This window comes from Nesoenas mayeri (genome assembly GCF_963082525.1).
Source record: "Nesoenas mayeri genome assembly, chromosome: 1".
Taxonomy (NCBI): Eukaryota; Metazoa; Chordata; class Aves; order Columbiformes; family Columbidae; genus Nesoenas; species Nesoenas mayeri.
In genome coordinates, this window is record NC_137541.1 from 185,197,858 (window position 1) to 185,258,805 (window position 60,948).

Genomic DNA, 60,948 nt, shown 5'->3' on the forward strand with positions numbered 1-60,948 from the left:
AGTATCAGAATTGACAGTCATTAGTTCTGCACTCTTAGAGATGTCTGCAGAAACCCAATGACTATTATTTTGATGACAATTGAAAGTGTTTTCAGACTTGTGGAACGAAATTATATAATTTAGTAATTTTCTGTGAGATAATAGTAATGTCCTAATTGAAAAATGTACTCTGATACAATTATCCTACATCCTTATAAGCCTGCCTCAGGAGCACAGTAAAAGAACAAATGGGAATATTTTTACCATATCATGTGAGGAAAAGCTCTCAAAGTTTTATGTGTATCACTCAATGCGTGTTCAGGAGAGAGAAGCCTCGTAAAAGCCAAATGTTTTCTGATTTGGTCTCTAACCTCTTGGGCAGGATCCAAAGGAAGCTTTAGCCACATAAGTCAGAGACAGACTTAAAGGTGGAACTCATGCATACAAATGGGTGCCCCATGCCCTGGTGTGCATTGGGATATCTCCCCTGGCTTCCTCCTGCAGCTCCCCAAGGACATAGGTCTCCTATGTACTATCTTCTGCCAGACCATCTGCAGATAGGTTATATGTTCCTGAGTGTCTAGAATGGCACTGGATGCCTTTGTTTAGGCATCTGGATTGCTTCCTCCACGTCAGAGTCAAACTTGTTATCCTAAGGAGTTCTCCGTTTGAAGCCTGGCACGTCAGGAGGGAAGAGGAAATGACTCCTCATTTTTCTGTGCCCCAGGTTGTTGCCCTGGGCTGCTGCTCCTCTGTCTCCCATGTTTTCAAGAATGAGTCTGCTCTGCTTTTGCAAAGAAACCAGTCTGAAATTGCTGTGCGGGTGTGTTTTCCTCCAGAACAGCCTCAAGCCCCGGATCCAGGGGGAAAGGCAGGACAGGATGTGGTCACCTGTGGTTTCCCTGTGGGTTAGCTCTAGGAGATCCCATTTCTGCACACAGGTTTCTGTCAAACTGTGCATGCTACAGCCACACATTAGCTCTGGCTCTTCGACTCTGGTGAAGCACAAACACTGATTTGTAAGCTCCTATATCTTCCATGTGGAGCTGGTTTGGGGAAGATCATAGAATCATAGAATAGTTTGGATTGGAAGAGACCTTCAAAGGTCACCTAGTCCAATCCCCCTGCAACGAGCAGGGACATTTTCAACTAGATCAGGTTGCTCAGAGCCCCGTCCAGCCTGTCCTTGAATTTCTCCAGGGATGCAGCATCTACCACCTCTCTGGGCAACCTGGGACAGTGTTTTACCACCCTCATATAAAGTTTCTTCTGTATATCTAGTCTGAATCTCCCCTCCTTTAGTTTAAAGCTGTTACCCTTTGTCCTGTCGCTGAGGGCCATGCTAAAAGGTCTGTCCCCATATTTCTTATACGCCCTCTCTAAGTATTGAAAGGCCACAATAAGGTGTTCCCAGAGCTTTCTCTTTTCCAGGCTGAACAACCCCAGCTCTCTCAGCCTGTCCTCACAGCAGAGCTCTTCCAGCCCTCTGATCATTTTCATGTCCCTCCTCTGGCCCCTCTCCAACAGGTCCATGTCTTTCCTGTACTGAGGCTCCAGAGCTGGACACAGGACTCCAGTGGGGTCTCACCAGAGCAGAGCAGAGGGGCAGAATCACCTCCCTCGATCTGCTGTCCATGCTCCTTTTGGTGCAGCAAGGAGTGTATAACCCAAAAGCTACCTCATGTTGCTAAGAGTAACAATGAGAAGAGTTAAAGTCCTTATGGCTTCCCGCCACCTGCAGCAGTAGAGATGTGCATGACTTACCTAGACTACAGTGGACCTCACATAAAATATCAGTAATAAGTTCCAGGCTGATGAGCATGGCAAAGTTAGCTAAGTAGAAGCAACAAAACCTTCGCTTTAAAGAAGAAACAGTGCATTTGAAGTTGTTAATGGGCTGATAGCTGCTGCTGAGGCTTACAGGGACGGCTGGAACTGAACTGCCATTGGCCTAATTGCTGCCAACCACAATACTGGAGAGCAGAAAAGAGCAACATGTCCTATTTACTGACATTTCTGCTGTGAATGAAGAGGAACTGCCAGCCCAGGGCCTCACAGAAAGCACAGGGAGAGTGAAGCCATGTCAGGAACCCCTCTGGTGGAGGAGAAATGGCTGTTCAGCAGTTCCTCTGACATGCAAGTAATAAAAAGGTTTCTGGCAATTAGTTTTAGGCACATTTACCTAATTTTTCTGGCTTTCTGTGTGCACAGGGTAATACCATGAACCCCTTTGAATGAGAGAAACCATCTGGGTGTGCACACTACTTGTTGGGATCCTTCTCACACCAAACAGGGACAAACCGGTGGGCCCAAGAGCCCCATGAGAGTGAAGCTGAAGATGCTTGCCTTCCTCTTTCATCCCCTCTGACCTCCCAGGGAATCCCCAGCTGTAGGAGGAGGATTCAGGAGCCAAGAAGCAGCATGAGGAGGAAATAGCAAAACCAAAATTCTTCTGTATTCACCCAAAGTCCTCATGCAGATGTCACCCCCCTGTTTGCCACCCACAGGAGCTCGTTCCAGTTGCTGTGAAGGCGCCATCCACCCTCTGGTCTGTGCAGTGATTGCAGAGATCAGAAGTCACCATGGCTGTACCCAGAATCACAGAATCACAGAATGTCAGGGATTGGAAGGGACCCCGAAGGATCATCTAGTCCAATTCCCCTGCTAGAGCAGGAACACGCAGATGAGGTTACATAGGAAGGCGTCCAGGCGAGTTTTGAATGTCTCCAGAGAAGGAGACTCCACAGCCTCCCTGGGCAGCCTGTCCCAGTGCTCTGGCACCCTCACCGTGAAGAAGTTTCTTCTTATATGCTGAGGAAGAGGATGGGGCATGTTCCTGCCAGCATGCAGCTCAGATTTTGGAGAGGGGGAAGCCTAGGAAGCGGAAAGTCCGTGTCTGCAGCACAGCAAAGTTGTGATGACAATGTCACATGCTGGTGGGTACAGGGGCCTGAAGGGCAGCATGTTAGCCAGGGTGTGTGGGAAGTCTTGCAGCTTGAGCTGTCTGTCCATCCTGTCATCATGCCCTGGAGCCATCATGCAGGCATGGGGCTCGCCTGCCTTCTCGATCCTCACGCAGAAGGGATGCCTATTGCCATGAGCTGCCCTGCATCTGCTACCCTTGGGGCCTTTCCTGATGGTACAGCGAAGGATAGGCAGGCTCATAATATATTAATAAGCAAGATCTTTTTATTTATAAGGCAACCTGCTCCCTGCTCTGGAGCTGGAGGCACTGTGCAATAAGCCATAATAAATCTAATGAAACAGTATAAATAAGTAACCAGCTTTAATCCTTGCTGTACAATCATTGGGCAGATTAGTGAACAGGAAATTAGGTTTTTGTTTTCTCTTCATTGTTCAAGTTTCTTGTGATTCTGGAAGCTGTACTTTTTTTTTGGGGGGGGGAGTGGGGTCTGTGAAGGGGCAAGAGACACAGCCAAAGGTCAAAGAGATGAGAGTGCCTCGAGCACCAGAGGGGAAAGGTCAGAGGAGTCTGCCCGTCAGACTGGGGCTCACTGACTGGGGCTGGGGTGAGTGGCACAGTGCCAAAGGCTGGTCCTGGCACAGCCTCTCACCCCTCCCCAAACCAGCAGCACCTGCAGACACAGGGGGAGATGACTTAGACTAGTCCCGGCCTTTGCCCTGCACGGCACAGGTCGACTTTTATGCCATTGCGTTTCATGCTGGCTGAGTTCTGGGCACGGATTTCAAGCTGGCTATGACATAGGTTTGTGTGACGTCATCGCTGGCATCCATTGCTCCCCTCTCTGTTGGGCCGCAGGGCGAGGTGTGAGGGGCCAGGCTGGGTCTCTGCCCCCTCCATCAGCAACGAGCAGCGAACCGGAGCTGCCATTGCCAGATGATGTCCTGCTCATCGTGCTGCACCTCCCGCCAGCAGAAGCTTACCGAGAAGCTGCAGGCTAAGAAAGCCTTTCAGGAGAAGATTCGCAGTTTTCAGGAATCAATGAAGAGCTTTCGAGAGAAGATCAACAGCTTTCGGGAAAAAGTCAGAGATTTCAAGATGGCCATCCAAGCCTTCTGGGAGGAGGAAAAGCCAATCTGGGAGGCGGAAACTGCCTTTCGTGAGGAAGAAAAGGCCATTCAGGAGGAAGCAGAAGCCTTCTGGAGATTGTATTGTGACTTCTGGAAGGACTGCCATGCTTTCTGGAAAAAGGGTAAGGATTTCTGGAAAGAAAATGAGCTCTTCTACGGGAAAGACAAAGTCCTTATGCATGAGAACAGAGTCCTATGGGCAGAAGAAGCAGCTCTGTGGGAAGACCAAGTAGCTCTCCTGAAAGAGGACAGAGCTCTCTGGGAAGATGAGAAGGCCCTCCAGGAAGACAAAAAAATCCTCAAGGAGTATGAAATGTTGATCTGGGAGGAAGCCTTTGGTCCCGAGAGACTAGATATCTCCAGGGATGCCACTGTCCACAGGGGAAAAGCATAAATTGTTCTGCTAGACTCAAAACCATGTGGAAAGCCATGTATACTGATGTGCATACTTCATTTTTTTTGCTTTAAAGCCATTGTGTTTATGTTTTCAGGACATTATTTATTCTTTTGAAGCCCTGTAAATGGGGTAAACTTCTGGTTTTCTGTCCTGTCACCAGGAGGCATGTGGGTGGTAAAGCCACAAGAAGCTGGGGGCTTAGTAGTTGAGATCATCTTGTGGAGCTCACAATATCTCACCTATTCTGTGATATTGTTATATCAACAGAGTCAGTGCCAAAATAAGGCACTGATAAATCAGAACTTTCAGATCATCCATATTTAAGAGTCACAGTTAACACAGAATCACAGAATGTTAGGGATTAGAAGGGGCCTCGAAAGGTCATCCAGTCCAATCCCCCTGCTGGAGCAGGAACACCCAGATGAGGTTACAAAGGAATGTGTTCAGGCGGGTTTTGAATGTCTCCAGAGTAGGAGACTCCACAACCTCCCTGGGCAGCCTGTTCCAGTGCTCTGGCACCCTCAGAAGAAGTTTCTTCTCATATTTAAGTGCAACCTCCTGTGTTCCAGTTTGCACCCATTGCCCCATGTCCTATCCTTGTTTGTCACCAAGAAGACCCTGGCTCCATCCCTGTGACACTCACCCTTTACATATTTATAAACATTAATGAGGTCACCCCTGAGTCTCCTCCAGGCTAAAGAGACCCAGCTCCCTCAGCCTTTCCTCATAAGGGAGATGCTCCACTCCCTTAATCATCTTTATTGCCCTGCACTGGACTCTCTCCAGCAGCTCCATGCCCTTCTTGAACTGAGGGGCCCAGAACTGGGCACAGTATTCCAGATGGCGTCTCACCAGGGTGGAGCAGAGGGGAAGGAGAACCTCTCTCGACCTGCTAACCACCCCCCTTCTACTACACCCCAGGATGCCATTGGCCTTCCTGGCCACAAGGGCACAGTGCTGGCTCATGGTCATCCTGTTGTCCAACTGGACCTCCAGGTCCCTTTCCCCTACACTGCTCTCCAACAGGTCATTCACCAGCTTATACTGGAACCCGGGGTTGTTCCTACCCAGATGCAAGACTCTACACTTTCCCTTGTTACATTTCATTAAATTTTTCCCTGCGCAACTCTCCAGCCTGTCCAGGTCTCGCTGGATGGCAGCACAGCTTCTGGCATGTCAGCCACTCCTCCCAGTCCTGGGTCTTAATGAGAAAATTCATGCTGTTCCACCAGGTTTGCGCTTTGACTTCCCATGAAACATCCCACTGCTCTTGGGAGCGTGATGGGAACGTGTACCCGCTCAGGTGAGCCCCTGCATCCCTGTCTGGTTGGGAGCAGCTTTGGCACCAGCCTTGCTGGCATGGGCAGAGATTGCGGAGAGAATTGGGGGGGATTGCAGAAGTCAGCAGCATGTGGGAAAAGGTGCAAGCTGGAGGGAAAGTTGGCAGCAAGTCCCTCAGCAAGGGAGAAATAAATTTAGCAGTGTGAGTATGTATGTATGTAAGAGCAAGAGAGGATGCACACAGGGACTGGGATTGTTTTTCACCAACTGAGCTGTTGCCAGTGGCATATACAGGACCCTCTAACAGAAAATCCTCAATAACTGCAGTGCAACATATTTAGCAATATTTTACATTATGAGAGTACAGAGCACAGGCATTGCAGTTTTTCTTTCCTTTTGATGAACTGAACTCAGATACTTCACATTTTTGAAGCTGGCCAAGAGGCAAATCTATATTTGACATCCAGGAGTGTGGGATGCAAGAGCAAGAATGTAAAGTACTCACCTGAGTCCAACCAGGCATTGAATTTTTCTCTGATATGGTAGCATTAGTAACTCGTTCTTTTTCAATATGAGGTTTTAACACTGAAAAGACTCAGGGACACAATGTAAGAAGCCTTTACAATTGCTGTTGAAGAATCTGATGACTTCTGCAGCTGGCAGGCATACTTAGGCTGTCACTCAAGCCTATCACTCAAGTTCAGTCCTTTGTGATCTGATGTAGGATAAGGCTGCCTGCCCTGTTTAATTTTGCTCAAGACAAATTATACACTCTGTCTTTCCTGAAAAATTCATGAATATTTATTGCTCAATGAATAACCAGCCCATAAAAAATCCAGCTGATTCAGCCAGGGTAGGAATGTTTTTCAACCTTTTCAAATATTATTATATTATTACCATGTAAGCCAGAGATGAAAATGACCCATTAGACCATTCAGTGCAACTTCCTGTGAATTGAGGCCTCTTACGCATTAGCGCTTTATCACTAGATGCTATAGAGAGAACCTTTCAGAAAATAACAGTATGCACAAAGCAGTTGTCACTTAATATATTTTAATGTCAGAAGCCAAGAATTTATCTCAGTTATTCAAATTCACATGTCAAATTAACATAGATTTAAACTAAAATTAGGGATTCTTTCTCTTGCAAAGTACTTGAACCACATGAAATGCTCTTAGGAAAACTCCCAGTCATTTCTTCTGGTGAGAGTGCTGTCAGTATAATACAATGGTTGTGAAATTTAAGTCGTTACACAACACAGCACAAAGGAGACAGAAGCTTAGCCGGAGAAAAGCAACTACCAATATGGTTTCAGCCTGCCGATGGTAGTGCCAGCCACCTGGTAGCTTCAGAGTAACCCTTGCTTGGGTGGCATTGCTGGAGAGACACCACATGCAAAAGGCTTATTGGGGTGGGTATTGAAGTGGGAAGTTAGAGGCCACCTGCTCTGCAGCCAGCAGCTCTGGTCTCTGCGAACTCTTTGGAGTGGTAAAGTAGTGAGGGGAACAAAGAACTTCACTACGGTAAGGAAAAGCGCCGTTACCTTTATCTCCTCTGCAACATGCACACAGAGGTTTTCAAGGTGTGAAATTCAGAGTGAAAAAACTACATAAATACACTTCTCTTGGAAAAGCACATCTGCTGATCTGGCATAGGTTGGTTGTAGGTACCAGGAAAGAATTGTGTGTGTCTGGAGAACTGAAGATGTTTGAAGCATGGACTCACCTAATTAATTCACAATGGAAGGACTTAAAGAAACTGCCAAGCCCACCTGTGCCTCAAAAGCAGCTGCACCTGTAATGCTCGGTGCAAACACTTGTCTAAGCTGTTTGGCTTGTTTGGTTCCCAGCACTAGTGTTGCACAACCATCGCTTTCTCTCTAGGGATTTGCTTATATTAATTTTTTAATGGTGTCTGAGGTGAATCTTCTTAATTTCAATTTTGACTTCTTGTCCGTAGCCCTATCTAGAGTGGACACTGGGAACAGCCCTTCCATTTACCTTGTATTTATCTGTCTGATGCTTGGTACTGCCTTCTCTACCCAAGTCTCCCTAGACTAACCCACCCCATCTCCTTCTGGCCTCCTTCATTGACCAAGTGCTTTAGGTATCTAGAAGGCTTATGTCCACCCTTCTGGCTCTCCCTCGGAAAGACTGAAAAATCGATACGATTTGCAGCATCCAGATGCAATTGTTGAAGATGCTGAAAGTCCAGGTCACAGACCTTGTTTTGCAGAGGAGATTCAGCCAGGAGTGACGCAGCTGAGCCCTTTGGACACGGAACATCAGTGCCGAGTTGCGCTGGTGCTGGTGGGTCCTTCTGCAGAGTGATGCCACCCCTGTCATACACCCCAAGATGTCTCAGCCCCGTGCAAACGGAGGGCAAACCTGGGACTCAGTGGCACAGACTCAGGCAGAACAGGCACCGATGTAACTTTAGACCATAATCAAACTTCCTGTGGTTGCTGTTCAAATAAAGAGGCATTAAAGATAAAAGCAGAACCATTAGTGTAATTTCAGAGTAAACAGAGGGATAAAACCCAAATACAGCAAAACACTGTGAACCCCAACAAGCATTATACATTTGCAATGCAATTAATTTGAAGTCAATGAGCTGTGTGCAGTCAGGAGGGGTTTGAAGGCTTAGCAAGTCCTGCACAGAGCCATCTGTCAATGGGACACAGAAATCTGACGGACTGGCTGGGCCACATGTGTTGAGCTCACCTGCTTTCTGGTGCGGGCAACGCACTTCTTGCTCTCTTTCCCTGGTAAACTGGACAAAAATAAGGACATATTATAGAAAATATCATAGAAAAAATATGTTGAGGCAAAAAGGTCCTACTTTATCCTCATTGAAAGGCAGCCTTGGCCTCGGTCACAAGCCAGGGAGGACGCTGATAAACCTGAAATTCATATTTATAGGTGATCATTACGTTTTTGCTTTCAAAGTTTCTACTCAAGTGATTTACAGCAGACTATTTTCTGCTGAGAGCCAGAACAAAGGTAGAAGTCGTGGACTGCAGTTTTGTATCTCTAAAAACACAGAACCTCCCAAAGCCCAAAGTGTCATACAGAAGGATGGCAACTGCCACACAGAGCAATAAATAGATGGAGTCGTTAGTGCCAAATCAGCATAAATATTTGAATGGAAGGAAGAAATAGCTCCTGAGCTCACCTGCACATTTTTTAAATGCAGCATTGTCATCAGAAAGCATTCCTGACGCAGCTGTGGAGCTAACCCGTGGGAGAGGCAGAACACGGGAAATGGTAAGGAGTCATTTAAGTCAACTCACATGTCAACATGTGTCATAAACTGGAATGGTAAGAGTGACAGAAGAAAATTAAATTTATTCAGTATATGTATGTGTATATGTGTGTATGTGTGTGTGTGTGTTAATAGCTATAATTTCCAACTTTACGTGTCAGCCGCTGCATAGGAGGAATGTAAAAAATCTGGGAGGCAGGCCTGTGACTCATGGGAAACTGGAGCTATGGAGCCGCAAATATAAATCCTGCTGCTGTTCTTCCAGGAAGTCTGGCTGGATTGTTGGAAAGTCAGTGCAGAAGGTGCCGTGAAAATTGAAGGAGGAGATAGAATATTGTGTCTGAAAATATCAGATGGGGAAAATATAACCACACTTTGATCCTTCAGAAATTACCATCTAGTGTGTGTTAAAGAAGAGAGGAACCACAAATAAATTGCATTTTTAAAACATATAATGCTGAAAATCTGTCTGAATCTCCCTTTCTCTCTCTGTCTCTCCTCTCTTTTATTATTCTTTTAATCTTCTTTTATTAATTGATTGAACTAGGAGCATGATCAGCAGAGAGGGAGAGAATTCCACATTCTTGACATTTGGGGATTTTGGGGAAAGTTTTGGTCCTGATCCAGCAATTCACTCAGTCTGTGCAGTCCCTCAGAGTACTTGAAGTGTTCCAAAGTCTCATACAAATCCATATTTAAAATTAAAACCAGGATTCTGCTGTTGCTGGTTCACAGGTGGTATGAGAAGCAGGCAAGGGAAGCACTCAGAGGAGGTGGTGAGTTTGAGCACAAGCATACATGCTCACTGATGTGGGCTTCTATCAAAATAAAAGACAATTCAGATTTGTATCTGGGACCTTCAGAAACTGTAGCAGCAGCCCTGGAGTTGTAAAGATAAAGATAGTTTTTATCTTGGGTCTTCAAGCTGGCAGAACATTATGAATGACGGAGAACCACTAAGCAAGCAACCAGATTCCCTCGGCTGTTAGTTGCCTTCTTCTTATTTGTGATTTTTTGCCTCTGCTATTGGGAGTCTTGCTGCAATTCCTCACAGCAGGAGCTGTGCAGCTACTGAATTACTAAACCTCAGGTTGAAGGCTGTGGAAGGAGGTGACCTCGGAGTGGGGCCGTGACAATATTCCTTTCGTGCCACTACCTTCCTTAGCATCCTGTGCCTCGCCATGCTGCTCAAGAACAATATGTAAAAATTAATCAAGGATCGTGTTTCTTTGGTCAGAATGGAAACACTGCTGTCTGCCCTCCACATTTTTAACATGAGTTATAGCATCTCGATTTTGTTATCCCGCAGAGCAGCTTTCTGAGCGTTTTGGCGTAGGAGTTTTCAAGACGAATTACTGTTATTATTGTCATTCTACATGTGAATGCCGCACTTCCAGAGCTTTGCTTAGCTAGCATGAGAGCACCGAAATAGAAATTGGGTTGAAGAGCTGCTGTTTCGCTCCTCACTCAGGCAGCAAATTTCCAAATCATGTACAGGTTTTCTTCCCTGTCCTTCAAGATTGCTCTGCACGTTTGTGGCTTTACTGCTGTACTGCAGGCGGGAGGAAAGAAGTGGCAGCCGAAGTCAAGTCTCACTGGGAGCACAGCGGGTGTCTCTTTGCGAACATGCTCTCTCTGCTGACTCACAAAAAAAAGCAGCTTTCCCTGCAGACTCCATTGCAATTTCAGTCTGGAGCCCAAACACATGAAAGCCCACTAAGGAAAAAGCTATACAGCCCCTGGTTGCTTCATACCTGTCATATATGCACTTTATTTTTCAAGTGACCTACATTGGCTCTACATGGTACCAAGATACACAACAGTTTCTTGTTCTTAGTGCCATTCAGATTTGCATCTATGCAATTAGCAGCAATGTTTAATTTAAAAAAACAAAACATAGCCCAAGCAGCAGCCTGATGGAAAGTCATTAATGCTGCAAAATAACTGCGAGATGAAGAAACGATTCTATGACCTCACCTTTCATGTTGATCAACTGAGGAGCGGCACTTCCCCAAGAGCAGATGCGATCAAGGGCTGACAGAGGTGGAACTGATTGAAAGGGCAGATACTGTTTGAAGCACCCATCCCTCCTGAGGATGGCCAGAGGGAATTTGTGTAAACTGATCTTCTTTCTGATGAAGGCCTAAATAACAAAGCAAGCAAGCATCTCTCTGCAGGGAACCATCAGCCCTGCACCAGCCCGCTGACAAGCAGCAGGAGCAGCAGCAGCAGGGTACTTTGCACTTACATGGTAAACTTATACGGTACACTTACATGGCTGTATGGTACTACCCATTCAGGGGTCTCAGAGTGTGCCATGCTGTTAGTGCATTTACCCTGCAGCTCTCTCTTGAGCTGTGCAGAGAATGTTATTGCCATTTTAAAGAAGATGACACAAAGAGGGGCTGAAAAGTTAAGCCTGAAGATGGATTTTGTGGCAAATCCAGGAAATATGACTGCCTCCTTCTAGATCTCCACCCTGTCCATGACACCATCCTGCCAGCGGCACTTAAAACACCAACAGAGTATATCTTTCAAAAAGCAGGGTAACAACTCAGCATCCTCATCTATACCAGTGTCTCATATTGCTCCTGACATACATATCTCTGGGACAGATAAAAATCCGGTACTTTTTACTTTTGACCCACCCTGTTAGCAGACATTTATTGACTGGGAGCTGGTGAATCACAGATTAATATGTTCCATGCCCTTAGTCCCATGTTTAGACCATTAATCATGGCATATCCTTATTTCCCATTTAAACAGGCCAGTTCCTAGCCACTGATTCAAGACACAGTTTTTTCATGTGACTGAATATTTTTTCAACACCTGGAGTTTTATCTTGCCAGCTGGAGAGTGACAGCTGACTGCTGTCACTGGAGTGACAGTCCGTGGCTTTCCCTGAGGAGTCCTCTGGAGACCCCTGCTCTCCAGAACATGGCTGACTTGATCCTGAGTGAGTGAAGACACTCTCTCCCTGCAGCCCCAGCTCTGGAAGGGACCATAGGGGTTTCGTGTGCACCCTTGGCTGGGTGGGTTTTGGGCTGGAAGGCAGCAGCTCTTGGTGCTTTGTCTAAGGTCCCTACACCCAACTGGCCCCACAGAACGTACAAGGAGTTTACTACTCACCTCTTGGTTTCCCTTCCAGGTGATCTTAGTTGTCCTTTCAAGACCTCAGCCTTTGCATTGAATCTGTCTCAAACTATGCACTGCCTGGAAAAGTCCCACATTTGCCCATGCTGAGTACAATCAACTCAGGATCAGAAGTCTTTACACAACCACCAGCTTCCAGTCCCATGATTCATGAAGCTTTATCACCCATATATGAAGTCCAGTGTTGTTTGCAATCCATGTCACCATGCATGGGAAGTCAGCACCTCCAGCAGGCACAGGTCCTTGGCCCTGGTGCACTCATCAGGGACACTGGAGGACCCCATCCATTGGCAACACCATGCTGCCACTGCTGCAGGTCCTGTGTCAGCAGACACAAGCTGAGCCAGCCTTATCTAGGAGTCAGGGCATGGCCACAGCTTCATACAAACAGATGGGATGGACCGACCCAGACTCTAATCCCAGAAATGGGTCTTTATGATCACCTGGTGTTTTCAGCATCTGACTCAAGAATCTCACCAAACAGAATCTATACTCTGGTCCAAAGAGAAGCTACCTTATAGAAGGGCAAAGAGATTTGGCCATGGGACTACAGTTGTGCAGGTACCTACACCGCCTCCACATGCATATTTCTACAGGCTGCTTGCTTTGCCTCTCCTCTCTCACACACATCTGTGATTCAGCTCCCATTGCAAACACCTTCTCCTGGTGAACATCTGACATTCTCCATCAGTTTTATCCTACAGCTCTTCTGTGTGGTCAGGACACATAGTATGGTATATATACACATTATTATTTCAGTGTAAGAGGCTGGAAATGCAGGCACAGGGTCTGTGCTACCAGCATCCATGGCCTGGCTGCATCCTAATGCCATACTGGAAAGCCAGGGCACACCAGTGTCCTTGCTCAGTGTCTTGATTTTCATGGGAAAGAAACAGGTAGACATGAAAGATACAGATGTGTCTGGATGTCAGGGGTAGGGCTGTAAGCACACTGTAAACCTGGGGCCTGGACTAAGGTCCAGAGCTTTAATGGCTGATATTCAGGCACCAAATGTGATTAATGTCACTGTACATTAAAGTCCTGCACATCTCCAAGGGTCTGGGCTGGTGTGGCCAGTCTGACAGCTGAAGGACAGGTCTCAAGAGGGCTGATGCTGTGTTTTTGGGGAGCATTTCACACTGCACAGACCACAACTGCCTTCTTTGCTCTTTGGCTGCAGCTACAGCAGAGGCTCTAGGAACAGCAGTAAGAACAAGACCATGCTGTACAAAACTCCTAGACATGACACAGTGATTTCCAAGCTCCTTTTTGAGCAAACAATATGATAACCCAGATTTCAGATGCTTCTGTACCATTAAACCATACACTTAACACCTCTGCAGCTTGTTCACACATTACATGTTCACAGCCTTACTGCCAGCAATGGGGCCAGCATCTCTAGTGACAACTATAAGAGGAGGAATGCTATTTTCACACAATTGCTGTTGACAGCACACCACAGACATTATGGGAAACCTGTGGTCAAGATTTCCTAAAGAAAGCTCAGTCATCAGCGAGCCGTGCTCCCAACAGTGTGTGATGCCACCCTCATCACTCCAAGACCCACCTTGGCAGTGGGAGCTGCCACCCTCCTGCACCCCTTGCTGCACTTTGTCTCCTGTCTCTGCCGCATGTCCTCCCCTTGCTGGAGCACCCAGACCACCTCACCCCCAACCCTTCCTCCTACACACGTGACTTCTCGATGCACAGCAGCCTGTGTGGAGACAAGCAGCAGGTTATTATAACCTACAGCTAGATGCTTTGAGAAAGATTAAAACCCCAACCAACCAACAACAACAAAACAACAGGCAGAAATTCTGGCTGGAAAGAGAGGACACAACTAGGAAAACTCAAATGGGTTGCAGCTGTGGCCAGCATGACGCTCCTCATGATGTGCCTATTTCCCTCTGAACAGCAAACAACGGTGACAAATATATGTGATGTTTCATTGTATTTTAGGTAGAGATACTAGACTCCTCAGTTTAATGCTGGGATGTGAAATTATCAGTTCACAGCCTCAAGCACAGAGACAATAACTGGTGTGGCAGACATTGTCAGTGCTGTGTATTTTTAGAATGCTGTAGGCGTTTGCAGTCATTTTTAAGTGCCTTGATGATTTTTCATGCATTTCTTCTAGCAGGAATGAGGATGACTTCCTAAGCTGGAATATAACGACTGGTATGCAGAAAGTGACTGAGTTACTGTGTTTTGCCTGCAGGTTGGGGCAGATTGTAGAGGGACAAGAGCAATTCTGAGGCCACAAAGCCATTCCTTCTGCTTGCTCTCTGAAGGGCTTTGCGATGTCAGCCGGAAACATTTTCATGGCTCTGCCCATTTTACCATGCTCTGAAGCAGGGATTTGCTCCTCAAGGGTTGCAGGAAGATTGTGCTCACAGATGCTGCTTTTCTCCCTTATGCTCCCTGAAGGCACGCTGTCCTTGGGACAACACAAATTAACCCTGGATGCTTTAATTTCATTATAAAAGAAAATCTGTGAACATTTTATTTTATCTGGTAGCAGACTCACAGTTCCTATGAGATCAGTGCCAAGTGGTTCAGGAAATAATATTGGTTTTCCACAGGACTCTGGCAGGGCTGAGCTGGGCCCTGCAGGGAGCTGGGACAGTGGAGCAGTGGGAGAGCTTGAGGGCAGCACTTGGCTCCTTGCAACTCACTCATTCCAAGGACACTTACACCCAACAGCTTTCTTGGAGCTGGGGACAGGTTTCTAAGATGACACTCAGACTATGGTTCATCTCTGATCAAACCAGGGTTTGTTGGGAGAGTGAGACAGTGAGACCAAGAGATGACTCTCTCACACACGAGGCTTTTCAGCAGCTTCCACCAAAAATCCTCATTTCCTAATTAAACAGTGAGTTCCTCAATGTAATGATTACATGTTGACAGTTTTAATATCTATAAATATATGTGCATGTATGTGCATTCATGTGTGCAAATTTGTGTGTGCAAACAGGTGTCTCAATGTGTAATCACACCCACAATGAGACTCAGACCTGCCTGAGGCCACATACACTTTAAAAAAGCGCTTTTTCTCAAAGATTTACTCTTAAGGGCTTGAAATTTAGGAAAAGTGGTGTGGGAAGACAGTAAAGGAAGATTTCAGGTCTCCAAAGTGGTCTCTATAGAGCAGCTGGCACCACCAAGACAGAAATATGGATGTTCACAGGGTTACAAGCATTTTCACTGCATTATAATTCAATGAATCCAAAAGGCATGGTGGGATCATTAAATCTAACCTACACCCCCCAGCCTGTTGGTCCATCTCACCCTTGACTGTCCTGGGAAAGAAAGCTGAGAGCAGTATGGTTCTGCTCACTTTTGTCAAGGAGATTTTACTGATATGAGGGAAATGTGCCCAGAGACGTTTGGAAAGGGCTTGGACTACTTTCTTGAAAGTAGTATGCTGTCCCTGTTGGATCTGTTCCAGGATACGTTGCTGTTTTTCCATTCAAGAGTCATAATGATCATTCACACATGCATTTTTAATCAGTTTGCTGTGATTTAGCAACAGGAGACGTGAAAGGCAGAATCATGTAATTACACTTCAGGAACAATTGGTCTGTGTGAGCTTAATGTCAAGGTGTTCTGTGCACAAGGTGCTGGCGATATTTTTCGATATTTTTGGGGTGGCCAGGATGTGGAGAGGATTTGGGGTGAAAGCAGAGCTGGGAAGGAGTGGGAAAGCCCCAGTTAGGGCAACGAGGGGTCCCAGGTGGGCAGAGCAGGAGCCCTCAGACCAGCCACCTGGTTCCAAGTCTTCAGGGGTTTGAAGTATGTGATCCAAAATGTAACATACCAGAGGCAACCTTAATTCCCCTTTAACCAAGTTCTGCTGTGGGGTTTTGCACCAAGTGCCAACCAGCCATCTCCAAGGGACTAGAAGTCTTTTAGCACCTGGAAATCCACCAGAGAGGTCCTGCATGATTTTTAGGTCACTGTGCTGTGAAAATCTTCCCATGCCAAAAGATAAAGGTCTTCTCAGGCAGCCTGGGTGTGCAGCACTCCCAATTTCTCACCACCCCACTGCTAGATAGGCTTTTATTAGAGCCTGGTAGGAGCTTAGGTAAACCCATTTATTATTTTTATTACTGCCTCAGCAAAAGCATCCCTGCTTTCAGCAATATCTGGAAAATTTTATGGACTCATATGGAAGAGACAGACCCTGGCATCAGTAAATTTTAATTGGGTTATTATATATCCTAAACAACCTCTTTGATGTCAGTGTTTCTTGTACTAGTAATTCTGTGCCCCTCACTCATCAGTTAATGTTCATAATGAAAACCTACCTGGTGAGTTTATCTCACAACAACTCCGCTGTGTTTGTCACCATGGTATCTGAATGTCCAGTACTGTAATTGCAATCAAAGTGAGATATCATCCATGGCATGATTTTTTTTCTCATTCCCCAGAGCTAGACAGAAGAAAACAGCAGTGAGAGACAGAATAATTCTCTTGTTGCTTTTAAACATCAGCCACAGCCTCTGAGGAGCAGGAGAAATGGACCTCTCTTATTAAACTGTAAATTGCTGGTGCCATATCTAAAGGGTTACATTGGACTATTTACATTTTACTACATTAGATCAGCAGCATCCTTTTTTGCTTTTTACCCCCAGTTTGACAAAAGAGCTGGATCCTGGCTGCTTTTATCAGGTAAATTCTTCAGGATGTGAGAAGAACACCCAACTAGTTGTGCCCACTCATCTTTCTATATTAAGGAAGAGCTGCAGAGGTGGGATCCCTTCCCTACCCTAAAATGCTTGCACGGAGCCAGGTTGGAAGCTGGTCACATACCCTGACTAATACTGATAGATTCTGAGGTTGCTAAAGAGCTCATGGCTATTTCGCCTAAAGCAGGGGGAGAAGGCAAGCGCTTGCAAGTACTCATTGTGTGCGGAGGTCCAGATGGCAAAATGCTACATCAGCAATAAAGCTGCTTCAGTAGTACACTTGCAACAGAGCTGTCCCATAACACAGTTAAACATATAGTAGAACTGGGATTGGATCTTACTATGTTTTATGGGTTTTATCAAATACCTGAGAACAGTAGCTATAGGACAGACAAAGAAAGATTTTAGCAGGGTTTAGACATGGCCTTACAACAGCACTATTTTTCTATTTTCATTCTGAAAATGGATTTTTAAAGGATTTCAGGAGTGTTTCGTGTTTTCAACACATTCACCATCTGCCTGGGGAAGGCGCCCTGAAGTCCTCTGGCAGGTGTCCTCCAGGTCTGGCCACGCCATCTGGAGATGATACTGTCCCAGAAGTGGTGTGATGACCTCTAAAAGCATTTCTTCACTATGCTGGTGAGTATATAAGAAAATCTGCAGCGCTCATCATAGCAGTGTCATCTCATGCTCCTCCACATTGTGACAAGCAAACATCAAGTCTTTCTGTGCTGCAGTTGGGCTCTGAAACATGGATACAACTGGGTGAGACTGGGCTGAGACATGGTGCAGATTGGGCTGAACTGTACTGTTGAAAGGCAAATCAGTATATTTCAGTCAACTATAAGATTAACTTATGCCTGGGAGTTCAAACGAAGAGTAAGGGGCTGCACACTCCTTCTGTGGGAGAAGTACAGCTGGCGTCCAGGATCACCAAGGTTTTGGTAAGCAGGTGTCTCTAATAGAAGAGGGAGGCCTCCTGGTGTGCGGGAAAGAGCAGAGATGACCCAGCCTGTATCACCGAATTGCCTCTGCAAAGAGTCTGCCTGCATGATGCAGCAGAGCACACCCTCAGCAAGTTTGCAGATGACATCAAACCAGGAGGAGTGGCTGATAGACATGAGGGTCGTGCTGCCTTCCAGAGGGACCACAACAGGCTGGAGGAACTTCATGGAATTCAATAAGGAAAAGTATCAAGTCCTGCTTTAGGGGAGGAACAACTCCAGGCACCATTACCTGCTGGGGGGTCACCCGTCTGGAAAGCAGCTTGACAGAAAAGGACCTGAGGGTCCTGGGGGGCACCAGATTGAACATGAGTCAACAATGGGCCCTTGCAGAAAAGAAGGCGAATGGGATCAGGGGCTGCATTAGACAAAGTATTCTCAGCAGGTCGAGAGAGGTGATCCTTCCCTTTTGCTCAGCACTGCTGAGACCACACCCTGGAGTGCTGTGTCCAGTGCTGGACTCCCCAATACAGGAGAGACGTGACATACTGGGGAGTACAGTGAACGGCTACAATGATGATTAAGGACTGGAGCACTTCTCATATGAGGAAAGGCTGAAAAAGCTTAGACTGTTTAGGATAGAAAAGGCTCAGGTGGAATATTATTAATGTATGTAAGTACCTGAAGAGCAAAGAGGATGGAGCCAGGCTCTTTTCAGTGGTGCCCACTGACAGGACCAGAGGCAATGGGCGCAAACTGAAGAACAGAAGGTTCCCTTTGAACATCAGGAACCACTTTTTCGTGGTGAGGGTGACCAAGCACTGGCACAGGTTGTCCAGATACGCTGTGGAATCCCTCTCCTTGGAGTTATTCATAAGCCATCTGGACATGGACCTGGGCAACCAGCTCTAGGTATCCCAGCTTGAGTGAGTGGGTTTGAACCTGGTGACCTCCAGAGGTCTCTTCTAACCTCAACCCTTCTGTGATTTCATGAATCTAATTTCTCCCACCAGCATGTGCTACTACTGTTTTGCATTAAAATTCTCTTAGCAGTGAAGTGACATGGAGAAAAGCTGGTAAATGATGTTCATGACCTCTTTCCAGTTCTCAGCTTCTGGAGGCAGGAACAAGCAGCACATTCCCGCACAGCGACAGGAGTAGCTCTAGGAAATAAGTGTTCCCAACATTGTGCCATGTGATCCTCGGCACAGGACCAGCGATGGTGGGAACAGCATGTCTGACGTGGACAGAGACAGGATGTCCACATGAGCTTTTGTGGCTGAAACGCATGCTCCAGCTCTCCAAGGCATTGGGAAATGCTGTTTCCTGGCTTGTCCTGTAATCAAGCCAATCTTTTTGAGTAGGAAATCCATCTCCCAGCTCCCTGGCAATTGCTTTTCTGGTAAATACAGTTGGGGCTGAATAACACTAATAAGGATAGCTTTTCTGCAATTAATTATTTTCGAAAGGAACTGGGATTCAGCCAAACACTAATGAAGTCAGAGGGAAACGGGAGCTGAGCCATGTTGAAGCAATGAAAAAGCTTCACTAGCAGCTTAAGAGCTGAATCGTTTTCTTCACACAACCAGATGGATTCATTTTTCTGCAGCCCTTTGCAGTCACTTTTCACACTTGAGCTCTCCATTCCTTCTGCAAACAGTATCACTTAAATCCTGTGCTAGTATTTTAAAAGAGAAACTAATACAATATGGAAGACTGGTGTACAGTGGAAAAGCCCGAGCCAGAGCTTGAAAATATTAATAAAGTGAATGAGAAATAGCTTGTTTAGTCTGAAATAACTTGCTTAGTGTGGAAAATAAGATGGAGAGAAAGGCAAAATGGAAATAAACCAATGCAAATATGCTCCAGGTTTGAAACAGTAAGCATGTGTGGGATTTACTGCACATACCATATCAAGCTGACCTGCAGATAGGCCATGGCCAAGGACATGGCCAAGTCTGGCAGGCAGCTTATTCTTACTTTGGATATCCAGAGGTTCTGGGCAAATGCTCAACATCTTCCAATGCCATCCCAGCTTTCTAGGCAGAAGAAGAAACCACCATATGTGGAAAAGACCCAGGCATATGCCAACCCCAATTACATGTCTAGGAATAATACACCTGAGTCCCGCTCTTCTGAACAAGGTACACTAGTCCACTTCAACCTTAGCAGTGTGAAGAAAGGGGAGAGGTACCTGAAGTCAGGGCATGACGAACCAGGTCAACATTGTCAGCTTTGCTCCAGTCTGTGCATAACATGGAACTGAAAAAATAAAGACAACACTGGGATCTGCTAAGACTACACATCACCTGCCGATGATGGTGGAAACCACCTTCAGAGGCAGCAAGGAGGCTTTTTCTCTCAGTTAGTAAAACAGGAGAGGTGGTATAAGACCTTGGTGACTTAGGCTTGGTTTCTCTATATGCTGCCCTTGAGCTGCAATGTGTGCATATGGCCTCTGTTCCATTTCCACACACAAATCCCAAAGCATATTACACAGGGGACACCAGATAAACTTGTAGAGGAAGATGAGAGAGAAGTATTGTCACAAGTGGCAAATTTAACTGACCTATGTGCAGCCTCTTGCCAGGCCAATGGCTTAAGCTTGGAGTGGCTTTATTAAGTAAATGAAAAGATAATTTTCCTTCTGAGGCAACAGGGGACTCTACACAGAAAAGAAACCCTGGTCATCAAAGCACCAAATTCTGTAAACAGGAACCTTGGGACCAATGGAAAAAGGGAGGCGGGGGGGAAGTACTAATGTTCTCTCAGAATAACAGAGGATAAAGTGGGACAGCAGGTGATGCAGGTGAAACAGCCCCCGGGGGAAATGCACCAGCACTTTGTAGTTATTGCTTTGGTACTGCCCCAGATGCAAGCCAGGGAGTCAAGAGCTGGGATTGCTCGGAGCATCAGGGCTTGCTCTGTGCCCCAGTACCTGTCTGAACAGCTAACCAGAATAAAGAGAATACATAATGCACACTGTGGTTTGCAGTTTCTGTCCCTGCTTTTTGGTTCTTAGGTGTTAAAAGTGGGATTTTTTTCTGAAGCCGTTATATGCCATGCAAAAACGCTGTGGCCATTCACAGCACCAGGTGTGCATGTATACAGCAGAATAAATTAAATGGGGAGAGTGTTAATACTGATACAGGCACAGTCATTCTTACAACTACTGCCGTTTCTAAATGTGTTTTAATAAAGAAGTAAGCGGAAGAAGAGCATTGAGAGGAAGCTCTGTCATCAATGTGGATGGGTAAATGTAGTGCACAGGTAATACATGCACCTTTGCAGAACTTGTACTCTGCTCATTTTATTACTCTTCGGGTCTCTTATTACAGGACTTTTGAAATGTGTCTCTTTTCTGACTTACTCATCCAAGACATTGAAAATTATGGAAGAACTGGTGAGGATGGAAAGGAAGAATTTGCTGGGGAAACAATCATATGTGTCTGAATCAGAGACAAGTAATTTGTCTGCTGGTGAGTTATGTTTTTGTTCATTTGTTTTTACAAAGCTGAGTCCTTTAATTTGTTTGCTTGTTTGTTTGTTTTTCACAAAGAAGACAAGCAATCAGGAGAACAAGGCAAGGTGGTGGTGAAGAGACAGGGCTGAAATATAAAACATACTGGTCCCTGCTGGGGTCAGACACTGTTCAGGTTGCTTCACCGGCATCTCATCTCAGCCTCATGCAAGATGCAATCAACTCGTCGATGTAGCTTAATGTTCTATTGCTGTAAAGCACCTTTATCTCAGGGCTTATATTTAATAAACATGTGGGGAATTAAATAACAGCAGTGACAGTGCTGGCAGATCAGCAGTGTGCTTTTCCATAGAAACTGACACTTTTTCAAAGGAAGAAAATAATGAGGCTGCTTTGGACTCAGCCTTGTTCCCACCTCCCTCCCCAGTGCTGACCCTCAGCAATGCCACAGGGGCCCTGCCCTCTCTGGGACAAGGCCCTGGGATGAAACTCTCTGAGAAAAGCTGCGTTTCTTGTTACTTTGAAGATGTCTCAATAGCAAGCCTGTTTCTCTTCTGCCTTCTTTTTGTCCAACCTACTTAATATTTAAGCAAGCAGATCTTTTCCTACAGCCTGGTGTGTTCAGAATGGCAAGGTGTCCATCAAATTCCCATTTCATCCCTTCTATTTAAGCTTGTGGAGTTGTTGCCATTAATAACTGGTTAATGGCTTCTGCAGGGAAAGGGGCTTGATCTGTAACCTCTTCGTGTCAGCTTTTTCACTGCAGAGGTGCTGTGTGAAACCTGCATTGGACTTGCAGGTTTTGGGGCGCTCCCAGCTCCAGCAGTAAGACCCCAGCACCGCTCCAAATGGCTGAGGCTTTCCACCCACTGGGAGCCTCCTGCAAAGCACCCTGGTGGCCCAAAAATCCATGTGCCCCTTCCCTACAAAAGCAACAACAGTTTCTGCTTATCACAGGTGAGGGCAAACACACCCTGCCCTCTTTAAGACACCTGTGCGCCTTCCAAATACTTCTCCTTGTAGTTTCCCTTTCCCAGCTTACTCAATAGCACCATATAAGCCCATATTTTATGGTACAAGAGATACTCTCCTGGCTGCACAGCTGCCATCTGTCACAGCATTCGTGAGTGAAAATCAGGCACCCTGCTTTCAGAACAGGTAGGAATCACCTGGCATCCCTGACCCTGCCAGTGAGGCCAGGAGGGGGCTACAGCAAAACTTCATGGGGGAGGGAAATAAGTTGTGGCAGAGGCCAGCAGGGAGGCCCAACAGGACATGATGAGTGGTACCCACCGCTGGGTTCCTCAGCCCACTGTCCTAGCAGTGGATACCTGCACCAGCAGAGGTGCGTGAGTGTGGGCATCTTCCACCAGAACCTCCCTGTCAGCAGCTCCTTGCGAGCTACAGGTATGAACTTTCTCACTGCAACATGGCCTTGGCCAGGGCAGCATTGGCCAATTAACCATTACAGCCAAAATCTGCCACCCCATGGGTGTGAGGCAAGCAGCACCCTACTCAAAAACCTTGTCTACCCCCCTATGATCCCTAAGACAATACACCTAATGAGCTCCATAGCCTCTAAAGAGAACAACCAAACAGCAGCCTCTGAGCAAGTTACTTGTGGCATGAATATATTGGCAGGTGTACGTGGTTTTGTAAATCCTTCTGCCATAGCAAGAGGATAAAATTCCCAACACAAATGGTAACTCTGCAGCAAGTATCTGACATAATTACAGTAATTATATTGTCTCTGCACTCTCTTATAAATCAGTGACAGTATATATTTAATGAGCTCTTTCCTGTTCAGCAGGTTGCTCCCAGCAGCTCCGATTTGCAACTGCGATGTAGAGGTAAAATATCTTAAAACAACATTAACCCTTGGAAGCGATGTCCCTTTCTGCGGGGACACAGATGGGTCTCTCAGAGCCAGGTCTGACTCTGCACGCCCTTCCCTGTGCCATCAGAAAGCACGGACAGGCTTTGCAGAAAGCCCCTGCATGCGTCTGATTTGCCCTGGTGAGAACAATTTTGCCAGTGCTGCCTGTGTGAGCAGGATGGGGTGGATGTGAGCACTGTCAGGGTGTGAGCAGGATGCGGTGGATGTGAGAGCACTGTCAAGATGTAACCTGCTTGTAACCTGCATGCAGGTTACAAGTGGCTCAGCCCACAGTGGTTTATATTGTATAGTCTGATGCCATGTCATAGAATAGAATCACAGAATCGCTTTGGTTGGAAAAGACCTCGAAGACCAACAAGTCCAGCCGTTAACCTAACACTCTCAAGTCCACTTCTAAACCATGTTCCTAAGCACCTCATCTACACATCTTTTAAACACCTCCAGGGATGGAGACTCCATCACTTCCCTGGGCAGCCTGTTCCAATGCCTGACAACCCTTTCTGTGAAGAATTTTTTTCCTAATATCCGATCTAAGCCTCCCCTGGTACCACTTGAGGCCATTTCCTCTTGTCCTATCACTTGCTACTTGGGAGAAGAGACCAACACCCTCCATGCTACAACCTCCTTTCAGGTAGTTGTAGACACCAATAAGGTGTCCCCTCAGCCTCCTTTTCTCCAGTTCCTGCAGGAAAGCCAAGGTTTTTCTTGTCTTTTCACAGCAGCCAAATATTTTTGCAGCTCCTGGGCTAGCAGGTCTCCAGGAAATAGTCCATGTTCTTTGCCCATGCAGAGGCAGCTCTGCAGGCACAAGCAGGACACGTGTGGCAATGCTGATGCTCTCTGTGCACAGAGCGTACAGCTGGACCAGGCCACTTGGCACATCCTGGGCATCCCAGTCAGTGGGGAGGTGACATGGGTCGCCCTGGGGATGTGCCACATTTGAGCTATTTAAAAGCCAGCACTCCTCTGCAGAGAAGGCTGTTACCTTGACACATCAGGGACAAAAGCAAAGCTCATCATGTCTGTCACTGGGAACACGGCTGAAGCAATCCCCTGCCTGGCAGGAGCAGCAGCACACAGCCCTGCACTAATGCACCTACACCTGCCTGTCACTGCCAACCCTGAAGTTTCTGCCCTCCCCAGCCAAGACCCTGAGCTGTGTCCCTGCTTCAGACCCATAAACCCACCCACTGACATGCAGGGAGTTTGAGAGCCAGCTCTAAAGCTGAAAATGAGCACACACAAGAGGTCCAGAGCCAACTCCCTGGTGCTCGGTGCCCCACACTGTGAAGCTGCCCCCCAGCCTTTTCCGCCATGCCTGGCCAGAGGAGACCATGCCCTTCCACCTGCCACCCATGGGAACAGGGTGACACCTGCAGCCCTTGCCCTAATGTATGGGCAGAAGAAAGGTGGGAAATGTGGACAGCTCAGGGGACACCAACGCTCAGCCAAGTGCTCCCAAACAGCAGAAACACCTGAAAAAATAACAGAAGTGGAGGAATAAATGCCAATTTTAAAGCAGTTTGCTTTAAGCAAAACCACCCAAGTAGGGTCATAACATTGAACTTATGTTTCCCAAACAGCATCTTTGGCATTGCCTGGGAACTGCTCCTCTTCCTCTTCACCAGCCGGTGTCACCTGGGGGCTGAAGACAAGCAGGGTTACAGAGGTTTAAATAGTAACACAGAGCTACAGCGTATGGTGACAGCAGCGTTGTTGCTTTCCACAGCGGTGACGTACCATCTGCCCACCACACAGACACATCCTGCACCATGTCCCTCTTGAAATGCAGTGACAGTAGAGGGAAACTACTTTGGTAAACTTCTTTCAAACCTACTCTATTTATGTGTTTTAAAGGAAGTAATTTGAATTTTGAGTAAATCGCTAAGTGTGTAAAGGCCTGAAATATTCAGATTAGTGCTTAGATTGTTTTTTTTTAATCTATCATGAGGCACATGCAGCTGTAGTTCAGAGGAGCATTCAGCATGTGCCTTATCTTCATTGACTTCAGAAGGATTTACACTTGTGCTTTGGTGCTCTCCTAGACAGAAACACATTCCTGGAGCCTTATGGTGGTTCCATACAGTGACTTCTCCCACAATAAGAGTCTGCTTAAAACAAAAACTAATCAAACAAGCAGTCTTGCACCCTCGGGTGCCTGGGGAGTTTAAACTCACATTGCAAAGTGCAGGTTTATCCTAAGGGTGCAGACACCATGCTTCACCATCCCCAAAAGCTGCTTTTCTTCTTGAATCTCAACTTGTCAAATGAAAAATAAACAAATTAACAGTAATTTCAGCAGATAGTATATGTGGATCTCAGGAATTACTTAAGCGTCAGATAATAAAAACTAGGTAGCAATTCAGAGCTCAATGTGAATAAACATTTGCCTGAAATATGTTCCCCAGCTATATAATGTCAAGTCAGCCTGAAATTTTAGGCATGCTATTATTTGACTTAAACTGCCCCCTTTGCATTTTTCCCCCCTCACTGCTAACCAGCATTAAAGGTGTTGGATTTTCAGCTGCTTTGCAGGGTAAGGGGATTCTCTGGCTGGGGCTGGACCTGCAGTGACATCTCGTGGTCCCGCACAAGGTGGGGTGCTGGCAGCCAGCTGGCACAGCCCCCTGACCCAAACCTGGCACCGGTGCCCCTGGACCACAGCACTGACCAGTACAGATCTTCTGGAGGACTCACCTCCACCTGGGGCAGCCGAATGCCCAAGCAGGGGACCAAACACACACGTCCTCCTGCGGCACCAGGGGAAACTTCAGAAATCCCTTTCTGTACACAGATAAACAAACCCTGAAACTCAGATCACTGCACAGAGAGCCTGTGGGTGGGCTGTGCTCACCTGCAAAGCCTGGCTGCTTCTAACTCAAGACAAGGAGAGGAATTTTAACCTGCTGCCTCCCACGTTTGTGCCTGAGACTCAGGTGCGAGCAGGATGCTTTGCCCTTCATCACTACTTCTTTTGTTGTGACTCTCAAATGATTTCCCACTGAAAACACACTTGCTGTTGGCATCTTAGCAGAGGAGATTAAATCCAACGTTTCAGTGTTATCTGATTTTCCCACCCCTGTAGTTCACTGTATAATTTCACCACCTACTCATTTGTTTTCTTCACACACGAGTGCATTTGGAGAAAATACAATCCTTGGAAGAATATTTACTTAGACTGTAATCAGCTTGGATAGAAATCAGGTAGTTCATTTGCTTGAAAAAGAGGAAGGGAGGAAGAAATTAAAAAAATAGAAATATTTCTTTCCTGTGAACTTAGGGCACTAAACATTTTTATGGCAAAACTATAGCATGAGAAAGAAAATAGTTGAAAAACTTCACCATAAACAGTGCTGCTGAGCTGTTACACTAAAAATAATATGAAAACCAAAGTAAAAAAATATGATTCATTAGATGTCATCTGTGTTCATTTAAAAAATAAAAATAAAAAAAAAAACTACAGGAAAAGACTCATGAGCTTTTCCCAGGGCAAAATAACCAGAAACCCCATGTAAATGATCAGATATATCAACATTTATGGTCAGATGTACAGTAACTGAGTCATGCTGGGAGAACATGCAGAATGTAGACACCTAAGACCAAAACTGGGATTTGAAAAGCCCTCTACGCTGTCTAATCCATCCGGACACTCAGCCCTGGGACAGAGAAGTGGGGTGCACTGGTGAGCTTGGGGATCACCCCAAGAGCCTGTCCTCCGGGGTACCAGCGAAGGGAAGGAAAGCTTGTAATTACGTTATGCAGAAATGCAGATGCTGCCCTGCATGTTGTACACCCCTCCGGTCAGTCAGCTCAGTTTTAACAAGAGCACATGATCACAAGTGTCAAGACTAGCACTTATATTTCTTTTTCTTGACTATGTGTAGCTTTTCTAACTGCCTGGTAGGCATCTATGCCAGTTCCACAGCAGCGTACAGTCCAAGACACAACGCAAATATAGTTAGGAAACCTTAACATATTTTCCAGTTCATTTCAAGGTATTCAATAAAGTCCAAGCTGATGCTTTTTCCAGTGCTTTGGCATGTCTTGAGAACAGAATAGGGTGATCAGTCCACTACTCTGATAACTCTCCAGTTCATTTAACGTTTACAGAAATAAGGAAAGGTCAGCTGGAGAGGAGATCGCTCAGGGCAGCCACCTGCCCCAAGGCAGGATTCACCTCTGGCTAATGCATCCTCATCAGATTCGTGCCTGATTGCCTTGCACATCTGAAGAGCCCCCCTTGGCGCCCTCTTCCAGCGCTCCATAATCTTTCCTGTTACACGGTTCCTCCCTAGTGACTAATCTAAATCTTCTTTGATTCAATAAGCCTATTATTTCTTGTTCTAGCCACCACGAACATAAAAGACACTGAAAAGATGAAAGGAATAAATTGTTCTCTTTGTGTTTAGAGACTTGGATTTCCTTTGAGTATTCTGTAGGCAAACCTACTCAAACTCCTTCGCTCTTCTTATATTTCTCATGTTCTCATGTTTTCTAGACATCTGTTAAATCTCATTGCTCTTTGCTGAGCTGTCTCTGGTTTTTCCCAACAACTATGACATATAAAACTAGACCTGATACTTCAGCTGATGCCTCTACAGAGCTGAACAGAAAGAGGTGTTTTATGTCATATGGATGATACAATCCTTAAACATCTCAATGTTTCTGTTCACTTGCAGCATCACTATGCTGGTAGAATGGGTCACAAAATGAATGCCAGCCAACCACCTGGCCTTTTTGTGCCAAGCTGACCTTTAATTCCTCTCTTGCTGGTTTGTAAACTTTGTCAGTTCTATCCAATTTCTCAAGATAATTTGAATCCTAATTCCATCCTTCAACACGCTTTCAAGCTCACCTGCCTCAACACACAATAAGAAACTGTCTCTTTTTTTCCCCTGCTATATATCCTACCTGAAACAGATCACAAAGCAGTCACAAAATCTCTCTTGCGCATATGTATTCTGAAATCCAGCAATCACTGCTTGTGATCTTCTTTTTTTTTTTAGGGGTATAGCAGAAAAAAAACAAAAAAAAAAACCCAACAAGACACAAAGTTATTTGTTTGGTTGTTTTGTTTTTTTCCTTAAAAAAACCCATGACATTTTTACTGTAAGCACTGGTAAGAAAACATAGAACAGTGAAACAGCAGACTATCTTCCCCACAGGGACATGTATAGGAACCTACAGCATGTTCAGAAAGTGTGTGCACTGTGAAAGTAACCTCTACACATATGAAGAGAGTTTTAGAAATGATTTGTAACTATATTTCAGACAGTGCTGTTGGTGTTTGCTAAGGAATGCTCAAATACAACATTAAGAAGAAGAGAGAATAGGAAGACCCACTCAATGCTTTAAACACAGTTCTTTTCCTCTCTGACTTGTTTTTCATTTTTACATAGGAGGAGCAGGATTTGAACCTTTGTTGGAAACAGTTTTGTATTTAAGTCAGCGAAATAAAGTGGTTATTCCACATTGCTCAGCACAGTAATTCCTGTTCTTTCACATTTTAGATTGGACTATGAAGCTGTGGTCTGCTTGTTTGAGTCCCACCACTGAGCAATGCAGCACCCTGGGACCAGATTCAGTGCACCAAAGCTGTTGATTCCTACTGTCCCGACTTAATAGTGTTACAGGATGAATCTGACATTCACAGTGACAAAGTTACTGCAAGCTTTGGTAAAGATGTTCAAGTGAGAAAAGTGTTGTTCAGCACCTTAATTTCTCCTTAATCTAGAGCAAAGAGGGAAATTAAAACCAACGCAAAACATGAATACAAATTTATACTAAAATTCAAGCTATTACAAACCTTAGTTCGAGTCCTTCTGACAAGACAACTGCCCAGTTGTCAGGAGCTTCACAGGTCCTGCAAGGTATCCACAGGAAAACTACATGTACCAGGAATCGCTCTGCCTTTGTGGACTCCAATAGGAATGCAAAATTTCCTGGTGGCTTAAAGGAGTTAGTTCCAAACAGGAGTATCTGTAAATGGAATAATAACTCATAGAAGACAATTTGTGTAAAGAAAGGGGAAAAAACCAGCTTGTATGGGGCAAAGGAGAAAGTCTAGGACAGCCGTGAGAATGACAGAACAAGTTTAGCAATGGAAATGTGCATCAAGGGGATGCAATACCTGAAAGCAATTGAAAATCTTTGAAAGAGACCTTTCAGAGAGTTATAGTCAGTGAAACACTGAAGCATTTTTGGTCCAAGAAAAGATGTATATGAATCCTAAATAGAAAGTGCTCTTACAGTGATGTGACAAGTTAGGATTCTTATGTACAAATACAACTTCCAACCACAGAGGTCCTTGTGCTGTATCTGTTTTCACTTGAACACATAAGTCAATATTTGGCACCTCTGAAAATACTTTTGCTTCATGTGCCCTTGAAAGAATAAAGTTAGAAAGAGTGAAAAGTAGGAAATTTGGTGCCCAGCAAACAGTCCAGAAGAGAGAAACTCTTTTAGACTCTGAAAATTGTATTTTTACATTATTTCACTAATGGCTGTGTGCAAAGGAGCAAGTTCATTACAGAGCCACAAATTCTTTCTGTCACTAGAAATAACTGGTGACCTGAAAAAAATCCACAATCCATACAACCCAGTATTGAGCTGAGTTGCAAATGTTTTGTGAGCTGAAGCAATGACTTCATGTACAACCTTGAAGCACTTGATGACATAAGCCAGTGCCTCCCATCACTGGTGAGGAGGAATTTTTCCTCCTGTCCTAAGAACAGAGTGCTTCAGATGTACTGTTCTTCATCTCCTCCATTCATGAGCAATGACCACTTGTCCCCGTCCTCCTCAACAAAACCATTACGTCTCGGCAGCTTGTCTGAAGTCAAGGAAGAGAGAGACACTTGGCTAATCTGATCCCAAGGAGCCGGTCTGGATGAATCCCTCCTCCTGTCATCCATTCCAATGTGAATGCTGATTTGGGAAGGACTAAGTGGCTTCATGTGGCCTTGAGCTTGTGCTTCATAACTTTCCATGTCTGGCTTCTTATAACTAAGAAGAAAAAGAGAAAAAGCAATGTGTAGAAATTACTTCAGCATTAGAACAGATCAGAAACTTACTATAACCTAAATGTTACCTTCATCTCAGATGCAATGTTAATGGCTAAGAGTACTGGTCACATGGTGTTAAGACATTTCAGTAGCAAAAGGGAGGGACACTTCAAATGAGGTTCTTTAAGAAAAATACTGAGTTTGCTGAATTATGAAAAGGTTTGTAGTAGACAATTCCAGGGGAATGGATTTGATGACCCAAAACCCACTTTCTAATTCAATATATTCTAGGTCAAAAAAAAAGCCCAGCAATGGGAAGTATGAATGGGCTTCTTCACATATATGCATTATTGTGTTCTCTGGAATCTGAAGTTCTGTTCAGCTGATTTGAAGCTTCAAGGAAGATGATTGTCCTACAGAATATACTGTCATACAGCTTCCATAAGTCTGAAGCCAAATACGTTTGGGGGGTTCTCAACCTCTCAGCACAATGGTGTCCAGTACTTAATGGAATCAGCACAAGATCAAAATAATTGGAGAATAAAGGAATTCCTTTATAGAAATTTATCATCCTTTGGATAACTACAAGCAGAAAGTTTTTAGGATTAAAATAATGTAGTAGTAGGACTGATTCTGCAAACAGACATGAGCACGTATGTCACTTCTATTATAGATTGTGGTCTCATAGAGCATTTGCAGGATCATGTTGCAGCAACAGATTTCCTATATTAGTTTATACAACACTGTACTGTACTATACAGAAGACCCCAGCTATAGTAGAAATATTTGAAGGTTTGGATTTATTTCAGACATCCTGAGAAGTCTAATTTTTGTAAGATGTTTTATCAAACTGCTGTTTAAAACAGGTCCACTGTAACTGCACCCAAAAAGCGCACCTAAAATGTAGCATTAAAAAAATAAAATAATTTGAATAAACTTGTTACAGTTCAGAAATTGACTCACTTAAAAAAAAATAGACCAAGATACTTTATCTGCAGCAAGGTGCAAAAAAATAAATACACTGCTTCTCTGTTCCTCTCTGGCTAAATTAAATAGACCCAAAAATTAAAACAGGTACAAATCTTTTAAAAACCATCTACTGCTGCATTATGGAGAACCATCTTTTGAATTATTTGTTCACTTGATATTCGCAGCAAAACCAGTGCTGATCATTACCTGACTTGGTATTGAACTAGATCTCCAACACAGGTGCTCAGATGGTATCCAGTCACACTTTTAGCTGCTAGTTAAAGAATACTCAGTCTAGTCTTTGTCCAGGTGTGTTCATAATAGTGACATCTGTCTCTTTTGGAGCCAAGGATTAGACAGAACAACCCCAAGTTGAAGGACTGTCAGCTATTTTTAGGTATGCAAAGCCCAAATTAACGTCTCGCGGCACTGCTGCCTATGGTCCCCCAACTGCACAGTGTAAGACAACTTGCCATTTCAGCTGCAGGGAAGACAGCACGACAGACACAGAAGAAGCTGCCATTGCAGCTGATCCCATCCAAGGCTGAAGCACGAGGCCAATGGGCATGAACACACCTAGAAAAAAAACATACGGACATAAGCCAGAGCTGCCTGTCCAAGTACAGACATTTCTGTTACTGCGGGTCGTAAAACAGATCAGAAGTTCTACAGTGTGACTTGCTGAGACCTCCATAAACACAACTAGACCAATATATATTTATTCACTTATTTCTAAATATGTCCCTTCCCTTGTAAGGGAAGACCTTTGCATTAATTTGGCTACAAGACTGCAGCCACAAGCTGAGACTATTTGTCCTTTCCAGTTATTCTGTACATATGAAACAAAGCAAAAGCAAGAAAAGACAAGGCAATAGTCCAAGCAAAGGAGGGAGAAGTTACTCATAAAGAGGAATGTCTGAAATAAGTTTTAAGGAGGAATTTGGAGCATGAGAAGATGTCTGACAGAAGAAGAGAGAATGCAAGTAGTAGGAGAGAAAATGCGTGATTCAGTGTGAATAAAAGAGGGAGCACTCAGAAGTGGGATGATAACTCTGAATAGAGCTAAGTTTGAATAAACAGAACAATCCCCAAGTACTGCTTTGTGAAATAAGAGCATGATTTCCATTTCATCATAAAATAATTCATTCCTAAGAGTTTAAAATTTGGGGAACAAAGATTTTTTCTACAACATGAAAAAAAAATTGTCTTCCTTCTGACAAGTTTTAAATACTCCAGTAACATATTTTTGGTTCCTTGAGCTGGAAATCCTGTGAAAGTCACCACATTGCTCAACAGAGCTTTTGTTTTTGACAAGATGAGCAGTCACATACCTGCTGCAATGGGTATGCCAAGCAGATTATAAATTAAGGCAAGAATCAGATTTATTCGTATTCTTCGAACTGTTCTCTTTGATAAGTGAATACTGGCAACTACATCCAGCAAGTCATTCTGCAAGACAGAAGAGCATTGAAAGTTTTCTGCATAGAGTCTTCAGAATACCAAACCAAAAAGGGGCGCATCAGTGATAAAAGAGGACAGGTCAGAACTGTAGCGCTCACTCGGATAAGAACAACATCTGCTGCTTCAATGGCAACATCGGTGCCTGTTCCAATTGCAATTCCAACGTCGGCCCTGGCTAGCGCAGGGGAATCATTGACACCATCACCAACCATCGCAACCTTCCTCCTCCCATTTTGGAGCTCCTGGACCTTTGCAACCTTGTGAGAAGGAAGAACCTCGGCAAAGACTTTTTTGATTCCAACCTGTGTATAAAGAAAGAAACACAACCTGGTTGGTGACATGCGTTGTGCTGAAAAGAAGAGTCATTTGCTGTTCTGGGTGAAGGGGAAACAAAGGAAGATCAACCAAACTGATTCCAGTGGAGGCAACACTTGCAAGCTACACAGAAAGCTGAAGAGCAACATGTCTTTAGTGTAAGAAAGGCATTGATAACAGAAACCCCATCTTTACTGCAGAGATGCTGGCAAACCACGCTCTGCTCTTAGCCTAATGCCCCACAGGGCTTCTGAAGCTCTACTGCCCTGGCAATAAAGTTTGATGGTTAAAACAGACTGTTTTCATCTAATCGTGCTGCTTGATGCACCAAAAAATGTTTCCGTGAAATGCCACATAGGAACCATATACAATCAGTTACAGGGGAAACACAGAAATGACAAGTATGTGCAAGTCTCAGGGAGACTATGAAAATAAAGCAGGTAGATAAATGCTTCTACCCATCCACATCTCAACTAATATGGAGTTGCTGCCAATGGCTTTAGCACTGTAGTTGAAAAACAGGTGGGGGTACTAAAGAGGGCTGGGATAATGCCCCTGTTTTGGCTGTCTCACCTGGCAGAGATCAGCTTTTCACCACACAAGGCAGAAGCTCTCTTTTAGCCTTTCAAAAAGTAACTTTTTAATAAGTTTTGAAGACCGGCTTACCATTTTTCCATTGGAAAGGAACTAAGTGCCAAAAATTAAATTAAACTGGAGGTTGGGACAGACTGAGCTTGTTTGAAAACTTCACGTGAATGTCTGGAACCATAAACTGAAACTTGTTTCTTAACTTCTCTTAACAAAGAAAGGAGGGGTGGGAAAGCAGTTGACCACAACTGAACGCAAAAAACTAAGTGTGAATCAAAACAGGAGAAGGATTAAAGCATCACACTGAGAAAGAAAACAGACCTCACAACATAGGAGAACGTGCGCACCAGGTGCTGGCTGCATTAGCTGTGTGGTGGGATATCTGAGGAAAGCAAGGTGGCAGATTTGAAGTAGATCGATGCAAAGAGGGAAGCGGAAAACTGAGAGAATGGAAATGTAGCAAGGTAGAGTGAGAATTTGGCTTTGCCTTTGGAGCAACATTTATAGTTTGAAATCAAGGAAATCTCATATAGACCAAACCTCTTCTAGACTGCTATGCTTCTTAACAATAATTCTTGTTGTAATTGCTATGTTACCCTTAAAGATAATGACAAGTTCCCACTTCTCTTATTGGGAACAGGACTAGACCTTAAAGGAATGTTTCTTCACCACTTAACAAACATGACTGCCCTTCAGTGAAGGGAAGCAGGAGGCTTCAGTTCAGCAACCGACTAATTCCTGCAAGAAACTCTGGGCTCTGGAAAAGTACTGACTGTGTGTCTTCAGTGGGATCTTAATGCAGCCACTGGCCTTTACTGTGCCATAGGACCTGACCTGATTTTCCGTCCAATTCAGGAAATGTTAATCTTCATTTAAGGTATCCAAGGAAACACTGAGTTCCTGCTCCAAATCCACTGGATAAGCAGAGTTTTAGAACCCCATTGTATGCTTTTTTGAGATGCAAAGAAGCAGATACCTGAGTGGCAATGGCTTTTGCAGTTTTTCTGTTGTCCCCCGTTATCAGCACCACATCTATTCCCATGTTTTTCAGTGTGTGCACAGCAAGGGCTGCCTCCTGCTTGACAGTGTCAGCTATTGCGATCATTCCACACAACACACCTGCACAGAGAAACATCCTCTGTTAGAGAGAGCTGTGGGACGCAAAGTGGCAGCAAGAGAACAGGACTTCCTCTCCACCACACCGTGGCAGCTCATGAAATGACACATTCTGAGCAATATTGGCACTCATAAGCCCGAGCAACTGTCTATAGAGTTTTCCAACTTATCGTTTCTTTCTTAGACAAACACACATTATTATTTCTTATTTATCTGTTTCAGACCAAGCAACAAACACCTTTGATATTTAGGGACCAGGAGGAAGTGGAGAAGTGAAGGGTAGCTTTTAAATATACCTGACTTCTAGATTTTATGATGTGAACAAATGCAATAGTGGGCCAGACAAAGTTTTGGTATTTGTGCCCAGGCCAGATGTTGAAACCGATCCTCTAGGAAGAAGCATATAGAGTATCTGGTTTTATGTCCCCTAATCTTTCAGGGTTGGATCTCTATCATAATTATTTTCATATTAAAGTGTTGCACCTGCCTTCCAACATATTGACACAAAGGTGCATCCACATTTCCATCATATGACTTATGAAAATCTCTCGTTGGTTTACCACTGCGTGTTACCTTTTGGAAGTAAGGAATTAAGTAGATTTTACACCCCTGCATCTCTATTTGCTATCCCTAGCAGTGACAGGAATGCCAGATGTACATCAGGGCTCTTATTTCCATGGTAAGAGCACTGGATTTTGCCAGACTGCTGACAGAGCCCAGAATGAGACATGCAAATGTCTCTGAAAATTGCTCTATAGGAGCACCAAGAATATTTATTCGGTAATTGAACCAGAGGTCCCATTTCAAGATCAGAGTTGCACTGGCAATCTGTCACCGTTACAGTAGTTTCTCATATTAAGGTATTGTCTGGGATCTCTTCCTGTGTAGCACAGAACAGAACCCCTCTGGCAAAACTCATTTAGTCTAATCTATTATATAATATTTGAATGATCTAATGACTCATCATGTTTATTCATGAAATGTTTTGAAATCAGTGATGCCAATAGGTTGGCCTGTGGTCCTTAAGTGATGTCAGGTCAGGATGGGACATGGACTGCACTGGCGCTGCTTTTCTGAACAACAGTCCTAGACAGCAGGAGCTTCAGAAGTTAATACTTAAATTAAAAACTACCCCACAAAATATCATAAACATTGTTCTGAGCTTAAAGTCTTCTAAGAACACCTTGATACTTTGCAGTTCACAAGCAGTTCTGCATTCAAAAATTAGTGGTATATTGACACTAAGCCACTGATCAACTGCTCCAGAGTTCGTTTTTATCCTTTCCATGGTAGGTTCAATTTATATTTATTAAGTCACTAAGAACAGCAGTTACCATCTATAGCCACAAGTATGGCAGTCTGTCCTTTCATTTCATGGTCAGTCATCGCATCATTTACATCATTGGCAATATGCAAGCCATTGCGTCGCATCCACTCACGATTTCCAATCAACACGGAGTATGTGTGAGATGCTGATGGACCTTTGTGCACAGACAAAAAAAAGAAAAATGAGCAACTCAAAAATCACAAACACAAGCCAGAGATGTTTGAGGATGGCAATGTCCGGCTGCATTTTCTATAGAAAGATATTCTGAAGAGTTTTCCTATTTTTTTTTCTGTGTGTTCCAGACCAGCAGTGGTCACACTCAAGACACAAACAGGTTTAGCCTTGCTGAAGTGCTGCTATCATGACCAAACACAAATGCACGGGCACTGCCTGAAGACAGCCGCATAAAACTTTTCTCCTTTCAGACTCAATCTGTGCCTGTTTATACACAGAACTGTATCATGAACTTAATGGAAGTAATTGCCTGTATTTGCCTTTTCCAGTTGGCATTGTTTTCCTGGGTAAGTGCAGTATGCACATTTCATAAATGCCATGCTGCTTTGTTCTCAAAACTAATGACTTCTTTTCAAATATAAAGGCTACTTCTGGCAAGAAAAAAGTAGTTTTGTTCTAACAAACAATGAAACAGTATGTGGAGCACCTCATTATGAATTCGGTCCAACTTCAAAAGAGCCATATGAAGCAGGTGAGAAAATACTACATTAACACCATCCACAAATGGCACAGCTCTGATGATTAAATTTCTTATTTCATTTAATTCTTTTAACAGCTTTCTCAAAAAGGTCAGGAGAGCCACAGTCTTCTGAAGAGAACTGATGAGCTTCTTAAGGAAGGCTTTAAATTCTTTTTCTTCCTCTCCTACACTACAAAAGAGCAAAGTGGCTTCCACAGGGCCTGAAACAAAGACAAATATATTGATCTAATAAAAAAAATCAGGCACTGCAATTTGGTTTGCAGATATAACACGCTTTATTCTGCATCTGCTGAATAGATTTTTTTTAAAGTGCCTTGAGAGATAAATAAATAGAAAACAAAAGATCCAAATTAATATGAAACTAAAGGGCAGGATATAAAAAAGTAGCAGTAAGATAACATATGCTAAAGGCAACTGTTCTAAAAGGGAAGATAATGCTAATTGGCAAACTTTGCTCTCTGCTGGACCATTCTTCTATCCAAAAGGGACATTGCTGGGTATGCCTTATTGTTCATGTGCTGCTTGAACCCATTACTGTAGTATCTAAATTCTTATTTACATTTCTGAATTTCAAAGAGACCAAGAGAGAAGAGAGAGCTTCAATATTTGTAAAGATGCACTTTGTCCCACATGTTCTTTGCCTCCTACTGCCATAAATCCACCTTCCTATTGTTCCTACTCTGACAAGATTGTTTTACAGTGGTCAGCACTGTTGATTCATCAGCCTGCACACTGCAACAGGCCATCACTTCGGGGGCAGACATACCATTTGACTCAGAGAGCGTGATCAGTGCATTATCTCCCAGAAGGGCACTGCTGTCCCCGTTCCTGTTCGCGTCCAGATTATCGACACCCTCCTTGGCCGTGCCCAGAGCGGCCTCAACACCTCCGACTTTGCAGCTGATGCCACAGCCCGGGACCGCTTGGAAGTCGGTGCAGAATCCCAGGCTCTGCGTGCCAAGCTCCTGCAGATGTAGCCACAGTAACTCATCGTCAGTCTGTGCTGCTCGGGTGGGGTACAAATATTAGATAACTCCTGACAAAAAAGAGGCCTCATTCCTCTTCTTGACAATGATGGATGGAAAAGCAGCATGGAGTATCGGTAACACAGAACTAAAAATAATGATGTTCTGGGTGTGCTGTGGTTTAGACTTCTAGAAAGGGGCAGTCATACAGATCACATCCAGGTCTCAGTCCTAGCAGCAGCAAACCATAAAGAACAACTTTTCCTGGCAGTTCAAGGACAAAGCAGCTACACTGGCGGTTCATGACCTTAGCCAAGACTCGGGACTAAAGAGAAATACTATAACAATAAGCCATACAAGTTCTAAAAAGATGCAACTTCTAATTAATCTCACAGACAAGTATCTGGGGGGGGTCAGGCCTTTTATATTTATGTAAAAGTACAGTGAAAAACTGTATCTAATTCCTGGAATGGTCTGGCTGGATAAGGAAACTGAGTCTTTCTGCTGAGATAGAGAAGCCAGCGAGTACCTGCAAGATGAGAAAAGGGATTACCTGGACCCTGTCTATGAGTTCCAAAAAATAATGGAGAAAATATGCATTTATAAACAGTTATTCTGGGTTGTCTCTGGAATTTGGAATTACATGTACCTTTCAGAGACCTTCTTACAACAGAGGGATGATAAAACAGGTGGTAAGAATATTAGCAAACAGTATAGCATTGCAATTCCTATAAGCCACGATACAGTAACAACTGGTACACGGGATGATTGCCGAAGTGTCAGGAAACTAAGACAAATTTGAAAACAGGAAAGGTAAAATACAAGAGAAGCAACTGAATCATTACCCATACTCTCTTTTTCCTTCTAAATTTATATGTTAACTTCCAAATTTTACCTCTGAAAGATCTATCACTATTAAGTTTTATATATTCTTGCAAATTATTTTTTCTGTAAATGAATTAGTGACTTGTCTTAGCAGAAAGAAATTACTTATTTAAACCAGGCTTCCTATTTTGGTTACTATTTGTCTTTTCATTCATCCTGAAATGTGTGAGGAACACATGCAATGTATATTAATAAATGACCTTTGAAGACTTGCAAAATTTTCAAGAACTTGAGTAATCAATTAATTTATTTGTGAAATTCACAAATATCACAGTTTAATATTCAGGTTTTAAAGCTTTTTGTCTAACCTATTCAGATAAGCAAATGACTAATAGAAGTGACTACAGTCACGTAACATACGAAATGTCACCACGCACAGTTGTTTCACAATTCTATTTTAAACGTAAGTATTTCTCCTGCATATAGTCCACAATCCTTATTTTCCCAGTAGTTCAGGAAAAACTTCTTAAGATCTTGCTCGAGAACTCCACAGCATTACCAGAAAAGCAAAGCTTACAACATGCCTTCTAGTATTGTCCAGATCTTAAAATCTGCCAACTTTCCAGCCTGTTACTTTTCAGACAGGCCTGTCCCTCTGTGACTTGTGTATTTTATACAACACTGCTGCATTTGCACAAATCCCTTCAGGCCTCAGATGAAATAGGAAGGCTCAGTACCTCTTTGCAATATTTAGTGACTGCCACTCCTAAAGGATGCTCGCTGCTGGCTTCTGCGGTGCCAACCACTGCCAGCACCTTCTTCAGAGGCAGCACCGCCGTGTCTCCCAGCAAAAGCACCCTCATGACTTTAGGAACTCCGCAGGTGATGGTCCCAGTTTTATCAAACATCACAGTCTTGATCTGCAAGAAATACACCAGAGTTACTGCCTAAGCCCTGAGAGCACAGGGATGCTCATAGGCTTATAAATACAGGCAAGACTTTAATAATTGGTTGACTACATCCACAGAATAAACCTGTAAAAATAGGGATTCTTCCGTGTGCCTTGAACTACCTGTACAGTAGGTCTCCTTATGCTTTCTTATTCATTCCCCATACATCTTAATCACTGTTACCACAAGGTATGTGATGCAAGGAGGCTTTTATAAATGCTGTTCTAAACAATTAACAACAGCACTGGGGAAAGAGGACTCAAGAAGCCATGTAGTGATAGAACAGGCAAGAGTGCAAGAAACTCCAGCAAGTTGCAGAAAAAACAGCCAAACCAAACCTAACCTCATGCTATTCACCAAATTCAGCAGTCACTTGTTAGCCAGCCTGGTGAGTCTTGACAAATTGGGAATGAACCAAAAAACAGCCCCACATACACTGAAACCCAAAGCTAAAATCAATTCTAATCCTGGAAATAAACAAGACACAAAAACAAGAATGAAAAAATCTTAACAAATTAGGTGCTATTTCCATTCCTACCTATTCCAACCCACCAATCTTGCAGAATCCAACAAGTCACCTAATTGTCCAAGCCATGACTGTAGCCTCACATTCAAAAGGTGGAAAGTCCAGACACTAATTAGCATTCATTTTTTTGTGTGTGGTTTTGTTTGGTTTTGTTGTTTTTGGGTTTGGTTTGGTTTGGTTTTTTTGCATAGCCTTGGAAAAACTTCTGGTTGATGCTCTACAATTTCCAGTAAGAACAAGAATTACTTGTCTGATTAACTTATTCTAACCATTCTTTTCACTTAAAATGTTCTGCCTATGTCTAATCCAGTCTATCATAGCATGATTTAAACTCATATTCTTTTCACTGTTTGTGGACATGTTAAACAATCTCCTCTTTCAACCTCCTTCTCCTCTTTTAATCAGTTTTCTGTCTTTGAAGGGCTTTTTCTGCCTCCCTTCCATCTTTCTTCTATGGACTAAAAGAACTTCACATCATTCTGTTTTTCTCTTACATCCTACATTTTAACTACTCATCATGAACAACATGCATTTCACAACAGCGCTCTGAGGAAAGAAGGAAAACACTGGATTATTGGGCTCTTTTGCAGAAGAGGTAAAGAGAGTGCAAAGTCAGAAACCCCTGAGGTCACGCAGAAGATTGATTAGCAGCCTCACTGACCTAAGAATGCAGGAACTGTTGGCTCTTAATGCTTTGCTGTGACTACTTTGAAGAAAGAAGGTCAGATCTGCCATCTTTACGTTAATGAGCAGCAACCAACAACAACAAACCACTGCATTCTGCAGTCGTTCTCTGGACCAGCGGGATTTTCTGGGAAATTAAAATTATATTTCATGTAGCAACAGCTGGGTAAGCTACAAGAGTACAGAAAGAACTATTAACCTTGTGTGCCATTTCCAGGGGTTTTCCGCCTTTGATGAGAATGCCGTTCTGCGCAGCCACTCCGGTGCCCACCATCACAGCTGTGGGGGTAGCCAAGCCTAAAGAACAGGGGCATGCGATGCTCAGCACAGTGATTGAGGTTTGAAACGCAAACCTCAGTATTAGCTCAGCTTTCGAAACGTGTTTGTTCTGATTCTGTGAGAAAAGGGAAGAGAGGAAAAAAAAAGAGAGGAAAAAAAAAAAATAAAGAGATGTATGACTGTTGATGGAAGATAACACAGATGTACAATCAATCACAGCCATTTCAAAAAACACATTTACCTGGAAATATCCAGTATAGGAAAGAAATCTATTATTGTTACTGTAATGGTAGAGAAAGGTCAATGTTATGAATTGTTCATTTTATGGTGCCTTTTTTTCTGCTCAAGCACACATATGCTTGACTGCTCTCAGACTCTCAGATGACAAAATAACTTGTTGGCATTTCCTTTATAGCTTAGCAAAGGAGAACCTGTTTCCAAGTAAACAAATCCCTACAGTTGCTAAGCACAGCAAATACACATCCAAAAGATAACAGAAGCTCATCTTCTTTCTAATGCCAAACCCACTATTTGGCATCAGGAACAAGGATGTCCAAAAATAAAAAGGCAATATATGAATGGCTCAGCTCCTTGCAAGTCAGGTATAGATCAGCTTTAGTCCAGAAAGACTGACAATAATTTCAGTTTGTAGCAATGCCATGCAGAACGAAGGAGTAGATGTAAAGGTATATTTATACCTGCAGTTAGATTTTAATTTGTGTAATTATCTGTTCCGTGCAGAAACCATCACGTTGTACAAAATTATTTGCCAGGCTGCAACATCAAACCCTACACACAGAAGGTATGTTAATTACACTGGAGGGTATCCTAACAACGAAATCCAGCTCTTAATGGAATTACTTACAGGAAAATATTTTTGAATAACATCAAAATTTATAAAACCAATTGTGATCCATACTATCAATGTCACTGTGGAAATGATGATGATAAATGGAACAAAATATCCACTAAACTTATCTGCCAGTTGCTGGATGGGTGCCTGTAAAAAAAAAGAAAAAAAATAATTTTTATGTTTATGATCAAAATACATAAATAGGTAGAGTTTATTAAAATATCTAATATCCTTCATCTGATTCTTTTTTGACGTCCAGAAAAAACAGTTTGTTGATCAAGTAAATATGTAAAAATATATATAATATTTTTCTTATATAATCAAAATCTGTGAATAAGGTTTTATTTTCAGTTATTCTTACCTTTGACATTTGAGCTTCTTCCACTAATTTCACGATTTGTGCCAGAGTGGTATCATTACCAACATGAGTTGCATTAACAAGAACTGAGCCATGTGCATTTATAGAGCCAGCAATCACTGTGCTCCCAGGCTTTTTAGTGACTGGCATAGCTTCCCCTAGAAAGAAAAGGTAAGAATAAATAAGACGATGCCCCTAATAATGGTGAACATAGTTCATTAGCATGGAAATCGTATGCTGGCAAAATCAGCATGCTCAGCAATAACAATGAGAAATCACATATTGTATATCTCTGTATACATGAAGACATGTATAAGTGCTGTCATACTTCTGTAAACCTTTTCCTAGGTTTAGTTTCAAAGCAAATGCTGTTTCCTTGGTCCTAACTCTCCAGTATGCCATCCCTCAAAAGGGCCAGGAGCAAACTGATCGCAAAAGGAACTGCTAAGAATTTATCCAATTGATACTTTGCATAGCCATGGGAGTTTGAGCAATCTGTCTTTATTTCTGGCACCCTCAGTTTTCAAAGACTTGAAAAGTCAGCTCTGTGGCAAAGCTCCTGTTCTTGCGCTGCCTCTCCAATACCAGCTCTACAAAACCTCTATTTTCTCCATTTTTAGGGTGCTCTTAAACTAAGGGTGTCCCTGTTCCCCAAGCAAAGTAAATACATAATTAAACCAAGTAAGACAATGCCAATGTAAAGGTTTTATGTCCTTTACCTTATTTATAAGAACTGCACAATGCAGCAAATCCTTTTTATATTCACAAAATGAAATTAAAATTTCAGAAGCTGTGAAAAAGTCCCATGACCCTTATTGAGCATCAAGTTGTGAGGTTGTCTTTCCCTCTTCTTGCTCACTGGGAGACCCGCATCGGAAGCCCTGTTCAGTGCCCACGCATACACAGCCCAACACCTCAGCAATATTTCCCCATCGCCCTTTAGAAGTTATTTCTGAGAAGGTACCATCTCTACAAACACATTCCAGGGGAAACTCCCAGCAGATCTCTGGAATAATGACAATAATGTTTAGATGGTACCCATCCCATCAGTACGTTAGTAAAAGTGACCAAACTGAGCTGAAATTGTTCAGCTTTTTAGGGTGTGTGCAGATGTGAGATTTTGATTCAAGTTCACAAAGGCCAGGCACAGTGTTCATTAAGGTGGGAGGTTATTCAGACAGCAGCTTTTGGGTTGGGTCTTCACTCTTTTCATACAAGAAAATATTCTAGAAGATTTCACTTCTTTGCGTAAGCGTAAAGGAAGTTACCAGTAATGAGAGACTCATCTGCCATAGAACTGCCTTCAATGACCTTTCCATCCACTGGGAACTTTCCACCAGGAACAACCTTTACGATGTCACCCCGTTGAACCAGTTCAACAGCTATCTGCTCCTCCCTGCAAAAGGCACAAGTAGAACAGACACATCACTTACACCATCAGGTTCAAAAGAATAAAGATGCTTTCACATTAACTGCATCAAGACTAGTCTGTGCACCTAGGCAGGCTGAAGGGGTTTTGGTTCATAAATATATACCTGATGATAGAGTGGTCAGGTCCAAGAGTCACCACAGTGGCTTCTGTGGCTTGAAGAGATATAAGTTTAGCAAGAGCTTCTGAGGTCTTACTCTAAGAAACAGGGAGAAATGTTTAAGATATATTGAGATATACAAATGCTGATGTCTACTTAACACAATGAACACTAAACGACCTTGTATAATATAGGCTACACCAGAAACATATGACTCAAAATTCCTCTGAATAGCTTTTTTCTGCTCTTATCATAAATACAAAATAGTGTGAAGATGAGTTACCTTTGCTATGTGTTCCAGCCATCTCCCAAGGGCAATGAACACAAACAACATTGGAGGAGTGTCAAAGAAAGTGACAGGGCTTTTCTCCGCCTTTTCAATTATTGCTACCATCAGGATCACACACGAATAGACATAAGCAATCGTTGTGGCCAGTACAATGAGCACATCCATGTTGGCCATCTTGTGCTTCAGCGATTTGTAAGCTTGTATGTAAAAATACCACCCACCGAGAAACTGTTGGTGTAAGCATGGACAGACACATATTAAGATCACAGCAGTGAAAGCAGGGAGTACACAATGCTGCCTATAGCAGAATTACAAACATGTAGTAGATAAGGGAAAGCATTGCTGTCCCATGCAAAGTTTATATTGATGTAGCTTCAGTGGAGTGGTCTGACTCCCCTATCATCCTCTCCTTGTCCACACAACAACTCTGCCAGTTAAATATCATCCTTTTCACCAGCAATGCAAAGTAAACAAGGCATATTAGCTGAAGGGGTTTACGTAGAGCTACCCAATTAGTTTGCAGCTGATCAGGTGTTTCTTCATTTTACACTACTTTCCCCACTTGGAAAACTATCTGATGCATCTTAGGCAAGAGTAAGTGCTGTGAGCTATTACAGAATGGACAACCTGCAGTAAAGTGCCACCCCATTCTGCATAGATGGTACAGACAAGAGGGCAGGGCTAATCCACTAAACCTTTCCAGTCTCCTGCCCTTATCACATCAGATTACATAAATGGGAGAGGAATAGAAAGCAAACACCTAGGAAGTACTCGACATACCTGAACAAAAGTGCACAGGACAAAGAAGAGAAGATTTAAAATAGATAATCCAGGAATGATATTCTGTTCCAGCACCATAGACCCATGGTGCTCACCGTCGGGTATTAGCATATAAATCATTAGGATTAAGACAGGGATACCAAACAGTAGGCTGCACAAGAAAGATTTCCGCCACCTGAAAAGTAGAAGCTGTAAATCCCTGGTTGTCGTACACCCTGCAATCCCCAGGCCAACCAAAGTGCTCACACCACAGAGCTTGGGGTATTAGCACTGTACTAACACACAGCTTCAGCATATTTGGGAAAGATCCAGCACCTCAGGACAGTTTCAGTGTCTCTTACACATTTAACTGCATAGACTTGTATCAGTTAAAAACTGAAACTAATGAAAGTAATAAAAGTACTTGAACCAAATGGCAAATCGTAAAATTAAAAATGCCTTACACCAGGAGAAGTTAAATTAACTGGGAGGTGGGGGAGGTGAATTACAAGAGGTGATCTATACATGTTCCTTAGTGAGAAAAAGAAATACTTACTGCTGTATTTCCTTTTTATGGTCCAGGTTATGTGCATTTGGAACTCTTCTAGCCACAGAAGCATGAAAGCCAATTTCCTTTTTATTGAAAGGGGAGGAAAAATGAGTTAGTTTTGATTAAACTAAGTGTATTACTTTTAGCATATTTAAATGACAATACTTCTGGAAGAAATGTCAGAAAAGGACACTGTTCCATATTTAATAAATTCCAACTTCTGATCTATTTTTAGATCCTGCCAACGTAAGAGGATATTTCAGGCAGTACTCAAAATGTAGACTGCAAAGGATTTCTGCTAGTATATACATGCACAGTATATAGATGTAGTAAGTGTCCCAGGTTCCTTAGGCACAGCTGGAGTTCTGCTGCCCTCCTCCTCAAGGGAAATTTATGCCCTTTCATCTCCACTGGAATAAGTATGAGAGATGGGAAATATGACAAAAGTAAAAATGTGCAAGCCATGGGACTAGTCAACCTTGCAAGCATCTCCTTACCACCACAGTTGAGTAGATACACCTGAAGTTGAAAATCAAAGTGTTTAGAATCAGTTTAAATATGTAAAACAGGAAACTGCAGGGCAAAACATCCCAGAAACAAATATATGCAAAAAGACAGTTTTCACTGATGCTTCAGTGAGGTACTGCAGTAAAACCACTCACCCCGCCCCCCGCCAAAAAAAAAGCACAATACATTTAAATTTCATATCTGCATCATGAGATGCTCCTGTGGCAAGATGCACTTCACAGAACTACTCTACCAGCCTGGAGAGTCTACTAGTTAACATGTTAATTACTGCTGCCACATCAATTCTGCAGTCTAGGAGCTTGTTTCTGACCAAATGCTCTAGAACACGACAGGCAAGCAGTCTCTCCCGTCCTCCTGAGTACCCACTGCATGTGTCTCATCCAGTAAGCTCTCTTCCCTTCTGGTGAGGCAGAGAAGGAGAAGGTTTTGTCTACACCTGGCCCATGGTAACAGCAGATTTTATGATCTGTGTGGTTACTGGTAAGCCAGGATTTTTTTCCTTTAGTGGCTGTATCGCAAACTCTTTCAGTTTAAGAAGTTCTCCTCTGAACTGATGTGGGAATAAATGCCAGTGTATACGGAGATGTGTAATATTTGTAGTATGAGCTGTTGCAAAATTTATTTTACAGCCTCTTTCACTGGCAAGAGGAAGAAGTATGTTTTTCTGAAGTATCAACACTTCACTGAAATGAGTGGAAGTCAGAGACACATGATTCTACACACAGAACTGCAAGGAATTAATATCTGACACTTTAACCACTTATAGATAAAAAGGTTTCTTTTTGTAGTTTTTGGGCTGTGTTTTTAGAATAACAACCTGGGAGACAATGCACTACCATGGAGAACAGCAGCTCCACCACAAGAGCATACAAATTTATGGCATTACCATGGCATCTGTAAAAGTCAGTAAAACCTCCCAAATATCAACTGCTTTATTTCCTTTTTAACTTCACCTTATAATTGTTCCTACATAGAAAATTTCTAAAGCCTACCTCAATTATTTTTATAATATCTCGAGGTCCAATAATTTCAGGATCAAACTGGATGTGAGCTTTGCAAGTGGCAAGTGCAACTGAGGCGTAGAATATGCCATTTGTTCTCATGAGTTTGGATTCAATATTGTGAACGCAAGAAGCACAAGTCATCCCTGTAATCTACAGAAAATAAACATTTAGGTAAAGTTAGCAGTCTCCCACATTCATACGATATTTGTGGATGAATTTGAAGGCAAGGCCTCCCCGTGTCACAAAGGCAATAATGACTATTTAAGCTCCGCTGGTACTGACCCAAGGCTTCCGCATGAAGATTTTATAGACCTGTCTTAACTGAAACAAAGCTGAGAACACAACTATCTGCTTTTATTATAAAATTCTGCAACGAGCAATTATAGTCACAGCTATAAATTTGTACAGCAGCACTTGTACATTTGTATTAACTGTAACAGCACGGCTAATATAGTTCTATCAGCAGCTACATTAACATTGCCAAAGTCAAACTCTGCACGTGTAACTTCATCTCACTTAAATTTTCCTGTGGCTTCAATAAGGCATGTTCCCACTTTCTGATCTATTAGCACAACTGCAGAGTCTGTCTTGTAGTAGGTATATATCAGAGAATAAAAATAGACTTTTGAAGAAGCTCTCCCTCATATAAACAATTTACTAATTTTACCCCAAATTCTCAGACCTCTATACAGAGCCTTAGACATTATCAGATGTATGTGGTGAAACACTCGCAGTTGCTCAGTCTGTACTGTTGACTGAAGTGCCTTCACAAAAACGTTCTGTTTCATTTCTCCTTGCTAAGAAAAGTCTGTTCTGTACATACAACTATCCGATTTTATTTCAGCACCCTTGGACAGGTTCTTCTAAGACACATTGATTTTGTCTTTTCAGCAATTAAGAAAAAATAGTGTCACCCGTGAGAATGGGCATGATGAACACACAACTCCTTAAACAAAAGCCTTTGCAAGAAAATGATTCTTCCAGACCTGACTTTTCGGAAAGCAATATATAATTTCAAATACACATGACTTACAAGAAGCTCCACATTTCCTTCTGTTTCTGCATGATCTTCTATGACAGTAGCTTCAAAACCCAAATTCTGGATCAGCTGTGCTATTTCAAGAGGCTGTATGAATTCTGGCTTGTATTTTATCTCTGCTTTACCTGCCATCAGTGCAACCAACACTGAAACAATTCCTGCAGTGGCAATAATAAAAAACATTAGATAACGTAGCTCCTTTGAAGGGAAGAAAAATTATTACAAGTGATTGTCAATGAGGGCTGTAACGATTCAGAGATGAGCATAATGATTTCTCTCTGCCTCCTTCTAGTGTTGTTCCCTAGTCACAACAGAAAAGTTTTTACTGAGATCCAGCCACACTTTTGTTCCCTTCAGCAAGAGTTACACAGGGAAGGAGGTGAGTTTTGCTATGGTCTAATGAAGCAATCTCTGCACTCATTGCTGCAAGCTCTACCCTGGACTCTCTAAGTTTGGAAAGCCCTAAAGACACCTCACAGCACAATGACACGCCTTTTTCTTTTCTAATTTTTCACTTTGTTTTTTGTTTGGTTTTCCTTCTTATTTAAAATAAATGAATATTTTTTTAAAAAAATAACATAAATCAACATTTAGAGTTCAAAAGCAAAACATAAAAATCACAGGCAAAAAAATTTTCTCTGAAGTGCTAAAGGTTTCTTGAATTTTTAAATCAAGGCAGTGAAACCACCACTGGGAGACTGGGGGCATAGGAATCCACAAGCAAAATCCTCCGAAGACATGACCACACAAATTAAATCAGACATTGCTGAGGCTCATCTGTTCATATTTTATATGGCTGGAGGAAATGCAGCTCCAGTCTGCAGGCTTCTAACCTAATAAGCTTTGCCTTCCTAAGCTAATATAATCACTTGGGCACTGGAGCCACACATTTGTTTGTACCTGCTTGTGCACATGTCCTCTGAAGGTTGAGTTTCACATCACAAACATGTCAGAGCTCTCAACAGCTCTGGAAGAGATGGATTGCTCTGTAAAGCAATAAGGCCCTGAAAACTAAATGAGAAACATTTCTCTGGTCTTGTCTTGAGCCTTATTTGAAATTTTGATCACATTACAACAACTTGCTGTTACAATTCAAGTATGTCCATCAGGTTTGCCCACTAGTGCAGCAGGATAGTTAAACAGTGACATAGATACGTTAGCACCAAGAAAGGGCATTAAGTCTATTTAACCTCAAGATGTTGTACCACAGCCTCTTCTATTAACCACATAGAATACCTTTTCCAGCCCGTAGTTCCTTATAAAGTCATTATAGGAATCTTAAATTTATTACCATCTTCTTTTTGCAAATTTCTTTCAATGGTGGACACACATGATGCGCAGGTCATGCCTGTGATTTGTAAAAAACACTTTTCACTTGTCACTCCACTGAGCTGGTTTGGCCCATCAAGGTGAGGACTGTCTGAAAGAGCACCCGAGGCACAGCCTTGGGGAGGAGGCTCTGGAGCTCGAGGCTGCGCGGCAGCGTTGCTGGCGTCAGGTCGGTGCCTACGTTCTCCAGCAGCAGTATCTGGAATAAATGCACAATAAACTTAACAAACACTATCCACAGTGCGACTGGATGACATAAAACTACAAGCAGGTCACATTTATCAATCACGTAGGTCTCTTAGCTTTTTGAAGGGTGACATGGTAATACTGGTCTCTTCATGGAAATAATACAGATTGTTACGATGAGTATAACAATACACACTCACCAGTACCACTTGCATGACCATTTAACTCTACAGAATGGGTTTTCTGCTTTCAGATGGCAAATGATTCCCTCCCATATCCATGCCTAGACCTGACAGGTACCTCTACTCAATAAAGATATAATTGTGTCTAGAAGGTCCTTGTCCAGCACACAGAACACAGTCCAGCTTCACATCCATTCTGTCCTTGTTGACATCTATGCAGGATGCACAGCACTTCATCTCAAACAAGGAAAAGGACGAGTTTCTCAACAAGTTTCTCTTTATGGCACAATATTTACACTGCTAGTACTGCAAAACAAGTAGTGGAAGGATTTGCAGCACCCAGGAGACCTCCACACATACAGACGCATTGCAATCATTCTTGTTCTTTACCAGATCCTGAACAGACACCCAACAGCTCCAGCTAAGTTCACGATCTGCCTCCTTTGGGCAGAGGCCTGTGTGAGGGAAAAAGAGCTACTTCTGAATGTGTTAAACACAGCAGCTCCACTCCTTTTCCACAGGTGGATCAGGAAGATTCCCACCAACAAAATATGAACTCAACTAATCATAATTAAACAGGATATACAGGTTCCTTCTCATCAACAGCAGTTCTATAGATTCAGAGAGATTGGACCCACAAGAAAAGCTAATAGGATGTGGTCTATTGGGATCAAACGAATTGTTCTAGGTGAACTACAGCACTATCTCAAAGCAAATTTGTTGAGTTCAAGCAGACAAATATTGCGGCATTTGAAATTCGCTAGGGAGGTGATTGTGCACCATAGCAACTTCTTAAACATTGAGCACATGTACAAAACGTACAAACTGTGCTGCAGATGACATGGAAAAGCACGTGGTCCCACCAAAGAGTACCTGCATCTTGCCATTTACCTCACTTAAAGTAAGGCTTAGTAAAGTAGGGCTAGTAAAAATACTAAATAAATAAAAGTCAAAGGGTTAGGACACTAAAATATATATTTTAGTTACGTAAAAAGTGGTTTAAAATGAAAGACATTTCATTTGTGGACACACAGGAGGAACCTACTTCACTAGGTAAGGGGATCTGCTGTTTGAAACACCTACTTCCAAAACTTTTGGCTTCATAATGTTAACTCAACTCTTCCAGCCAGTGGTGCAGTTATTAAGGGCTGAAATTAGCTGCTTCACAGCTGAAATCTCTCTCCCCTGCTAAGTGAGGTCAGGTCAGGCCAGTCCTTCAGAAAAAACAATGCCAGTGTGATGTTCTAAGAGTTTCTCTCCAGAAGAGTCTCAACACAGCTGTTGCATGGCCCAGCTTGGCACGTTACCCATGGAAGAAAAAACACTTACCTGTCAGCACAGAAGCATCAAAACCCATGTCTTCTATGGCAGCCCTTAATTCTTCTCCATTAGTGACAGCTGGATCATAATGTATGGTCCCAGTTCTGTCAGACAGAGAAACAGCTATACGTTGCACTCCTTGTCTCTGTGATATGGTCCCTTCTATGGACTGTACACAGGAATTGCAGGTCATGCCATCAATCCTAATGACAGCCATGCATGTTGTGTCTTGCAGAGTCTCTCTGAAGTGATCATGTAGCAAAGCAGATGGTGGAGATGCTCCCTTATTAACTTCTGAACCATTAAGGAGACATACTTTAAAGTTTCCAGGTGGAAGAGATTCAATAGCTTGCTGCAAAGCTGACAGGGTAATTAAATTTGGGCTATACTCTACCACAGCATGTTTATGCTCCAAAGACACTTTAATACTTTGTATGCCAGGAAGATCAGATATATTTCCTTCAATGTTTCTGACACAGGACTTGCAGTGCATGCCTTCTATCCGTACAGCCACCGTAGCTGTGCCACTTGTCTTGGCGACCAGAGGGTCCACCCCATCACTCTTGAGACCTGCTGGTGTCTCCTTGGGGTTTGCATTCTGCAGGAGCCCAAGACTGAGGACACCCAGCTTCACAGGGGCTGATTTACTTTTAACGGTGCAGTCATACCCCAGGTTACTGATATGGCTCTTGAGGTCATCAGGCTGAATGATGTAAGGATAGTAAGCAACAATTGCTTCCTGGTTATCAAGTGACACCTTGATTTTCGCCACACCATGCAGTTTCCTAATATTTCCTTCAATGTTGGTGACACAGGACTGGCATGTCATGCCTTCTACCCGAAGCTTAACTACTGCTTCTTTCAAGGACGACAAATTTACAGTTGCTGTTGTCAGCCTCTCTTCCACTATGCTGGCGTCAAAGCCCATATCCTGAATTTCCTGGCAAATCTGTTCAGGACTTATTTCCGACTGCAGATACTTTATTACAGCGTTGTTTTGTTCAAGGGAGACTCTAATACTCGCAATGCCCTTCACCTTGGATATTCGGCCTTCGATGGATTGCACACAAGATTGGCAAGTCATTCCCACAATGTTGACGGCCACGGTGTGTTCTTGGGAAGACGCAGAGGTCACAGTTTCAAAGCTCTCCTCGTAGCCCATGTTGTCAAAAGCAAAATTGTGTTTCATTGTAGGCTCCAGCTCACAGCCAGGAGGAGAATCAGTGTTGGACAAAGCCTAAAGAGCAAGAGGAAAAATAAAAATAAAATGCATGTATCTTTAGCATTGTGGAAGCACCAATATTCTGCATGTGCTCTCAAGCACATACAAGAAGTTTTCTCAAGTCAGTCTACTCTGCCAAAACACTTCACAATGTTAACTTACACTTCCAGTATATTACCATTTAGCTACATCCACAGTGATGAATCAGGCCTCTGACAATACTCCTAAGCAGCAATCTGAAAAATATTCACTAGGGATATAAGAGCAAAATTGTCCCAGTATCTCCAATCCAGCCATTTAAAACTTGAGCTGTCTGCAGCCACAGGGCATTTTCACCGTGCATCCCAAGCCCTGCTCTCCAGAGCACACTGTCACCTGTACCAAGGGTCGCAGCATCGTGTGCTGAATGTCTCTCCGCAGATGTCAGAAACCAGCTCAGTTTGTTCCACCTGCTATTGCTCAGCAGGAGTTCAAACCAAACCAAATCAAATGCCCACAGAAAACAGAATCGAGAATTTGCCGAGGGCCTCAAACAAGCTGGCATAGGGAGGACCAGTTGCATGATGTCTGAAGACCTGTATATAGGCACACAAGGACCTGTACTGTCTGCATGTATACACATCTTCATGTTAAAATCTGTATCTGACAAAAATCTTTAAAATACACAGACCTATATGCAGATACTTCCACTACAGTTTAGTTTCATTGACCTCTTTGTGAGGCACCTAAAAAAGACCACACATCGAGCTGCAAGAACTCACAGGTTTGATCCAACACTGATTTTCAGGATGTAATGGCCAGTATCGAAGTACGTTGGTCAAAAGTGGACTATCCATTAGCCACATCATAGGTTCCACAGTATTGGGATTCTACAGTTTAGTGCATTCAACGAAATTGAAAAAGAAATATTAAAAAAACAAAACAACAAAAAAACCCCCCTACAATGGCAATGCTTCTTGCAGAACAGGTAATCAGAACACAGACTCCATCATCAAAGGGAATTGCTGGTGACAAGTGATAAGGAAGATTGAGAAAGTGAGCAACAAGTCCCAGATTGTCAGGTTTCATGGAAAGAACACCAACATTCATGTCTGTGACTTAAGGCAGTTTTAACTATTAAATATCTAGGTGCAGGCTACTGTGATGAATCTGTTCACTTGCCTGCAAAGCCACGTGCTCTCCACCAGTCAACAAGGCACCTAATGCGGGGCATTAGTGCAGGAAGGGGGTCACCAGATCAGGCTCAGTACCTCAGATCTTGTTCCTACCACTGACAAGAAAACTCCCTCCTTGGTACCACAGCACAGATGAGAAGCATTTAGGCCACTTATTAACACTAGACTGCATCCAGTTCGTTTGACGCAGTATTCAAAATTCATTAACTTGATTTTGTTTCATGCTTAGACAGCTTGGGAGTAATGAGGTCTGGGGTCATGACCAAAACGGCAAAAAAATTAACATGAGAAATTCTCTTTCAGCCTTCTCCATATTGTATTTATTAGAACAGGAGGAGGAATGAGCAACTTCAACCTTTCAGCATTATGGGGCAGCCCCTCGCTATCCCAGCCACAAGCTCTACTCCCGTGCCCCCTCACTCTCTGCTTGGCCTCAAGGCAGCACTCTGGGGATGCTGGAGAAGAAGAGTCACAGGAATATTTTAGGCCAAAGACGCCTTTTACCTCTCCCTCCCACAAGCCTGGCAGCACGTTCCCCTCTCCTTGCCGTTCCCAGAAGTGACTGAAATCCCCAGCGTACACGGAAATGTGCAGCCAGGCCCTCCTTTCAAAACAAAATATATATAAACAGTTAATCGGGCCTCCCAGCAGAGGTGATTCCCCATGTTAGTGCACGCGAAGATGCTTATTTCCTCCTATTTGTGCATTCCTACAGTTTAAAATAATAATACAGCATTGTTTATGGAAAAGAAGCGAGTCTGAAAATGAAAGCAGTTTCCCATCCACCACATTTCAAAGGCTGCTTAAACTCAAACATGCATTTATTGTTATTTCTACCTCAGTAAACATTATTTGAATATTGTCCCTTGCCTCCTCTTCCCTATCTCCCACCCCAACCCCCCAAGGACACTTTGCTGGTGGTGGCCAACTGTCCTTATCACAAACACCCAGTAAAGAGAAAATCTGTGTGCAAGTCACCCTGTACGTTTACTTTGGCTCATATGACAAAGGCATTTGCCTTCTGCATCCTTTGGCAAAACAGCCTGAGAGATGAGTGAGACAAACACCCTCCGTTCTCCTGCTTCCCTTTGCCATGTTTCTGGCCGCCACTTGCAGATGAAACCAAGGAACTACCACAGGTCTTATATCCTCCCATGTGTTCCCTCCACCCCCACACTCACCAACCATCTCAGTCTTCCTAGGTACCCAGTGGTATAAAATAAATTAAAATTAAATGAATTAAAATATTGAAGGGTATTTCTCATCCTCCAGTCTTTTGAAAAGCATAAAAGCCAGGATTGATTCTACTATTTAATGCATTGTAAGCCACAGAAACATCAAAACTTGGCCAGCACTTTTCATTTTGGATAAAATGCTATCCCAACATTCAGAAGAACTGGCAGAAAACCTTGTTTGTTACTTGACAAACCCAGATGTTTATGCTCTGCAGAAGAAAAATCCTTGCACACAAATTTTCAAATTGCAAGATAAAAATTAGACAGAGGAAATGGATATTAAAAAATGCAAAATAGCACTTAAAAAATCTCTTAAAAATCAACACAAAACAAAGCAAAAAGTTAAAACCACTACAAATGCCAAATCATTGAAGAATCTCTTCCCAAAAATCAGAAATGTGCACAGTTTCAAACACAATATTTGCAAAGTCCTTCAGTATTGATTAACAGCTTAAAAATATATATATATACACCTATGTGTGTATTTGCGAGGGGGTGTTTCTATGCTAGATCAGAGGCACACAGGAGGTTCCCATTAGGACACAAAGACAGGCATGTAGAAATGTGCCTGTAGTTTTCCTCAAGGCACACACTAGGTCTCAAAAGAGGTTTCCTGACACCAGCTAACACCCACACATAAAATGGCACCTATGAGGCTGTGTAGTAACTCAGAAACACCATCTGCAAGAGGATCACAGAAGCAATCACCTCCAAAAATGTTGAAACAAGGTGTCTGGGATTCCCAGGAGCTGCCTCTCCTACGTGCTTCTGCCTTTAGAGAAATCTCAGTGAAATAATGAAAATGCGTCTGTCCCGGCACCCATATGGGAGCGTGAAAGAACCGGCCGCAATTATGGACACTTGCACCAAAGGAGACCTCCTTGCTTTTAAGGGGAGGTGTACACCAACCCTGTTTGCTCTACCAGTCTCACACATAGCTTTACAGTGACTATGTAAAAAATATGTAAATAATGAAAACAGGAAATCAGAACCTTTCCTTCTGCCGTTCTGCACAGAAAAGTTGTAACTCAAAATGCGAAGCAGAGACAGGATCTAGTCTAAAAGTGAAGAATCCCGTCAGAAAGCAGTGTTATGAAGCTCATTTAAACAACACAGGAGACCACTGACCCAGAAGCAGCAATAGGTGGAGAGAGCTTTAAAGGAAGCGCCAGAGCTGGATGGAAAACATTCACATCTGACAGCTCTAAACCCGACCTAAGAGGAGTAGCAACTGAAACTGTTGCTGTGCATGAGTGTGGCATCTGAAGCCCAGCTCCCAGCCTGAGGGTTTCAGAGCAAACCCACTGGCGTGAGGACAAATCCTTGCTGCCCCAGACGGGAGCTGGAGCACTTATACCCGCCCCAAGGCAAAGCAGGGCTTGGGGGCAGTGGGAGGGGGCAAATCCAGCTCCCCACCCTGTCTGCCTCCATCCAGAACAGGCCCTGGGGCTGGACTAACTTTTTGGGAAAGCATGGAGGTGGAGCAGGGCAGGGAGACTGTGTTGGATTGGGAGGAACCAGTCTCGAGCCCCGTTTTGGCACACAGCTCTTGGCATTACAGCTTCCAGAGCTTGGTGGCGGGCCTGGTGGGAAAGGTGGTCGTTGTTCATGACCTGTGTGGTTGGTGAGGTAAAACTTCTCCATCAAGGGCTGTCCTCAGAGGCCTGGCATCAGGCCGCCCCACTATCCCCCAAAATTGGCTATTACTTTGGGATCCTCCCATCCAGGAGTGCAAAGGCCAAGGGCTTAATGCAGCAGCGAGGGGACACAATAAAAGTAAGGAAATCAACTGAACTGGGAAAAAAACCCAAAGAACAACAACAAAAAAAACCCCACAGCACTGGGTGAGACCTTCCCCTATAGCACATGGTGACCAGCATCCTGATAATGGAGGCAACCCCATGGCTGTAAATTCACCAAGGTTTGTACCCTCCTCAACTGTGCACCCTGGCTGCTAGCCAGGTCACCACGCTCCCTCCACCCCTGTGCTCCATGGTCACCTCGTGAGGTGGCTTGTCACGGAGAAAGCCATCCCTCTCCCCGCTCACCCCTTCCCAAGAGGTGCAGCCACCTCTGAAACACCAGTGTAAAGCTCCCAGGCCATGCTGGGTGCACCCTGCGGCTCCCCAAGCATCAACCACACTGAGATCCAGCACGGCTGCTGCCCCTCGTGGGCTGGCACTGCCCTGCCACCCTCCTTCCCCTGGCCTGCAGGGATCCCAGCTTTCACACCCTGAAATTCAAGCCCAGCCTCCTCACCACAACGCTGAGCGGGCCCATCCCGTTCCGCTCCTTGCCCTCTGCCTCTCCCCATCTGCTCATCCATGAATGCTGGACCTCACTGAACCTCTCGCCTGGTGACTCCAAAGGTTTTGGGCTGCTCTGATCCCCATATCCCCACTATGGCCCTCTCACTTTCAAGCACACAACTGCCAAAGAATTCCCTTATCTATGTGGCTGTTTTACCTTTCCTGCTTCATTCTTTCACAACTTGCTGATTCATGGCTTTGGACTCAGGCAGGCAGCAACACACAACTGAAAAGCCACATACTACTAATTAAATACTTGAGATGCTTTCTCAGTTTATTATAGGCAGCCAATGAACAACAAAACAAGGGCAGAGCAGCCTCAGGAACATCAAAGGTCCTGAGTCTTCAATTTTGTACCTATAACAGCAGCACTTCTGACTGGGCAGAAATATAACCCCCATCCTCCTCCACAAATTTCAGTGTAACTTGTCCATCCATCTTGTTAGCACATATTGTTTGAATGTACTATATCTTAACTGGTTGTTCTTCCTTCCCTCTTGCCCCAAATCAGCAAATGTCAGTAGCTACTATTTTCATTGTAACACACCTTGTTATTTTTCAAAGAGCTCCTCAGTCCTAAAGAAGGGAAAACCCACCCTCTCCACCTGGAAATCAAGATTCAATGAAAGTATTACTTTAAAGCAGACTTTATGGCGCTTTTGTTTTCAAAATACAAAGTAAGTTCCCCTAATTCTTCAGCCAAGGGACTGCTATTCACCATCTGGGAACAGGTTTCTCCAACAGTACAGGCAATGGGCAAAGATTCTGGGAGTTGCAGATGGCCTTATTGAAATGATTCCTACACACGCTGGGGTTAACAAACCTTAGAGACCCCAACAGGTACTTTTAAATTAAAAGGAGCTATGTAAACCACATTTGGTTTAGTGGGAGAGGGGAAAGCCTTGTTGTAAACTTATTGTTTCTAATTTTGAGTTAAAATAAAGCAAAACACTTTGCGGTGTTCTTCACGGCTCCAGTACAAGCAACACGTACATCCCAGTGAACTGGGTACAGAAAAGAGATCCTTTGGTAGAACCAAGTCATTGATGTCATGATTGATCTCTAGCAAACATTTACAATATAAGAAGTAAATCAAGGCCAGAAAAGCCTTCAGGTATATTTGTTTTGTCCTGGCTGTAATTTCATTCCAGTCTGGCACTTTTTAAGCCACCTTAAGCATACATTCTGAGAGCTTATTTTCCTTAAATATACACAATATTAACTGATCCAACTACATTGCTATAATTTATGTACCTTTTAAATAGCAAAAACTCTTTTTAAAATAATAAACGTCATCATGTTTTTATCAGCATTGATCTTTCTAAGCCTCTTCTCCACAACAGTTAATCTCCAAAAATACCATAGTTATACACAACACTAAATTTTAAAAAAGTTGCCACAGATGTATTATCAAGAACTTTCACTAACATCCACTTGGTAGTTACAAATAAACTACTTACCTACAATTAGGGCCTTCTACTGTTTCCGTGATTTCTACTATTACAGAGAATAACCTGGTATGGGCTGCTGTCAAACTGCTCAAGCAATTGCAGTTCAAAAGGAAAAATATTAATACGTTTCCCTACTAAGAATCACCATTCTGTGTTATTAGAGGTGGAGCTGAAAAAATCCCCATCAGTTACTACAGCATAACTTGTCATTTACATCTGCTTTCAAAGATTACTTTCAGAATATCTCCAGAGGACTTTGCATTTGTGTGCTGCTTGTTCTGGGGCAGGCAACCACAATTAGGTAAAGAAGGTTTAACCTCCTTTAATCTGCAACCCACATCCAACACGCATTGCTTTAAATTCTCCAGTTCAGAAACCCCTCTTCCCTCCCAACACACACACCAGCTCACTGACCTTTCTTTCAACTGTATTGACTCCTGGGATTCTCATGGAGTAACTCTGCAGAAGTTTCTCTTCTCTCTGCAAGTTACCGCTTGCTTTTAACGGAGATCCCGTCTTGTGCTTTTCACCAATAATCAGTAGTTCAGGCACATCGTGAGCTGCCTGCCGCTTACGAATAGACACCAGGGTTATGTTTTTGTTGTTTAAAGTCGCTAAGCAGGACAGCTCCTTTTTCATTTTATTGTCCGATTTTCTCTCCATTATCTTTCTGGGCTTTAAATATTGCAACGCCAAAGGAAAGCTTCATGAGAGTGGCTATTTGCTGTTTTATCAGCCACACTTCTTTCAGCTACATTTACAATGGCCTGAAGAGCTCTGCCCATCTAATCAACATGCTCATTAGGCATTCATCACGAAATCCCTGCTGTAACCTGTGATCTTTGTGTACGCTGCTCGCTGCACTCGGCTACCTGCTTTTCCTGCCAGTTTAAATGTTTCCCACCAATTGCCATCCCCGCGCTGGCCGGGCTCTCTTCCACGCCGCTAATCTTTGCACTCGGCGCTGCAGCAAGCTCGGCTCAGCCCAGCCAAGGCCGCCTTTCACAAGCAAGTCAAACATGACCTGTGTGCAGCAGCCAGTGCATAATTAACCCAGCCAGCCCAGCATTAGCTCCTTGTGGCCATGTGCATAATAACAGCTCCTGCAAAGGGCAATGCCATCCCACTTGCCGGGGATTTGTTGTTTAAAATGTGGTCCCCTCTAACTTTGAAAACGTGCCTATAATTATATAAGGTTCCTAGACTGAAGGTCTTTCACTCATTTAGGGCATGAGAACATTCATTCTTTGCTTCAAGAACGGAAAAAAAAAGTATCAACAGTACACTACACATTTTTAAAATGCACATCTTTACGTTCACCAAGCTTTACTACGAAACAAACAAAGCAAATTCAACCAGCAATTAGTGCCAGAAAGTAAAGAAAAAAAAAATATATTACCTTTCCCAAACTCAGTTCCCCTTAAATCCTCTGGGCAGCTACAGGAACACCTAATTTAGACAGCCACACAAGTGATGGGTACCATCACTACAAGTGCCTTGAGCCAAATCTGGGTATATTTCGCTGTAACTGTCCACAGTAAATTCACAGCTCTGAGCTCCCTTGGTGAGGGGGACCTGCAGTTCCCTAAACCCGTGGCAGTGCGGTCCACTTCTGAAGACACCCCTGAACAGGGACACCTAAAGCATGGCCATGCAGGGAATTTATATAATATAGCTGATGTGTCATCAGTTCACACCCTCCCTGGCTATGCAGTGACCTCACTCACAGGTAAGCCTTAAAATACTTGCTTTATATTTAATAGGGAGCTCTTGGACTTGTTGGAAAAAGTCACCAAATTTAATCCCATGCAGAGGTTGGCACACAGGGCCAAGATCTCAGCATATCTGTCACACCACGAAAACCTGAGAAATAGATGCCACTCCACCTGCCTGGCGGGACAAATTCGGATTCTTTTTACTTTCAAAAGCAGCAGTACAATCCCTCACATTGTTGCCACAAAGACAGTAGACCAGAAAGCCACCATACAGGACACTGGCATCCTGGCTTGTCCTCCTGTCACAACCTCTCCACAAGGATGAAACTTCCACTCTGCTCACACCATCTAGTTCTTGACTCCAGAGTTAAGAACCATCTTTGGACAAAGAAAGTCTTCTGCCAGTGAAGCAAAACTCAAAATACTGTTGTAGCACTATTTTGTATCATTGTCTTAATGTAAAAGACCAGTGATAATATTAAACTTTAAAAAAAAAAAAAAAAAGGGTTCCTTCAAAATATTTTGAGAAATGACCCTTCTAAAGACTATTACTACAAACAGGAATGCATCTGTGCTTGTTCGGTATTTATGAATAAAACTGATTAAAAACTTACCTGAATTCAGATGGACTACTTATCTGAAAAACTGTGTTAAAGGTGAAATATTTTCAGGAATTATTGATTTTAACTGGTTTTGAAACAAACAACTAAAAATTTTACAATCTGACTTAAGTGAAGACATTTCATTACTATGTCTTTAAATACTAACACTACATCTCCATACTGAAGATACATATATATTTAAAATTTGGGTTTGTCTTTCTAAATCAAAACAAATCTAATCTCAAATCAAAGATATTTAAAAAAATCAGCTCTGTGTCCTAATGTCAAATAATGGAAATTTCATATTCTAGAATGTCTTAGGGAGCACAAATTCCAGTTTCTGGCCATCTCTAAAGTATATGCTTGGTCCACTCACCTCAAACAGTATCTTTGCTAGTATAAATATCCCAAACTCTACCTAGCATGTTTCTACAAGTAACTAATATTTATGA

General features: G+C 43.3%; 1 protein-coding gene across 1 annotated transcript; it reads right to left on the minus strand.

Moving 5' to 3' along the window:
* Positions 1-29,877: 29,877 nt before the first annotated feature.
* ATP7B (ATPase copper transporting beta) lies at positions 29,878-58,842 on the minus strand (the record flags this gene model as incomplete). Its single annotated transcript, XM_080343907.1, has 21 exons — positions 29,878-30,142; positions 31,584-31,686; positions 32,442-32,559; positions 32,670-32,873; positions 34,451-34,593; positions 35,925-36,071; positions 37,399-37,597; positions 39,160-39,342; positions 40,782-40,976; positions 41,727-41,861; positions 42,076-42,230; positions 43,341-43,468; positions 43,608-43,699; positions 43,885-44,118; positions 44,671-44,845; positions 45,206-45,282; positions 46,720-46,881; positions 47,765-47,928; positions 49,062-49,298; positions 50,797-52,024; positions 58,594-58,842. 21 exons carry the CDS (start codon positions 58,840-58,842, stop codon positions 29,878-29,880), a joined length of 4,593 nt encoding a protein of 1,530 aa, XP_080200033.1.
* Positions 58,843-60,948: the final 2,106 nt, after the last annotated feature.